Source organism: Trachypithecus francoisi, unplaced genomic scaffold (genome assembly GCF_009764315.1).
Source record: "Trachypithecus francoisi isolate TF-2019V2 unplaced genomic scaffold, Tfra_2.0 Lachesis_group10, whole genome shotgun sequence".
Classification (NCBI taxonomy): domain Eukaryota; kingdom Metazoa; phylum Chordata; class Mammalia; order Primates; family Cercopithecidae; genus Trachypithecus; species Trachypithecus francoisi.
In genome coordinates, this window is record NW_022681455.1 from 76,536,795 (window position 1) to 76,608,128 (window position 71,334).

A 71,334-nucleotide genomic window follows, 5' to 3' on the forward strand; every position below is an offset into this window, starting at 1 on the left:
TTTATAGCAGTGTGAGAAATGACTAATACAAACGTGTTACTTACAATGGAAAATAAAAACAAGATGGAGGCCGGGCGCGGTGGCTCACACCTGTAATCCCAGCACTTTGGGAGGCCAAGGCGGGTGGATCACCTGAGGTCAGGAGTCTGAGACCAGCGTGACCAACAGGGCAAAACTCCATCTCTACTAAAAATACAAAAATCAGTGGGGCATGGTGGCACATGCCTGTAATCCCAGCTACTTGGGAGGCTGAGGCAGGAGAATCACTTGAACCCGGGAGGTGGAGACTGCAGTGAGCCGAGATTGCACCACTGCTCTCCAGCCTGGGCAACAGAGGAAGGCTCCATCTCAAAAAAAAAAAAAAAAGAATAAAATAATTGCCAGTGTATTCACTTGAACTCTGGCATTTGGAAAAGTGTTGAGAGTTCACGGTCATTTAAAACCAACGTTCTGTGTTGAATCCGAAACAGCATATAAGAAAACAGCATTTGGGCATTCTATCTGTTCTTATTTCCAGAACTTAAGAAGTCCAGGTATATAAGACATCCCAATTTACATGGTCATTTACTTGAGAGAAAAAATATTTATTTTTCATTTTACATGTATTGAAAGTAATTTTCAAGTGACTTTGTAACAAAAGCATATTATTTAATCCATGTGAATACAGCATACTGACCCAAATCCAGAGGGAATTCTTAAGTTGTCATGTGATAATATTCTCCCAGTTCTCCAAAAGTATAAAATTTCACAGTGAAAAAGAAGTATTTTGTTATCACTGAATACTGACTCCAATTCAGTGATACCGATATAGATAGCAAGCTACAAAACACAGTTTACTAGTAAATGAAGCCAAATGCCATACAAGTTGTACTATAAAAACAAATGATGCACTAGTCATTAGGGAAATGCCAATCAAAACCACAAGCTACTGCCTTACACCCAATAGGATAGCTACTACTACTAAAAAATAAATAAATAAAAATAGGCTGGACATGGTGGCTCACATCTGTAATCCCAGCACTTTGGGAGGCCAAGGCTGGCAGATCAACTGAGATCAGGAGTTCGAGACCAGCCTGGCCAACATGGCGAAACCCCGAAACCTGTCTCTACTAAAAATACAAAAATTAGCCAAGCGTGGTGGTAGGTGCCTGTAATCCCAGATACTCAGGAGGTTGAGGCAGGAGAATCACTTGAACCCAAAAGATGGAGGTAGCAGTGAGCTGAGATCGCACCTGCACTCCAGCCTGGGTGACAGAGCAAGACTCCATCTCAAAATAAAACAAGATAATGTTGGTGAAGATGTGGAGAAATTGGAATGGTTGTGAACTGTGCAAAAATGTTAAATGGTGCAGAAAACAGCATTGTGGTTCCTCAAATAATTAAAAATAGAATTACCACATGATCCAGTAATTTCATTTCTGGTTATATACCCAAAAGAATTAAAAGCAAGGTCACAAGATACTTGTACACTCATGTTCACAGCAAGGTTATTCAGAACAGCTAAAAGACAGTAGCAACCCAAGAGTTCATCAACACACTAATGGATAAGCAAAATATGGTCTATCCATACAATAGATTATTCAGCCTTAGGAAATTCTGGCCGGCAGGGTGGCTCACGCCTGTAATCCCAGCACTTTGGGAGGCCGAGGCGGGTGGATCACCTGAGGTCAGGAGTTTGAGACCAACCTGGCCAACATGGTGTAACCCTGTCTCTACTAAAAATACAAAAATTAGCCAGGCATGGGGGCAGGCGCCTGTAATCTCAGCTACTCAGGAAGCTGAGGCAGGAAAATGGCTTGAACCCAGGAGGCGGAGGTTGCAGTGATCCGTGATGGCGCCACTGAACTCCAGCCTGGGGGACAGAAAGAGACGTCTCAGAAAAAAAAAAAAGGAAGTTAATTCTGACACCCTCTACAACATTGGTGAATCCTGAGGGCATTGTGCTAAGTGAAAGAAGCCAGTCGTGGGCTGGGCGCAGTGGTTCATGCCTGTAATCCTGGCACTTTGGGAGGCTGAGGCAGGTGGATCACAAGGTCAAGAGTTCGAGACCAACCTGGCCAACATGGTGAAACCCCATCTCTACTAAAAATACAAAAATTAGCCAGGCATGGTGGTGCACGCCTGTAATCATAGCTACTCAGGAGGCTAAGGCAGGATTGCTTGAACCCGCGAGGCAAAGGTTGAAGTGAGCTGAGACTGCGTCACTGCACTCCAGCCTGGGCAACAGAGTGAGACTCCATCTCAGAGGAAAAAAAAAGAGGAGGGGGAGGGGGAGGGGAAGGAGGAGGAGGAGGAGAAATAAGCCGGTCGCAAAAAGGCAAATACTGTATAATTCCAATTATATGGGAGGTGACTGGATCATGGGGCGGATCATGACTACCTAGAGTAGTCAAAGGGACAAAAAGTAGAATGATAGTTGCCAGAGGATGGGGTGGAGAGAATGGAGAGTTGTTTATGAACACAGTTTCAGTTTTGCAAGATAAAGGGAGTACAAGGCCAGGGGCAGTGACTCACACCTGTAGTCCCAACACTTTGGGAGGCCAAGGTGGAAGGATCACTTGAGGCCAGGAGTTTAAGATCAGCCTAGGCAACATAGTGCTGATTTGTTTCAAGTTACTTATGAGCCCAGTTCTGTGCTCAGTGCACTCCTAGACAGTACAACTCAGTCCAGGCTGCCCTGATTCCATGCACTATCTTCCAGCCAGTGGAAGCACTGGATATAAGGTAACTGGGGGGTGCTTAAGCATCTGCACTAACATGGTAGGCCACTGTAGCTACTGGCAGCCCATGATACCATACTGTCATTGCTAGAGAAAAAGGATCATGGAACACTTCTATCAGTAACCAAATAGTGGGAAGCAATTAATGAAAACATCTTGCTTCATTAATACTGTAATTAACATACTCAGTATAGCCTATTAATACTACACTCAGAACCAAGGGAAAACAAAGCTTTGCTCAGGAAGACTTGAAACATCTACATTTTATTTTCCAACCCGACTTTTTCTCTGTTAGAAGCCAACCATGTAAAAACTGACGACAGGTCACACTGGATGGCAGAAAACACAGTATTGCTTTTAACTACTCTGTACAAGTGATAAATGACTAAGGGCATTGTACCTCCTTTCCTCTCTGAGATCAGTGGTCTGAGCACTTTAGGAGCTTAAAATGCAGGTGCAGGGAGCTAGGAATCACAGGTGTAGCTTGCATGTCAACCTTTAAGGTCAATTGGTTAGCTTGCTTTGACCACAAATAAAGCTCTTCTTAATTTCTCTAGGAGAGTCTTAACTTGATATGAAGCACTTACACGAGGAATGGTGCAGACAAGGCAGCTTTATTGTACTTTGTGGGGAGAAAAACATGATTCCATTTAGGGGGAAAAAAGCCATTGACACTCAGTAAGCAACACTGCCATCTAGTGGAATGGTGACACACCACCAAGAATTTCAAGACCCGATAGGAAATGTGAGTGGATTTGGTTTCAATTTTCACCGTAAAACAGCACTTTTAATAAAGCTGGTTTTCAGAGAAACTACTGATTTTTTTTGAGAAACTACTTTTATCTTTAAAATGCATAAATGTATGTGTTTTCTCTGTTTTGGGGGGTGGTTAAGAATGAGTTGTATTTTTCTTATTAGAACATAAAATTCTCACCTTGAAAGTTAGAAAACACTTTGGGGCAACCCGCCTCTTTGAACATCCATCGCTTCTGCTTGACAAGTCTAACAGCAACCCCTGATTTTGACAGACAGTTTATAAAGAAGCAAAACTCAGCTGTACAAGAACGACATTAAGTTTTCTCATTTCCTCTTTCTATTTTTACAATCTATAGTGCTAAGTATTTGTACTTCACTTATTTGAATTCCTGGAAAAAAATCATTAGAACACACCAATAACAATTTTGCATAAATCACATAACCCAACTCTTAGTATGACTGCACAGTAACAGTGGAAGATATTGGTGTGAGGATGTGGGAATGCAGTTCTTAATGAATAATAAAGTAAATTTTCAGGTTTTAATTCGCCTTTATACCCAGGTGTTGGAGTGAATGTGTTGATTTGATGACTTCCATGAGTATATAAATGAGAATACTTAATGAAACACCTAGATGAAAAAAGAAATAAACTTGTGAGAATAACATATTGTTAATAACCACAATCTCATATCGACATTTCTGTTATTACTGAGATTTCAGATTCTGGGTTAAGTGCTCTGCTCTTTGGAATATCCACGATGGTTACTGATCTTGCTAATGGGTTCCTTATTGCAGCGTTTCTGGGTTTATGGTTGGAGGCACTCACGGATTCCAGAATGCATGAGTCTGACACGGTCTTCATCAAACCATATTCTTGGCAAATAATAAACTCCTTTAAGGATTTCAGGAAAGAGCCAAGCTCTGGGAGAGAGGTATACAAGTGTAGAGTAAGAAGTTGAATTAAAACATTTTTAGTTGCATTTTGTCAGTAGACAAAACTGAATGTTTCAATTCTGAGAACCTGAGATTGTCCAGAAAAAAACAAAAGTTCAGGGTGTGGGACATGAGCAATGAAAAGTCAGAACCAGGTTATTTTGCATTTTCACAGCAGCATTAACTGGGGAGTGGAGGTGGTCCCTGAAGTTCTATATCTGAATGAGGCTGGGTTTTTGTTTTTGTTTTTGTTTTTTTTTTTACTGCCTCAGTGTTCACTGCAATTTACAATCATCTCCCCTTCCCCCCAGTCTGAAGCCTTCCTTCCCCGCTATTCAAATTACCTGCGTCATTCACATAATGCTACTATTTGGGTACTCCTGAAGCCAAACCAATAAAAAATGCTAGGGGAGCCTTATATTAATTCAAACATGATGCCAAAGTCATCTCCAAAAAAGTTTATTAGCATGATTAAAAACATTTTCTTGAATAATAACAGAAAGAATTTCTAAACATGAAAGAGTATCAGCGGCTATACCTTAAAACCAGTATTTGGAATTGAATGGACAGCTTTATTGCCAGTCTTCAAAAAACAATCCATTGATTGGTTCCATGAAGTCGTGACTATTGCTTTGTCTGGGAATGAGTCCCTACAGTAATTAAGTATAAAAAATATCTTCCATCATAATTGGAGTGTGACCTGCATTGCAGAGTGGCTCTGAGTAAAGAGTTGATAAAAATTCACAAAGAGTTGGGTTTTTGTCTTTTAAAAACATTCCTTTACACACTACAAAGAAATAATTAGTATTTTGGCTTTTTAAATTCCTACATGATATTTAGAATGGCGGTCCCCAAGGGTCCTCCCTTCACATAATTGTGAACACAGACCCTCTTCCAAGGGCACATCCCGGAGGATGTGGACTCTGAAGACTTTGACCTTCACGTGTTTATACTGGTTTGAGAACAAAGACAGCGTCATCCAGAACGTAGTAGTCATTATACATGTCGCCTTCACACAGGTATGGAAGTCTGGTGAAAGCTTCAATAACAAAACCGGCTTTTCTGAAAACTTCAGGCAGACTATTCACTTGTTCTTCCCAGTTCTGTCCCTTGATTTCCAAAATTTCTGATGGTTTCTCCCACTTGCCACCTACTAATACAAACAAAAACATTCAGTTAAATTCTTGAACAAACAAGTGATTTAAAGAGGGAAGCAGGGAGGAGCCATATCCACCAAGGACTTGGTATATTCCAGGCCTGAGGGCTTCATGAGTTACCTCTTTCATACTTCCCAGGTACTCTTTGAGACAGGTGGGCACAGAGATAAAGAACAGACTCAGAAGGGCTGAAGAACTTGCCCACGCTTGCAAGGTTAATGAGTGTCAGTACGGAAACGTAAGCCCAGTTTTGTCTGGATCCAAGGCCCACACTGTTATCTTCTCTGACAGTTTTGGGTAGTATCTGCCAATAGACTGACTGGGGGGCGTAATGGTTAATGGGTTTAGAAAACTGGTTATTAAATGCTGGAATACTGCAACTGAGAGTAACATGTAATATTTGAAAGACAGTTTTGGACAAATGCAAGAAAATACCACTGGTGTAGTAAACTTAGGCAACTTATTACCCAAAGAGATTAGGTTGAAAATAAAAACAGTTCATGAAGGATTTTAATTTATAAAAACAGATCATCGTGGAGTTTTTCAAGGGAAACTGACTCATTCCTTGCCTTTTCAGAACAATTTTATAAACATTAAGCTCCAGGACCAGAAAGAGGTGGAACAGTAGGATGGATGCACCATCCGGCATTTCTTGGACTAGAGATGAAGTCTCTCTATCAGTCATTTCCAAACTTATGAGCAGAAGATGCCTGGGGGATAAGGGAGCTAGGGAAGGTCCTCAAATTCACATACAAACCTGACACTGACTACAGACACACACACAGAGATGATCGTATATTTAACTTTGGGAGTACTTTTTAGGTACTATGGTGATACAAAAACTACATACATCTGTTGAAATGTTAAAACCAGATGGAGGCTAGGCGTGGTGGCTCACGCCTGTAATCCCAGCACTTTGGGAAGCTGAGGCGGGTGGATCACGAGGTCAGGAGATCAAGACCATCCTGGCTAACATGGTGAAACCCCGTTTCTACTAAAAAAATACAAAAAAAAAGCCGGGCGTGGCGGCGTGCACCTGTAGTCCCAGCTACTCGGGAGGCTGAGGCAGAAGAACGGTGTGAACCTGGGAGGTGGAGCTTATAGTGAGCGGAGATCATGCCACTGCACTGCAGCCTAGGTGACAGAGCGAGACTCCATCTCAAAAAAAAAAAAAAAACCCAGATTGCGAATAACTTTGTCTTTCTGTGAATGAGAAAATATATCATGAGCAGATGCCAAGGGCACAGACATCATATCATGGTGGAGAGATTTTTCAAAATTTTTCAGTGGTGCAGATGACGCTCTTCCCATGTCTGGGGAATTGCCTGCCCAGAGTCGAAGAGAGGCAAGGCCTAGGAGCCGCTTTTCTGGCCTGCCGTGCAGCTGAGGCACTGGCACGCAGCCTGAGCCAGACACACTTGCCCACACCCTGGAATGGAGAGCCAGTGACCCAGAGCAGTGGGGATGTGAGCTTCTCCTTCTCTGGGGGTGGAGCAATGGCAGTGAGACCAAGGGGCCGGGGCAGTGGTTGAGGGATGCTGATGAAAGGGCTGATTGGGCACTAGTGTTTGGCAGTGGCAGCAGCATCCTCTTCAGACCTGTTTACGGTGTGGTTTGAGGCATTCTTCCTGGCTGTGGATCCCACACAAGATTCACCAGCCCTCCCAGTGACTCTAGGAGCTACCTTCAAATGCTTGCATAAATTTCCTTTTGTTTAAGTCAGCCTGAGTCTGTTTCTGCTGCTTTACAAAGAAGACACTTACTGAATCAGTACTAAGCACTGGGGGAGAGGACACGGAGGACAGAGGGCCCACATATTTGTTTCTCAACACATTAAAAGGGGGTCTTTGGGCCAGGCACAGTGGCTCACACATGTAATCCTAACACTTTGGGAGGCGAAGGCAGGGGGATTGCTTGAGGCCAGGACTAGCCTAGACAACACAGAATCTACAAAAAAAATAAAAATTGGCCAGGGGTGTGGTGCACACCTGTAGTCCCAGCTACTCAGGAAGCTGAGGCTGCAATGAGCTGAATCTTGCCACTACACTCCAGCCTGGGTGACAGAGGCCCTGTCTCAAAAAAAGCGGGGAAGGCAGGTGTCTTTGGATTCAAAACTGGAGTACAAAAAGTTAGTAATAGACAATTTACTTCTTCACTGCATTAGAATGTGTTGTTTACTAACTTTTCTCTTGTCTCTACACAAAGCCACTTCTCCTTCTGCTGTTTCTTTGTTCCCAGCCATTACCGGCCCAGAGTGGCACCCACAGCAATGAACCGCAATCTTGCCACTGCACTCTAGCCTGGATGATAGAGACCCTGTCTCAAAAAAAAGTGGGGAAGGAAGGTGTCTTTGAATTCAAAACTGGAGTACAACTAGTTAATAATAGACAATTTATTTCTTCACTGCACTAGAATGTGTTGTTTACTAACTTTTCTCCTGTCTCTACACAAAGCCACTTCTCCTTCTGCTGTGTCTTTGTTCCCAGCAGTTACTGGCCCAGAGTGGCACCCACAGCAGATACCCTGGACAGTGACTGAACTGTTCTGAAAAATCCAAGTATGAATTATCTGTCAAACAATACTTCTTCCTGGGAATATGTGCTACATGTAAATCAAAATCTCACCCAAAAACATCTAACACCTATGAGGACTGTAAAATCCATGGGAAAAAAAATGATATGCACATTTCTAAATGTGTTCCAGGCCAAAATCTCAACGTTAAATGGTGAAGCTGAGTTACAAACCATCCTTGCACAATTTCAAAAAGTTCCTGATTATGGTTCCTTTATAAGAGGTTCCTCTCTTCAGCTCTTCCCTTCTGAAAAAAGAAAGCCAACTTTCCTTTCAAATACACACCCCAACCTGCCCCGGCACATACAGAAATGGGGACTGTGAGCAGAAGCAACATCGCTCGCCATCTGCAAACCAATCTCATTCTATTTTGTGTCGGTAAGGTTCTTTTTCTTCTCCTCCTTCGTTTTATTTAAATCAATTGCTATTTTTCACCTAATGCATTTATATTTTAAGCTCCTTCAGATTAATTTTTAAATGTATAACATAATGGAAACTGCCTAAGAGGATAAGTTTCCTTTTTCCCCTGAGAAATAGATAATAAAAAAATAGCTGAGAAAAAGTTTCATATTAACCTTGAAAAGTCTCTTTGCTATTATGCTGCTTTGGAGACAATCTGACCAAACAAAGGGCTGAAAATATTCTTAAAATTGTAGGTACATCAACAATTTAATTATCATACAAACTTGATCTGCACATAGAAAGCAATAAACAATTATTTGCTGAATATTTTCAAAGAACAATTTCTATAAAAGTACTTTTCCTTTAAGAAAAAAAACTGCCATGACTCCCTATATAGAGAATAGCCATCCCATAATATATCTGTTTTTAAAATTCTGCCTACCTGTTTTTTTATCTACAAAAGAGAAAGTATTTCCAATGCATCTAATAATCTCAGATTTGCCCACACAATTTGGATTATAGGGCAGGGAAGGGGGAAGAGTTCTTAAAATTAATTTTTTCTCATCTGTGAAGAAATACATCAAAATGTTAATGGGAGTTATTTCAGGCAAAAGGACTATGGGTGACTTTTGCTTCTACTTTTAATAATCTGTTTTTTGCTAATAAGTATATATTACTTTCATAGACTTTTAATTAGCATTATTTTAAAGAATTATTGTCTTTTAGAGATATATTCTGAAAGATATGCAGATAAAATGGATGGGATTTGCTCTAAAATAACATGGGAGTGGGGGAGTAGGTGGGAGGAGAAAAGAAACAAGATTGGGTCGAAGCCATGTGATGGCAGGGGGCTGACTGTACTACTTTGCTACTTTGATAAGTTACAAATTTGAAATCTAATATCATAAACAAAGCTTTGGGCTGGGCGTGATGGTTCATGCCTGTTTGGGGGCCAAGGTGGGAGGACTGCTTGAGCCCAGGAGTTCAAGACCAGCATGAACAACATAACGAGACCCCCATTTCTACACAATAAAAAAAATAGCTGGGCGTGATGGCATGCACCTGCAACCCCACCTACTTGGGAGGTTGAGGCAGGAGGATCACTTGAGCCCAGGAGTTTGAGGCTACAGGGAGCTGTGATCATGCCACTGCACTCCAGCCTGGGCAACATAGCAAGACATTTACTTACTTCTTACTTACTAGATAGAGAGACAGCTTTGTTTAAATGTCAAGAATTAGTTCTCTACTTACTTTCAATATGGTTTTTTTGTTTGTTTGTTTTGAGACGAAGCCTCACTCTGTCGCCCAGGCTGGAGTGCAGTGGTGCAATCTTGGCTCACTGTAAGCTCCGCCTCCCAGCTTCACGCCATTCTCCTGCCTCAGCCTCCCAAGTAGCTGGGACTACAGGTGCCCGCCACCTTGCCCGGCTAGTTTTTTATATTTTTAGTAGAGACAGGGTTTCACCATGTTAGCCAGGATGGTCTCAATCTCCTGACCTCGTGATCTGCCCACCTCGGCCTCCCAAAGTGTTGGGATTACAGGCGTGAGCCACCATGTCCAGCCTCAATATGATTTTTTTAAATAATAATAATAATCTTTTTATTCCCTCCACAGAGGAAATAAATTTTCAACCTTTTCATTGGATACTGTTTTTAAAAAACAATTCCTAGAATATGAGGCTTCTTAAAAGAAACTGTTCACAGAAGCAGGCTGTGGTGTGACATATCCAAACTTCTCTTTTTTGTTAATAGGTTGCCTAACTGGTCGGGGGAGGGAACCACAGTTTCATCACAAGTCCCCGCTCACATAGGAAATCATTACAATTGGTTTTCTCCCACACTCAGACTAATTGGGAAGAAGGTGGAAATAAGCAGAGATATGAAATTCCAAAGTTACAATTACCTGTTTTTATCCTATATTACTAGTTTTTAAAGAAAAGTGTTAAAAGTCAGCTACTCGCCCCCCACCCCAATGTTTTTTTTTTTTCTTTTGAGACAAGAGTCTCACTCTTTCACCCAGGCTGGAGTGCAGTGGCACAATCTCGGCTCACTGCAACCTCTGACTCCCACATTCAAGCGATTCTTCTGCTTCAGCCTCCCAAGTAGCTGGGATTACAGGCATCCACCATCACACCTGGCTAATTTTTTGTATTTTTAGTAAAGATAGGGTTTTACCATGTTGGCCAGGCTAGTCTCGAACTCCTGACCTCAGGTGATCTGCCCACCTCAGCATCCCAAAGCGCTAGGATTATAGGCGTGAGCCACCACGCCCAGCCTCTATTCCTTTTATAGAGACAGGGTCTCACAATGTTGCCCAGGCTGGAGTCAGTGGTGCCATCACAGCTCACTGCAGTCTGAAATTCCTGGGCTCAATCAGCCTCCCATCACAGCCTCCTGAGTAGCGGTGACTAATGGCCACACACGCCTGACTCTTTAGCTTCCCTTTTAGAAAGACTATCTGATTTAGAAGGCTGAGGCGAGTGGATTGCTTGAGGCCAGGAGTTTAAGACCAGGCTGGCCAACATCGCAAAACCCTGTCTCTACCAAAAATAAAAAAATTATCCAGGCGTGGTGGTGCACACCTATAGTCTCAGCTACTCCAGAGGCTGCGGTGAGAGGACTGCTTGAGCCCAGGAGACAAAGGCTACAGTAAGCCAAGATCACACCACTGCATTCCAGTTTGGGCGACACAGTGGGACCCTATCTCAAAAATAAAAATGTGTAAATAATGGAATCGTCCGCTTTTTAAAAATAATTTTATAAATAAAAATAAAAACATCTGAAAGATGACTTGAGACTGAGACAGTGATTAACCTTGCTAAGTTTTGGCAGCCCCAATTCCATTTTAAATTTCCACTCAGAATATACTATAAAACGTTTCACTATACTTGTAAGGTGCTTGAGTCTGGGCAGGAGACATGAGGTTGTATTTATCAGACTTGAGAGGGGATCCAATCCCCTTGGCTGGAGATGGAGCTGAGCTGGGCCTCCCGCAGACATGAGGCTCTGAGAAGCTTGCAGGCCTCCTCCAGATGACTGCACTCTCTTGTCTGGTTTGCATTTATCAGGTCACCACAGAGCTCCCAGCTCATCTCACATCGTACAAACACTAAAATATAACATGATGAGAAGAGAGCCAGGCGCAGTGGCTCACACTTGTAATCTCAGCACTTTGGAAGGCCAAGGCAAGTGGGTCGCTTGAGTTTAGAGGTTCAAGACCAGCCTGGGCAACAAGGCGAGATCCGTCTCTACAAAAAATACAAAAATTAGCTAGGCACAGCGCTGCATGCCTGTAGTCCCAGCTACTTTTGAGAAGCTAAGGCAGGAGGTCAGGGTTGCAGTGAGCCATGATTGCACCACTGCACTCCAGCCTGGGAGACAGAGACTCTGTCTAAAAACAATAACAAAAACAAAAACACATGGTGAGAAGAGACTCACATCACAAACGCCATGATTCTAACTTTAATTCCTCTGCTGTTATGAATGGGGATCCATAAGAGAAACAGTAAGAGAAAAAAAGCCCGTCTGAAAATTAAGCATCAGACCACTTGGATGACTTTTCAATTTCATTTACAGTAGCAAAGGACAAACTCACACAAATAGGACCATCTGGGAACATATGACCAGGCGGCAGTCAGACCAAAAACTTGACAAATTCCAATTTGTCTCAACCAACACTATTTTACCTATGGCCTCCTCTGCCGCAAGAAGGGTTTAGGGTGGGTCTTTCCATTTGTGCACTCCAGTGGCTTTCCAGCTTCACGTGCCCAGGATATGAAGGCCAAGGTGGGGGACTCAATCCTCATAACTTGGAAGAGCACCACATGGTGGACAGTGGACTGGACTGGGTGACTCATCCCAGCTCTGTGAACACCTCGTGGATAGACATCCAAAACCATCTCTCAAACAGCCATCTGACACTGTGGAAATAGTAGCAGTGGTGGCTGCAGCAGCAATCGCTCCCTTGTATTTAATACTTACTATAGCTTAGGCAGGTAAACACTTCCTAGGCATCATCTTGAATGTCACACTAACTGCATGAGGTCAACAATACTATCCTCATTTGCTCATGAGGAAACTGAGATACTGAGATTATAATGCTGGGAACAGGCAGAGCTAGGATCTGAACTCAGGTCTGTGCTCTTTATCATAATACTGTTAATTAAATAAGATAAATGCTACAAGGGCCTACAACACAGCACACACGCCAGGAAAAACCAAATCTGCTTAGCCATGGCCTGGCGAGCTCACTTGGTCCCTGCTCAGTAATCAAAGGCATGGTAGGCTAAGCCAGGGCTGCATTTCCACAGGTGTACATCTTGCCTTTTATCATGTTTCCCAAAGGGACACGGGGCTCACAAAGGAACAATTGTGAATGGCCATGAATTCCTGGCGATCTCAACTCCCACAAAGCACAAACATCGCTGCTGTTCATGGGCTCCATCAGCGGCAGCAGCATTTGTCTGGGGACACAGGTTACCGCACTGAGCACAGCACTCTGGGGAGGCCAGGGTGTGGACAAGAAGGTGGGCTGGGAGATTAAGTGACTGGATCGAAGGAAAGCTTGTAAGGAGCAAGAGTCACAGACAGATCCCAAACTTCTGACTCCAATACAGTGCCACCTCTGTGCAGGGCTCTATTCCCCTGAAGCCTCTCTAGGGCTGGCCTCAAGTCAACACACATCATGTGACCCAGCAGGTCAAGGTCAAAAAACAGGAGTTGGGACAAGTGTGGACCGCTGGTGTCTGTTTTTAGTCTTATTTATATTGGGATTAAGGTAAGAAAAATAACAGAATGGCTGGGTTTCCTACCTCTAAAATATAAGTAAAATAAGAGCGCAGACAGTGAGGTGACAGGCCCATTAACCCACTCATCTGCTTCCTCCCTCAGGTGCTGTGGGTGCCTGTACTGTCTCTGTCACACAACCATGGTACCTAGAAGTGGACTACACTCACGAGGCCGTCACCATAAAGTGTACCTTCTCCGCAACCGGATGCCCTTCTGAGCAACCAACACGCCTGTGGTTTCGCTACGGCGCTCAACAGCCTGAGAACCTGTGCTTGGATGGGTGCAAAAGTGAGGCAGACAAGTTCACAGTGAGGGAAGCCTTCATAGAAAACCAAGTTTCCCTCACTGTAAACAGAGTGACTGCAAACGACAGTGCAATTTACATCTGTGGAATAGCATTCCCCAGTGTGCGGGAAGCAAGAGCTAAGCAGACGGGAGGAGGGACCACACTGGTGGTAAGAGGTCAGTCAGTGAGGCTTTATTTCAGTGCATCACTGCATCTTGTTCAGGCCTGTAAAACCATTACCTCACTCACATGCAGAAATCAGGAGATAAATTTGCTATGTTAATACCCTAGCCAGTGAAGGGTGTGATCTGAGTACAAGTCACCATGAGGTTTGGACTAAAGAACTACTCCAACTGGCTGGGCGTGGTGGTTCACACCTGTAATCCCAGCACTTTGGGAGGCTGAGGCAGGCAAAATCACTTGAGGTCAGGAGTTCAAGACCAGCCTGGTCAACATGGTAAAACCCCATCTCTACTCAAAATACAAAAATTAGCTGAGTGTGGTGGCATGCACCTATAGTCCCAGCTACTGGGGAGGCTGAGGCAGGAGAATCGCTTGTAACCCAGGAGGTGAAGGCTGCAGTGAGCTGAGATCATACCACTGCACTCCAGCCTGGGCGACAGAGCAAGACTCTGTCTCAGAAAAACAAAACCAAAGACTACTCCAATCTATCTCGAACATCCACTAACACAAAGTCAGTGATTTGCTGGGTGCTCTATTCTCTCTCCATAGTGGCAGCTAACCAGCCATGTTCATCCCTTTTGTATATCACAGTGATTTAGTGTAAAGTACCATGTCCAAAGGCAAGCTTGTGGTGAGTAACTATCAGCTTTCTCAGCAACTAGTCTGGTAATGCACCACCTAAAACAAAGCACTAGAGAAGTGTAGAAGATCAATAAATTGGACCCAGAGAACCTATGCAACATGGAAGATAATCACAGATTGGGAGGGAAGCTACTAAGGGATCCCTGACCCTTCCCATTCCGCCTGGTCATCAGTGAACGGAAAATGATGATTCTCACTTCCTGAGATTTCATAAAACCCGTGACAATTCCTCACCCGAGCAAGGACATCAAACATAGCTAAATCCTATCAGTAATTTCACCAAGTAATTCCCCTGAGTAGACTGAGATTAAGAAATTTCCAAGAAAAAAAAAAAAAGAGAGAGAATTTCAGAGAAAAAGCTTTACATGATTCTGAAAGAAAAAAGAGAACAGCAGCAACTCCTCACCTTGTTGGGGTCTCTTCCCTTAGGAAGGACCCTGGTACGATGAGCACTGAGATTGTTAAAACATGAACTCAAAATTGACCAGCCCTTTGATTTCAAAATAGGACTCTGAGGAAGGGAGATCATCCAGTATTACAATCCCTGCTTTTAAACTACTAGGGTTCTAATGGGCTTTTGATATTCAAATGTCATTTAACCTTAGTTTATTCTCATCTGTCAGCTAAATTAGAAACAAGTTAAGGCACATAGAGCATTTTTAATAGTGCCTGACATATAGCAAATAATAAATGTTAGCTACTGATATGAAAACACACACAGCTTTAGAGATTGGTATGTCTCGCTGCATTAGCCTTCGAAAAACATGTTAGTCAAAAGGAAAAATGACTTGTAAAAAGATGAAGATCTCAAAACTGCAAGGCTTATATAAAGTGAAGTGAAAGTGAAAGGCAGAATTGAAAGTGTTAAGGCAGACATGGCAACTTCCTGTCTTTTCTACAGAGCTCTTAATTTAGCACTGAAGCTTTTTTATTTAAGTTATATAGATGTGGTTAATTTGTTAGTTTCACAAATAAAAATGCATGCTGCATAAATGGCATTCACAGGATAAGCATCTGTGCAATTTTTTTTTTTTTTTTTTGAGACGGAGTCTCGCTATGTCGCCCAGGCTGGAGTGCAGTGGCGAGATCTCAGCTCACTGCAAGCTCTGCCTCCGGGGTTCCCGCCATTCTCCCGCCTCAGCCTCCGAGTAGCTGGGACTACAGGCGCCCGCCATCGCGCCCGGCTAGTTTTTTGTATTTTTAGTAGAGACGGGGTTTCACCGTGTTAGCCAGGAGGGTCTCGATCTCCTGACCTCGTGATCCACCCGCCTCGGCCTCCCAAAGTGCTGGGATTACAGGCTTGAGCCACCGCGCCCGGCCGATTTTTTTTTTTTTTTTAAGACAAGAGTCTTGCTCTGTCGCCCAGGTTGGACTGCAGTGGCATGATCTCAGCTCACTGCAACCAACCTCCACCTTCCAGGTTCAAGTGATTCTCCTGCCTCAACCTCCTGAGTAGCTGGGATTACAGGCATGTGCCACCACGCCCAGCTAATTTTTGTATTTTTAGTAGAGATGGGGTTTCACCACATTGGCCAGGCTGGTCTCAAACTCCTGACCTCAAGTGATCTGCCCGCCTCGGCCTCCCAAAGTGCTGGGATTACAGGCGTGAGCAATCACGCCCAGCCTCTTCTATGGGATATTTAGTTGGAAAGTACAGGCTATTCAGACATTAAGTACAAATCTAATTGTATTTTGTACTCCAAATAGTCAGGTAATTGGAGACATGGCATGTTACTTAATCCCCTACCCAGAGCACAAGACAATTTCTGCAAGGACAGAGAAATTCCGAATGTGAAAATGGATTCAATAACTCTATTTCCAGAATTTTATCATAAACAAAAGAAGAGCACATTCGGCAAAAGTGCCTGTCTTTCGAGCACGCAGTGAGCACTGCGCTCCTCAATGTATGGCCTTCCCAGGTTCTTTCACAGATGGACCCTTCAGCTATGTGTACCAGTTCCAAGATTATAAATATCATCCTTAACAAATACATGTGAAAATATCTTAACCACATAGGCAGGCTCTTGATGATGCTGGTAAACCATTTCTACCAAAAGAGATTTTAGATGCCCTTGAACAAACTGTCTGGAAATGTTTATCTAACTTTGAATAATCCTTTATCTAAAAAGTGATGCTCAGCAATATGACAAATGGTTGGCTGAATTTTTTTAATTTTTAAAAACAGTAACATTTTTGGTTTACCATATTTAAAGAAGTGATGAACTGGCATTAACTATCACATACTTGAGTACCTTTTGAGGTCTAGTTTATGAATAGGCAAGCAGAGTAAGTTCACGTTTCACCTCTAACATGCTGTGTCAAGGATACTTTATACTAATGTATTTTAAAAAACAGGCTTTAATAGTGACTGTGTTTCTTTCTGTTTTTGTAATTAAGAAATTAAGCTGCTCAGCAAGGAACTGTGGAGCTTCCTGACAGCTCTTGTATCACTGCTCTCTGTCTATGTGACCGGTGTATGCGTGGCCTTCATACTCCTCTCCAAAGTAAGTCAAATCTTCTTGCATGCAATGTCCCTATATCCTTGAATATTATCAAAAGAAAAATAATTTCCATCTCTCCACAAGTTACGGGCCTCAGCAAGAGCTCCCTAATTAATATTTTCCTGTGCATCTGCAGGGAACACCACCTGCAGAAAACACCACCTGCAGAAGAGGTCTTTCGAAGAAGGCATCATACATTCTCATCACTGAAATTATTAGCCAGAGGACACAATTTGCAGTGTTTTCTCTTTAAAGCCCAGTAACATGGGATTAAGAAGAGAGCCATCCACTATGCTATCTTTCTGCTGTAGGGGTGAGGTGTGGGCAGGTGGGGGGTAAGATATTACTGTTATCTACGAAAGCTTTAAGAAGAGCCTTTAAGAACAAAAATGGGTTGATGAAGAGACTAAAAGCCGCCTTAAAATCTTCAAAAAGGGCTAAAGTTATTGAGAAAGAAAACCTTTTGGCTATGCATATAAGAAGGGAGATATATACCATTACGTTAGGATGACTATAAATCCTACAATCAACATCAGTTTGTTCAATTAGTTTTTAATGGCATAAAAGTATCTCGGAAATGATGTAAAAATTATTTACTCTTATTGTATATCATTTAAATATTAAGTTAGTTTAATCTTATTAGGGCATGTGATATCTGCCACCATTGTTATGAGTACATAAAATGTTTCACAGACTTTCCTTCTCTTCTTGGCAGTCAAAATCCAAACCTCTAAGAAACAAAGAAATAAAAGAAGACTCACAACAGGTACAGACCAACACTTGCAAAATATTTTTTAAATTGTGGCTGGTTGTAACTATTTCAAAACTGAAATATTTTTAGTTTTTAAATATTTAAATGTTAAGTTTAAATAGAGTATCAAGGTAATTTTCAACCATAGATACTGTTTCCTATTGTTGAGAAACTCAATGACAAAATAATCTCAATGGGTAAACTGTGACTTAAATTGGACAGTTCTCAACCAGAAATTCCATTTAAAGTTCTCAAATACAAAAGAGTTAACGGTAGGCACAGATGTGTTGGGGGAGGCAGTAGTTTTTGAGACCCGTGGCAACAAAGCAAGAAAAGTTCTGATGATGTGTAGTTATCATCGCTTATATTCCCAAAGGAGAGATTTTTTTTTTCTCGTTTGTCTTTATAGAAGAAGAGTGTTCGGCGTATTTTTCAGGAAATTGCTCAAGAACTATACCATAAGAGACATGTGGAAACAAACCAGCGATCTGTAAGTGTAAAATGTCAAAAAAAAAAAAATGTAAATACAGATATAAAGCATGTTTGAAAAAACTAAGCTGCCAAGGAGCTGTCAATAACCATGTTTTCCTTCAGAAGAGTCTGAAAGAGAACTTCCTTTTTTTTTTTTGAGATGGAGTCTCGCTCTGTCGCCCAGGCTGGAGTGCAGTGGCCGCCTCCCGGGTTTACGCCATTCTCCTGCCTCAGCCTCCCGAGTAGCTGGGACTACAGGCGCCCGCCACCTCGCCCGGCTAGTTTTTTTGTATTTTTTTAGTAGAGACGGGGTTTCACCGTGTTAGCCAGGATGGTCTCGATCTCCTGACCTTGTGATCTGCCCGTCTCGGCCTCCCAATGAAAGAGAACTTTCACATGAAATGCATTTTTATATAGAACCTGTTTTAATAAATACATAACAAAAGACATCTGATACAATATTAAATAGCCCCAGGCTGGCTTCTTAGTGACATGGAAACTTTCAGAAACACATTGGACACCAGCAATGTTCTCAATACAGACAATGATGCTTTAAAAGGATAGATTAAAAGCTACTCTGTACAGTATCCTGCATGCAGTGGTGGGCATTCAGTAGATACTGCAAACGTCTGTGGGTCAAATTATGAAAAAAATTACTTGTTACTTATAAGGTGAAAATAAATTTACATTAGAAAAGATGCAGCTAGTGAGCTGAGATCTGGCCACTGCACTCCAGTCCGGGCGACAGAGCGAGACTCCGCCTCAAAAAAAAAAAAAAAGAAAGAAAAGATGCACCTAATGATACTAAAAAATGAGTATTTCTCCAGTGTCTGGAGTTGAACTGAAAAGAAGAATATATCTATACCTATAACACATCCTAAAAGTATTTCTTTCCTTTTTTTTTTTTTTTTTCTTTCTGAGACAGAGTCTCACTCTGTCGCCCAGGCTGAAGTGCAGTGGCGCAATCTTAGCTCACTGCAAGCTCCGCCTCCCAGGTTCATGCCATTCCCCTGCCTCAGCCTCCCAAGTGAGTAGTTGGGACTGCAGGCACCCGCCACTACGCCTGGCTAATTTTTTGTATTTTTTAGTAGAGACAGGGTTTCACCGTGTTAGCCAGGATGGTCTCGATATTCTGACCTCATGATCCGCCCACCTAGGCCTCCCAAAGTGCTGGGATTACAGGCATGAGCCACCGCGCCCGGCCGAAAGTATCTCTTTAAAGTCTTATATAGGGGTTCTACAAACGAAATGTTATCTTAATTCCAGCGGAACAGATACTTTGTTTCCATGATGCATGATGAAATAGCTCAAATAAGCTAAAATGTATACAAAATAAGGTTAATTTTATTTATTTATTTTTTTTTTTGAGACGGAGTCTAGCTCTGTCTCCCAGGCTGGAGTGCAGTGGCGCCATCTCTGCTCACTGTAAGCTCTGCCTCCTGGGTTCACGCCATTCTGCTGCCTCAGCCTCCCAAGTGAGTAGCTGGGACTGCAGGCGCCTGCCACGATGCCTGGCTAATTTTTTGTATTTTTTAGTAGAGACAGGGTTTCACCGTGTTAGCCAGGATGGTCTCAATATTCTGACCTCATGATCCGCCCACCTAGGCCTCCCAAAGTGCTGGGATTACAGGCGTGAACCACCGCGCCCGGCCTATTTTTATTTTATTTTTTAAAATTTATGGAATGCTTCACAAATTTACGCGTCATCTTTGTGCAAGGGCCATGCTAATCGTCTCTGTATCATTCCAATTTTAGTGTATGTGCTGCCAAAGCGAGCACAAAATAAGCTGAACTGATACACTAGTAAAGATATTTTCCTCTTAAACAGCAGCCAAGAGGGCAAATGCATCAGATTGAAATAAGGTGACTTTTTTAAAGTCCAACTTTTACTTTAATTTTTTCTTTTTAAAAAATATGGAATGCTTCACAAATTTGTGTGTCACCCTTGCCCAGGGGCCATGCTAATCTTCTCTGTATTGTTCCAATTTGAGTGTATGTGCTGCCAAAGCAAGCACTAAAAATCTAACTTTTACAAAGGATTTCTGCCAAGGAAAGAATATCGTCTTAAGTAGTCGTTTCATCCTCCAGTGTATATATGAATACATAAAGATGATAGGTGGTCTAATTACTAAGATGCCATGCTGAGTAATTATAAATCATTTTTCTTTCTGAGGCTGGGACATGTTTTCAACGACAAGGCCAAGGTATGTGGCCTGAAAGCAGTCTTAGAAGTGAGAATTGTAAAGCTCCCAGCCAGGATGTTGACAATAGCATCCAAACAAAACAAAAAAAACAAGGATTTTTCAGTTCCCACATCCTACTCTAAATACGGATGGGGAAATGGTAACCTGGCCTTTAAGATTACTGTATGGGCACTGAGGACCCAGAATCCAAGATGGCCCAATGGTTTGTATGTTCCTTGGCAGGTGGCTTCATTGGTTACATAACCTTAAACATGGCTTTCAATTTATTTATTATTGCAGGAGAAAGACAACACCACTTACGAAAACAGAAGAGTACTTTCCAGCTATGAAAGACCATAGAAACGTTTTAATTTTCAATTAAGTCACTCAAAATCCAACTCCAGGAACCATGGCAGTGTTAATGAACATATATCATCAGGTCTTAAAAAAAATAAAGGTAAACAGAAAAGACAACTGGCTACAAAGAAGGATGCCAGAATGTAAGGAAACTATAACTAACAGTCATTATCAAAATACCAAAACCCAACAAAATACAACTGAAAAATACCTTCCAAATTTGCCAAGAAAAAAAAATTCTATTTTAAACATGTATCCTGAGTTTGCTTTATTCAACATGAGATGTGTGATGACTGCCATCCTGAAAATCTGAAGCCAAACCATATGCCTCAGTCTTGAGTGGAAGAATCACCTTTATGGTTTGTGGAAATCTTGGGACAATCAAAATAAGCTGAGAGGGAGCAACGTGACAAAATTTGAGTTAGGGACATTCATTTTGAAAAGCACCTTAGTGAAAGTTATTCCCTCTGATGTTGTCGTGGGGCAATGGGGTAACGCACATTTGCCTGCCAGGGTATGGAACATCATGCTACCAGCAAAAGGAGAATAGAATAGTGGCTACAGTAAGACCATAAAAGCCAAAATACAGAAAATCCAAAGCTGAAGGTTAAATAGAGGAAACTTCAGAACAAATAAGCCACAACTGACTCTAGGTGTCAGTGTTGTGCCAAATAACAGCAACAGGGAAGATGTGGGCAACACATCTACTTTACAAGCATGTTTGTAATACTGATTTTTTTTTTTTGAGACAGAGTCTCGTTCTGTTGCCCAGGCTGGAGTGCAGTGGTGCGATCCAGCTCACTACAACCTCCACCTCCCAGGTTCATGCCATTCTTCTGCCTGTTTCCCAAGTAGCTGGGATTACAGGTGCACGCCACCATGCCCAGCTAATTTTTTTCTTTTTTTTTTTTTTTTTGAGGCGGAGTCTCGCTCTGTCGCCCAGGCTGGAGTGCAGTGGCCGGTTCTCAGCTCACTGCAAGCTCCGCCTCCCGGGTTTACGCCATTCTCCTGCCTCAGCCTCCCGAGTAGCTGGGACTACAGGCGCCCGCCACGTCGCCCGGCTAGTTTTTGTATTTTTAGTAGAGACGGGGTTTCACCGTGTTAGCCAGGATGGTCTCGATCTCCTGACCTCGTGATCCGCCCGTCTCGGCCTCCCAAAGTGCTGGGATTACAGGCTTGAGCCACCGCGCCCGGCCTTCTTTTTTTTTTTTTTTGTATTTTTAGTAGAGATGGGGTTTCGCCACGTTGGGCCTGGCTGGTCTCAAACTCCTGACCTCAAATGATCTGCCCGCCTTGGCCTCCCAAAGTGCTGGGATTACAGGTGTGAGCCACCGCGCCCAGCCTATAATACTGGTTTTTAACCAATTTGGAGGGAAATGTCAGATAGGATTCATGGTACAGCAAGGATATTTATGGAATTCATTACCACTTCACTAAGAAAACATGACATAAATTGTCCTTTGAAAGCTACTTTGGTATAAAAAAACTAAAGTGCCCATAAGTATGCATTCATTATTAGACACAAATTACAACCTTACAACCTACTATGTTTATTTCATTCAAGTGTTTCTTTTAAACTGGTATTGCCTAAGGTGTATCCTTTATAAAACTTAGAATTTTAAAATACTTTAAGATTCCTTTGAAAGTGTTTTTGCATTGATGGTTTAAATCAGTGTTATCAAACTTTCCTGATTGTATGTGCCCAGAAAAATGGGCAGGGGAAAGGAAGCAGCATGGAACCTCATTTTTTTATGTGTATCTGTGTATATATGTGAGTGCACATGTGTATATGTGTGGGGTTACATGTGTTTTGTATACAGTATATGCGTGAATATGTATGTTTGTACCTTATACACAAAAATAGAAATTAAACAATGGCATAAGCAGCAATATAAATAAAAAATGCTAATATTTTCCTGCCATATTCCAAAATAAACTGTCTTGTGTACTCTGCAGTGTATACTTCCCCACTCTGAGACCACTAGCTCAGGTAAAGTAATAAGCTTCTAAGCCAGACTGCAAAAAAGGGCAAGCACTAATACCATCAAAATGAACAGAAGTGTTGGATTCAATCATTTACTTTTAATTTCTGGGAGGCATTACATTTTGGTACTGAATTTCAGGGCTGAAAATACACTGTTCATTGTGTAACTAACCAGGAGACAAAATCCCTAAGATAAACTAGTATTTGACTCACAATATGCCTTTCCCATGTAAGCAAGGACCATGTTTTTTTTTTTTTTTTTTTTTTTTTTGAGACAGAGTCTTGCTCTGTCGCCCAGGCTGGAGTGCAGTGGCCGGATCTCAGCTCACTGCAAGCTCCGCCTCCCGGGTTCACGCCATTCTCCTGCCTCAGCCTCCCAAGTAACTGGGACCACAGGCGCCCGCCACCACGCCCGGCTAATTTTTTTTGTATTTTTAGTAGAGACGGGGTTTCACTGTTAGCCAGGATGGTCTCCATCTCCTGACCTCGTGATCCACCCGTCTCGGCCTCCCAAAGTGCTGGGATTACAGGCTTGAGCCACCGCGCCCGGCCAGGACCATGTTTCAAAGATTGATTTTGAAGCTGAAATATGGAATATACTTTTGCAAAGAGTTCCATTCCTCTAGGTCATATGTAAGAATATCTGGTGTATACACAGTAGTCATTCATTTATTCATCTATCCCACCAACAGTATTTATTTTCAAACTTCAAAACAAGTTTTATTTGGGAAGAGCTCCTTATTTTGTTAAAGCTACAAGCAAGTTTCTTTCCAAATTACACTTCTGGAGATCTAGCAGTTTCAGAGATCTCAGTGTTCAAAAGTATATTTCAAAATTAACAAGAAAGCCAAACCCACACCAAAAGGAAATAGCTTTCAGATTAGTTTGGAATGGACAGTCATTGATTTCAGGTGCCAACAATATTTACTGAGTGCTACATTACACAATCAAAGGCCTCTTTTGCAAACTATCCTTGGGTCATACTGAACTTGCTCCACCCCCACACGAACCTTATTCACACTTTCATGCTTTTGCACATGCTGTTCCCCTCAGCCTGGTAAAACGCTTCAGACTACAAACACAGCTCACCTCAACATGAAACTTTCCCTGACTCACCCAGAGGCTAACAGATCTTTTCGTCTCTAATTCTTCAGTACTTACTTTGACATATTTCTTACCACAATTTCCCGCCATTATCTGTTGATATCTATATTCTGTACTATTCTGTGTTTTAAGAGCAAAAGCATGATTCTCATTTATCTCTGTATTTCCACTTGGTACACAGTAGGCCCTCAAATGCCTTTCTATAAATGCAATTGAACAATGTTGCTACAGAAAAATGTTCCTTCAGCATTTAAATTGAAATACGTACATCAGTCCCTCACCATGAAGCTTCACCCCTTTCCATAAAGACCATTCAACAAACCCCAACAGTATTAATTGTCCTGCTATCTGAGCATCCAGAAACATTTTCACTGAAAACGATTAAGCTGTAACTTTTTTTTTTTTCTTCTTGAGGAGTTTCACTCTTGATGTGCAGGCTGGAGTACAATGACGTGATCTCGGCTCAATGCAACCTCTGCCTCCAGGGTTCAAGCGATTCGCCTGCCTCAGTCTCCTGAGTAGCTGGGATTACAGGTACATGCCACCACGCCTGGCTACTTTTTCTATTTTTAGTAGAGATAGGGTTTCACTATGTTGGGCAGGCTGGTCTTGAACTCCTGACCTCAGGTGATCTGCCCACCTTGGCCTCCCAAAGGGCTAGCATTACAGGCATAAGCCACCACACCCAGTCTAAGCTGTAACTTTCTGTTTAGATTTGAGTTTCCCATGACAATGAAAAAAGAATTAATACTGAAACAATTTGTTTTAGTTTGAGCTACAAAAACAAATTACCATAGACTGAGTGGCTTATGAATAATAGAAATTTATTTCTCACAGTTCCGGAGGCTGGAAGTCTGAGATCAGGGTGCCAGCATCGTTGAGTTCTGGTGAGGACCCTCTTTCTAGGGTACAGGCTGCTGACCTATTGTTGTATCCTTGCATGGCAGAAGGCAGAGAGAAGCAAGGTCTCTCAGAACTCTTAAAAGGGCATTCATCCCATTCAGGAGGGCTCTGCTCTCACAATCTCATCTAATCCTAATCACCTCCCAAAGACCCCACGTCCTAATACCATCACGATGGGGGGTGGGAGCCTCAACATATACATCTGGGAGGAACACAAACAAACACGCAGTCTATAGCACAACTTTAAGAGGGAAATGTAATCACAGCACTTTGGGAGGCTGAGGCGGGGGCATCACTTGAGGTCAGGAGTTCAAGACCAGCCTGGCCAACATAGCAAAACCCTGTCTCTACTAAAACGACAAAAATTAGCCTGGCGTGGTGGCACACATCTATAATCCCAGCTATTCCATAGGCTGAGGCAGGAAAATTGCTTGAACCCAGGAGGCGGAAGTTGCAGTGAGTAAGCCAAGATCGTGCCACCGCATTCCAGCCTCAGTGACAGAGTGAGACTCCATCTCAAAAACAAATAAACAAACAAACAAGCAAAACAACCATCTCAAGCCAAACAACAGCAACTTCAAGTAAAAAAAAAAAAAAAAAAAAAATTAGCATCATAAAGCAGAAATATTTTCATTAAAGTTAGAAACAAGGCCAGGTGCAGTGGCTCACACCTATAATCCCAACACTTTGGGAGGCCAAGGCAGGCCAATCACTTAATCCCAAGAGTTCAAGACCAGCCTGGGCAACACTGCCAGACCTCCTCTCTACCAAAAAAATACAAAAGTTAGATGGGTGTGGTGGCATGCACCTGTAGTCCCACCTACTCAGGAAGCTGAGGTGGGAGAATAGCTTGAGCCCAGGAGGTCAAGGTTGCAGTGAGCTATGATAGCACCACTGCACTCCAGTCTGGGCAACAGAGCAAGTCCCTGTCAGAAAAGAAAGAAAAAGAAAAAGAAAAGAAAAAAAAAAAAGAAAAAAGAGGGGAGGGGAGGGTGTTTTGTTTTTAAATATTACAAAGCAAACTGCTATCTAGAGACCTCCTCTAGTAAAGTTATACATCTAGTGGTGTGCTGGTAAATGTGTAACTACCAGTTTGGAGAAGAAAAAGGCTATTTGCAGTGTTTGCCAATTTCTACAGTGTAAATACTCCCATAATGGTCAATTTCAATAATGGCCATGTTTAACAACCAGTTCACTAAATTCCTACCAAAACAACAATCAGCTCTCATGAACCAGTCCAAGCCAGCTCCAGCATCTACAGCTTACATCTGGACAACCATGTGGAGACATATGTGCTGGTAAGAACTACTTTCCTAGATACATTTAAGTGGAAAAAGGCAACAGAAGTATTTATAATTGGGTACTGCCTGTATAAACAACTTTTTAAATGTACATACATACTTATATTTGCATAGATTATCTATTAAAGAATATTAAAGAAACCTGAACAAGATGTGGAACTGGACTGGATGAGAAACTTTTTTGTTGTTGTTGTTGTTTGAGACGGAGTCTGGCTCTGTCACCCAGGCTGGAGTCCAGTGGCGCAATCTTGGCTCACTGCAAGCTTCGCCTCCTGAGTTCACGCCATTCTCCCGCCTCAGCCTCCCGAGTAGCCGGGACTATAGGCGCCTGACACCACGCCCGGCTAATTTTGTTTTTGTATTTTTAGTAGAGACGGGATTTCACCGTGTTAGCCACGATGGTCTTGATCTCCTGACCTCGTGATCCGCCCGCCCTGGCCTCCCAAAGTGCTGGGATTACAGGCGTGAGCCACCGCACACAGCCGAGAAACTTTTTATTGTAAACCCTCTAGTAAGTTGTTTGAGCTATTTTTTTAAATTACTGAATTACTTTTTAATAAAAATTACATTTTTGAAAAAGTAAACACCATTAAATTTTTATTTTTACAATATAATTATCCTTTTCTTGACTACATATCTTTCCTTCTTTGGGGGGGTACTTAAAATAATTCTCACTATATTCAATAATCCCTAGCCAAAACTGAGTCAGTAAGCCAAATAAACTGAAATTAGAATATTTTTTTCATTTTGCTTTCTTCCAAAAAGCAAAACTGCTGTGGTTCAACTTCAAGTCATTTACCAAAACAATTATATAAGTAATCATTTCACCTACAACTACTTTTAGTTAAAAAAAAATAAATTAAGGCAAGTATGCAAAGCACACTCAGATATCCTCCAACAGTCCAGCATTCATGAATCTACACAGCAAGACCATTTTGCATCTCCCAGTCCTCACGGTTTCACATGGAAATCATCAGGATCTAATTAGTGACTCAGAGAAAAAAAGCAATAATAGAGTGCCGTGGCGCGTCTGCAAAATTTACAGGTCACTAAAAGTCACCCATAGCAACAAGGCTTCTTTTTTTTTTTTTTTGAGACGGAGTCTCGCTCTGCTGCCCAGGCTGGAGTGCAGTGGCCGGATCTCAGCTCACTGCAAGCTCCGCCTCCTGGGTTTACGCCATTCTCCTGCCTCGGCCTCCCGAGTAGCTGGGACTACAGGCGCCCGCCACCTCGCCCGGCTAGTTTTTTGTATTTTTAGTAGAGACGGGGTTTCACCGTGTTAGCCAGGAGGGTCTCGATCTCCTGACCTCATGATCCGCCCGTCTCGGCCTCCCAAAGTGCTGGGATTACAGGCTTGAGCCACCGTGCCCGGCCAGCAACAAGGCTTCTTGTCTCAGGTCTGCAGTGTGTCACATGCCAGACTCCTCAGACTCAACAGGCAGCTCTGCACATCTACAATCAAGGAGCTTGTTTTCCACCCTTCGTGGAGACTGCCCTCTTGTCTAGCTTGACTTCCTCTCCATTTTTAGCATCAGAAGCACAAGGAAATAAAATTCGTGGTTAGATTGATGTTTCTTCCCCCTGCTCTTTCACCTCCTGCTATGCCAGGAAGTAGCATTAAAGTTCTATCATGTGGTTGTCCAACAGGACACAGGAACGCAGGACCTTCCAACCTGATGACTAGTGAGTGCAGTGTAGAGAGCTGGAGCTGAGGCTTAATTACACAGGGAGTAGTAGCACTGAAGTAAGATCAGGTTGCTGAATCACAAAGGAGGACATTTTGCAACATATAGATGATATATGTACACTCACATTTAAAAGCGTTTTTTGTTTACCATGACAAGCCACTCAACAACAGGAACATAAAAATGGAGATCTAAGATGGGAAAGGGGAGATTTGTTCTCTCTGTTCTTTTCCACACCCTTCTATATTGAAAGAATTCCCCATTTTCCCCATTATCAACACAAATCTGAAACCATTTGGTAAATATTAAGACACGAATTAAATCTGAAGGCAGTTAAGATCTGGGGAGAAAAAATAACAAACAAGAAATTAAATTAATTTGTGACACCACAAATCCACACAGAATCCAATGGTTATAAGAAACAAGGGCATTATTCCTTAAGACATAGATTTTCATGATATTTGATCATGATGACATTTGCAAAATAGTAATAGATTTCTTCAAAATGTCTGAGCTCTTAAGAGTTTCTGAAGTCGGCCTGGCGCGGTGGCTCAAGCCTGTAATCCTAGCACTTTGGGAGGCCGAGACGGGTGGATCACGAGGTCAGGAGACCGAGACCATCCTGACTAACACGGTGAAACCCCGTCTCTACTAAAAATACAAAAACTAGCCGGGCGAGGTGACGGGCGCCTGTGGTCCCAGCTACTCGGGAGGCTGAGGCAGGAGAATGGCATAAACCCGGGAGGCGGAGCTTGCAGTGAGCTGAGATCCGGCCACTGCACTCCAGTCCGGGCGACAGAGCAAGACTCCGCCTCAAAAAAAAAAAAAAAAAAAAAAAGAGTTTCTGAAGTCAAGGTCAATTGAGGCAGTAAAATAGAAAATCTAAAGATTTTTCAGCCGGGCATGGTGGCTCACACCTGTAATCTCAGCATTTTGGGAGGCAGAGGCGGGAGGATCACCTGAGATCAGGAGTTAGAGACCAGCCTGGTCAACATGGCAAAACCCCATCTCTACTGAAAATACAAAAGTTAGCCAGGCATAGTGGCATGTGCCTATAGTCCCAGTTACTTGGGACTCAGGAGGCTGAGGCAGGAGAATTGCTTGAACCCATGAGGTGGAGGTTGCAGTGAGCCAAGATCGCGCCACTGCACTCTAGCCAGGGCAACAGAGCAAGGTTCTGTCTCAAAAAAAAAAAAAAGAAAGAAAGAAGAAAAAGAAACACTAAAGATTTTTAAATAGTAACTTGTATTATTCATAAAATAAATAATTGTATATTAATGTACATTAACTTATGAAAATGCAGGAGACTTCAAGTCATAACTTTCAAGATGACCTAAAATGCAAACCACATAAACTAAAACTATAAATTAATGTGGCATTAAGTCAGAATGGCCAGAGGTCACAGTAACTATGAAGTGATATGAAATCAACCCGTTTCTTCTAACATATTCTTCATTCAGTATTGCTGAAGAGCAAGACCATGCAATCAAAAAATCAAATGTTACAGAAAGAAATGATACATGCTGCAACACATATGGTCTTCAAAAGAGAAAAAAACAAATAAGAGCATTTATCATTTTTAGAGTCTGGCACAAGAGATGCAAAACACAAAACAAAACAGCCATGACATTCAGCAAGTATATATGACCAGATTTAAAGGAACTGTTTATCGCTCGATTCAGTTGTAAAACTAATAAATAAATGGTTCAAGTTCCATTTAAAACCAGAGATACAGATGCATTTTTGGCTTTCAATCTCAGTCAGACCCAGCTAAATATTAATTATTACTACTGCAAGGGGAATGCTAGATCTCTATAAAGTCCACCTTAAGGTGAACATTAACCAAGGTGGTGTTTTACATGGATTAACTGGATTACTTTAAACTGCAGGCTATTATGAGAAATACTAGACAATGTTTAATTGTACACAGCACAAAATCACAAATACCAATAAACAGCTATCCTCAGTAACAGCCAGCCTGACTGACCACACTTACCGTTTTCCACGTATGGATGAAAAGGGAGGACCAGGGCAAGGATGACCCTGCCTCTAGTTGGCTCCAAGACACTTCTGATATCTTTTAACAAAGTCAGGGGCTGATCACAACGGTCCAGCAAGTTCAGGCAGCTGATGACATCATACTGGAACCCTGTATTCTGCCATTCATTTATACCAAGCACTCTAGAAAAATCAGAAATAACTGTATTAACATAACATCTCTCTAAAGACATTTTAAAAAATAACTGAGATGACAGTAAAGGCTTTAACTTTGTCTTCTAAATTAAGTTCAAAATCTTCTGTTATAATTTATGTTTGCAATAATGGCATGGCCAGGGAAGAGAAAAATAGCAATCATATTTCTTTTTTTTTTTTTCTTGAGATGGAGTCTCACTCTATTGCCCAGGCTAGAGTACACTGGAGCAATCTTGGCTCATGGTAACCTCCGCCTCCCGGGTTCAAGCGATTCTCTTGCCTCCACCTCCTGAGTAGCTGAGATGACGGGCAGGCGCCACCATGCCCAGATAATTTTTGTGTGTTTAGTAGAGACGGGGTTTCACCATGTTGGCTAGGCTGATCTTGAACTCCTAACCTCAAGCAATCCGACTGCCTCAGCCTCCCAAAGTGCTGGGATTACAGGTGTGAGCCACCATGCCTGGTCCATATTTCTTTAAATTTAGCATTTCACCTATTTCCAAATCTCAACACATACGAAGTTTCGTTTACAAGAACTAATCATGTTTAGTAAGTATGAAGATGTAACCTGATAAAGTTATGAAACTAAAACATCAAATTCTTGAATATCAGTTAATGAACAAGAGTCCTGCTTTCTACCACTCATTGGAACTTAATCAAAAAATACATCATATAACTAATGTTTTCTATTCCTAGGATCCCTTCTATTCTTAAAAATGGCTGAGAGTGGTATAAAATAATTTCCATTGATAACTTATGACCTTTGAGAAAATTTCTGTTCCCAGGAAAGACATATTTCATACTTGAGAATCTTCATATCTAAATAACTACACAAAAAAGGGCCAGGCACAGTGGCTCACACCTGTAATCCCAGCACTTTGCGAGGCCAAGGTGGGCGGATCACGAGGTCAGGAGATTGAGACCATCCAGGCCAACATGGTGAAACACCGTCTCTACTAAAAATACAAAAATGAGCTGAGTGTGGTGGTGGTGTGTGCCTGTAATCCCAGCTACTTGGGAGGCTGAGGCAGGAGAATCGCTTGAATCAGGGAGGCGGAGGTTGCAGTGAGCCGAGATCACGTCACTGTACTCCAGCATGGGGACAGAGCGAGACTCTATCTCAAAACAAAACAAAACAAAAACTATCCAGAAAAGATAAAGCCCAGGACATCCTATTAACACTAAGAGCATGGTTTAAAAAAAAACCACCCTCGACCCTCAATCTCTCACTTTCATATACACACACAGAACACAGAGAACATTTTCAGTCCTCTATAATGTTATCTCTAGAAAGGGGGAGTTTTTATATCAAGAGTCTTTGTTAGCCACACAATTAGGCAATTTTACAAATTACTTACTCCTGCTTGGTTATACCAATCAGAATGTGGTGAGACATGTTACGATAGAGACAGGTAAAAAAGGAAACATAAAAAAAGGATCTTTGGTAAACAAGTCTTTAGTAATGTTGAGCAGATACTGTAAGATGGCTCAGAAAATTCTAAAAGTATAATGAGGGCTGTTTTGAAACCCTCATTAGCATAATGATTTTTTATAGCATTTCTGAATAGCAGAATTTTAAAAACACAAAGCACTTAGTTTCATTTTCTTTTCAATCTATATTTTTGTCAAACTAAAGCCTCTTCCAAATAGCAGCCTAACAAACTTCCAGGGACTAGTTAGATGCCTTACTGGAGCAGGTGTTTTAATGCACTAAATACTGTTTGAAGAATACTGTTTGAAGTAAGTAGGGTATTCTGGCTTCAAAATCACTTTGTTGTACTAAGTCAACTCTAACAGTAATTTTGGAAACTCAATTTAGCTCATTCAAAGAGTTTCCAAACACTACTCAGAAGACTACTTTCAGAACAAAAATGTCATCAATTCCCATTCTAAAAAATGGAAATGAATAAAGGACTATTTGTATATATTAATGCCTTAGCTAAGCAGCCAATTTAAAGTCATAAATTGTAAAACACAAATTATATATTTGATTTTAAAAAACAAAACAACAAAAAAACCTTATGTCTATCTGCAATGAAGCAGAAGCCAAACATCATCAGCATGTTCCAATTTAAATAATCTCACTAAATCTACCTCAGAATTAGTTTCAGATAGGTAGGCTCTGTGTTGGTAATTTTGGAAGAGAAATATATGCTCATAACAGAAAACGATGACTAACACCAAGACAGTTAAATCTATACCTATAGAAGCTCAAGTGCATCCTTACTTCTGTTTTGTGATTTTTATTTGAAAACTCACTCAGTTCCACTGATGAAGACAAATTGCTTAGCCCCACTAAAACTGCCTATTAGCCCAGGAATCATAACAAGTTGTCAGAATTTTCCTCTTTCTAAAACCTAGAATGAGGGTATCTATTCAGCAGATTATTATTTTCAAGAAAATGAGTTAATACCTCCAGAAAGATGTAAATTAGAGAATGATAAAGCAGTCAGGCATGGTAGCTAACATCTGTAATTATAGCACTTTGGGAGGGTTGCTTGAGCCCAGAAGTTTGAGACTAGCCTGGGCAACACAACAAGACCCCATCTCTATAAAAAATTAAAAATAGCCAAGGATGGTGGCACATGCCTGTAGTCCTAACTAAGCTACTTGGGCAGCTGAGGCAGGAGGATGGCTTGAACCAAGAGTTTGAGGTTACAGTGAGCTATGATTGCGTCACTGCACTCCTGCCTGGACGACAAAGCAAGATCCTGTCTCAAAAAAAAGGGCCAGGCACAGTGGCTCACACCTGTAATCCTAGCACTTTGGGAGGCCAAAGCGGACGGATTACCTGAGCTCAAGATTTCAAGACCAGCTGGGCAACACAGTGAAACCCCATCTCTACTAAAATACAAAAACTTAGCCAGGCATGGCAGCATGCACCTGTAGTCCCAGCTACTCGGGAGGTTGAAGCAGGAGAATTGCTTGAACCCGGGAGGCAGAGGTTGTACAGTGAGCCGAGATGGTGCCACTGCACTCCAGCCTGGGCAACAGGGTGAGATTCCATCTCCCAAAAAAAAAAAGGAAAAGATGCTTTGCCATCTGAGGTTGGGAGAGCTCTAAACTTAGGAAATAAGCAATCAGTATTTTGATAAATCCTAAATAAAAAGTGAAACACCAACAATATAAAGAAAACGTATTGTCTTGCTGTAAAAATCAAAACCACATCCTTTAGTTTTACAATTGGGTTTTCTGACATAAACAATGACAACTTGGGAAGATAAAGGAAAAACTGGGCCACTTTCCGTTTATTGACCTATTTTTAAAACACAGAAACTTTAGCTGGACACAGTGGCTCACGCCTGTAATCCCAGCACTTTGGGAGGCCAAGGCAGGTGGATTACCTGAGCTCAGGAATTCGAGACCAGCCTGGGCAACACAGTGAAACCTCATCTCTGCTAAAATAGAAAAAATTTAGCTGCGTGTGGCAGCGTGCACCTGTAATCACAGCTACTTGGGGAGGCTGAGGCAGGAGAATCACTTGAACCCGGGAGGCAGAGGTTGCAGTGAGCTGAGATTGTGCCACTGCACTCCAGCCTGGATGACAGAGCGAGACTTCGTCTCAAAAAAAAGAAAAATTACAGAACCTTTATTTTAAAAGGCATGTGTTGCTCACGCCTATAATCTCAGCACTCTGGGAGGCCAAGGGAGGAGGACTGTTTGAGGCCAGGAGTTCAAAACTGGCCTGGTCAACATAGTGAAACTCATGTCTCCAAACATATGACACACAAACAAAACACACACACACACGCGCGCGTGCACACACACACACTCTCAAATTAGCCAGATATGGAAGCAGGCACCTGTAGTCCCAGCTTCTGAGGAGGCTGAGGTGAGAGGATCACTTGAGCTCAGGAGTTCAAGGCTGCAGTGAGCTATAATCACGCCACCGTGCTGTAGCCCAGGTGACAGAGACCCTGTCTCTAAAAATGCATATATTAATTAATAATAAAAAGCCTGTTTTTCATGGCCCAGATATTGAAGAGAAACAGAAAATAGTTCTAATCTCAAAAGGAAGAAAAAAATGTAAAATTAAGCTGAAAGTCTACCTTGCCATCTTGGATTGGGAGACCTCTAAACTTAGGAAATAAAGATACCACTTCCTCGTTAAAACCTCAAACTGCACCAATGGTTACAAAATTTACCACTTTTGTGAAAATATTTTCACTTCATAGTAATATTATGAAAGGAATACCAATCAGTATGAATTTCGTCAAACTGGAGGTTTTTGGCTTATGTGCTGTATACGAGGGAAAAAATTAAACAAGTATTTTTTATGTGGTAGATACCTTTACATACCATGTACACTCTAGATATATTACTAATTCAAACATCTGAAGTTTCATTGAAAATTCCATTTAGACACTTAGAATAAAAGAAAAAGAAGGCTGGGGTGGTCAATCATCTGAAGATGGGTTTAACACCTTCCTCTTCGACCCACTTCAAAGCATGGATTTTTTAAAGTGAGGGGAGGTGGAATCAGATTAGGAATTCAGCCTGACTTAAGCCACTGTTATAACAAAGGTCAAAGCATTCCAAGTTTTGAAATACCAAATTAATTTCTAACTGAAGGAAAACATGTCAATTATTACTATGCAGACCCACCAGAACCTTATCTGAGACAGACTGCTAAAGCTAAGGGGCTTTCCAATCACTCGGCTCAACTTCTTAATGTCTCTTCCTGTAACATCTCTAACAGCAATTCAAACACTGACAGTGTTAAGGACTTAAGACAGTTCAAGCTAGGAAGGTCGATTTCCCTAAGCTGTAACTCAACTTCTAAGGCATAGCTGTGTCTGATTATACCAAAGACTACACCTACCCCTTTCCTTCCATATAAAAATCCCACAGAGTATCTGTTCACAGTAATCTTCCCTTCTCCAGGCTAAAAATGTCCATGTTTTGCAAAAGCTCAAACCAGTGCTGCTCCAAAAGCTACACTGATGGTGTCTCTAGGGTTAATCTGCAAAAGTAGAAACGTGGATAGGAAAGTAAGTGATTACATAATTCTTTCTCCTTTCTCTCTAAGGCTAACCAGACTTCCAAAAATATCACAGAGAAGGAGGCCGACTCCAGCTCTACCTCCCCCATTCTGCACTGAGCCAAGAGACAGAAATCTCCCAATCAATAAATCATACTGAAATAAGAATACCCTTCTTCTGGCCAGGTGCAGTGGCTCATGCCTGTAATCCCAACAAATTTTGGGAGGCCAAGGCAGGTGGATCACGAGGTCAGCAGTTTGAGACCAGCCTGGCCAACATAGTGAAACCCAGTCTCTACTAAAAATACAAAAAAAAATTAGCTGAGCATGGTGACATGTGCCTGTAGTCCCAGCTACTCAGCAGGATGAGGCAGGAGAATCACTTGAATCCAGGAGGTGGAGGTTTCAGTGAGCCGAGATCACGCCATTGCACTCCAGCTTGGGTAACAGAGTGAGACTTCATCTCAAAAAAAAAAAAAAAAAAATACCCTTCTTCCTAGTCTTTCAAGCTCCAGATGACCTTAAAACCAAAATTAACACTGACGACTATATATTAAAAGCAAAACAAAACAGAAAATAGCAAGTATTGTTAAAGAGTGGAGAAACTGGAACCCTTGTACTGCATTGCTGGTAGGAATGTAAAATGGTGCGGCAGCAATGGAAAAGTATTGCAATTCCTCAAAAAATTAAACCCAGACTCAGCCATGTGATCCAGCAAGTCCACTTCTGGGTCTATACCCAAAAGAAGAAAAAGTAGGGGCTCAAGTAGGGATTTGTACACCCATGTTCATAGCAGCATTATTCACAACAGCCAAATGGCAGAAACAACCCAAGTATCCACTGACAGATAAATGGGTAAACAAAACGTGGTACATGCATACAACGAACTATTACTCATCCTTAAAGAAAATTTTGGGCCAGACGCCGTGGCTCACACCTGCACTCTGGATTACCTGAGTTCGAGACCAGTCTGGCCAAGTAGTGAAACGCTATCCCTACTAAAAATACAAAAAAAATTAGCCAGGCATGGTGGCATACGCCTTTAATCCCAGCTACCTGGGAGGCTGAAACAGGAGAATTGCTTGAACCTGGGAGGTAGAGGTTCCAGTGAGCTGAGATCACGCCATTGTACTCCAGCCTGGGCAACAAGAACGAAACTCCGTCTCAAAAAAAAAAAAAAAAGAAAGAAAGATAATTTTGGCCCATGGTACAACATGAGTAAATCAACCTTGAGTAAACGTTGGAGACATTATGCTACATGAAATAAGCCAGTTGCAAGGAGCTAATGTATATAATTCCTCTCATACGAGGTACCCAGAATAGTCAAATTCATAGACAAAGTAGAATGGTGGTTGTCAGGGGTTAGGAGGAGGGTAAAATGGGGAGTTACTGTTTATTGGGTACAGAGTTTCCATTTCGGAAGACAAAAAATTCTGGAGATGAATAGTGGTGATGATTGTACAACGATGTAAATGTACCTAATACCACTGAACTGTACACTTAAAAATAGTTAAAATAGTAAATTCTATGCTATGTATATTTTAAAACTACTTAAAAAAATTTTTTTTTGAGAATGCCAGATTCTTATTAGGGAAGAAGTCCCTTCTTCTGATCTGCCTTTTCCAAGCTATCTCTCGCTGGTCCTTTTCTTCCCTATAGTGCCAACCCCTCTGCTCCAGGAAAATACTGCCACCAGAAGATTATTTCTCTGTATTTCCAGCTACTTATGTATTAAATGATTTTTTTTAATTCCTAATCATGGAAGATCATTTTTGATTCGTATCCTTTAAATAATATACTTTCAAGAAGAAATGCATCTAAAACCAAAAAATATATCCTATGTCTAAAAATTATACCTGTATTTCTTTTTCTGAAGCTGCCATATCATAGTTTCAGAAAGCTCGGTGGCATAGATTTCTTCAAAATGAGGGCTCATGATTTTTGTGACTTCTCCATCTCCAGCACCTAAATCAAGAAGTCTGTGGGTTTTCCAGTCTGGATTAATTTTAAGCAGTCTCTGAAATTGATCTGGTGAAAACACAAACATTGAGCCTCTTCCTAGCAACCTGAAAAAAAAAAAAGGACAAAAATCGAAGTGTCTATGCAAATTAATCACCCCTCACCATACACACACAAAGTGAATATAGTGACTCAGCACCAACAACCATAATCACTTATTACATGGTTAAGTGTTTTTTTTTTTTTTTAGACAATGTCTCACTCTGTCACTCAGGCTAGAGTGCAGTGGCACAATCTTGGCTCACTGCAACCTTCGCCTCCTGGGTTCAAGCAATTCTCCTGTCCCAGCCTCTCAAGTAGCTGGGATTACAAGCGTGCACCACCACACCTGGCTTATTTTTTGTATTTTTAGTGGAGACGGGGTTTCACCATGTCGGCCAGGCTGGTCTCAAACTCCTGACCTCAGGTGATCCACCCACCTCAGCCTCCCAAAGTGCTGGGATTACAGGCATAGGCCACTGCGCCTAGCCTTTTTTTTTTTTTTTCTGTGTCACCCATGGTTTCACCATGTCGGCCAGGCTGGTCTCAAACTCCTGACCTCAGGTGATCCACCCACCTCAGCCTCCCAAAGTGCTGGGATTACAGGCATAGGCCACTGCGCCTAGCCTTTTTTTTTTTTTCACTGTGTCACCCAGGCTGGAGTGCAGTGGCGCAATCTCCGCTCACTGCAAGCTCTGCCTCCTGGGTTCATGCCATTCTCCTGCCTCAGCCTCCCGAGTAGCTGGGACTACAGGCGCCCGCCACTACGCCCGGCTAATTTTTGGTATTTTTAGTAGAGACCAGGTTTCACCGTGTTAGCCAGGATGGTCTCGATCTCCTGACCTCGTGATCCACCTGCCTCAGCCTCCTAAAGTGCTGGGATTACAGACATGAACCACCGTGCCCAGCCAAGATATTATCTTTTATATCATTTCTATGATTAGTAGACAAAGTTAATAAAATAAGAAAATGCCTCCAGATACCATTTGTCTTTGGAATTGCAAATAAAGTCCCAAAAAAGCATGGGAGAAGGGAAATAAAAGGTGGAAAGGGGAACGGATGACAGGGGAAGGAAGAAGAAATAAGTAAGAGACGAATGTGAAGAACTTAAGTCAAAATAGGAAGGAAAAATGGAAGGAGTAACAGAAAACATGTTTATCAGTTGAAAAAGATGACAAGCTAACACAGCTAGACCACAGTAGCAGAGAAACCAAATAGGAAAAAAAGTGATTTCAAATATGCAATTAAACCATGGATCAGGAAAAAAAGAGCTTTAGTATGATAGATTTTTAAGAGACACTGGAGAAAAGAGGGAAAAGAGTGGTCCTTGTGATGTCGGTTAATATGCATTAAAGTAGATTCATACTTATGTCAGTTTAAATGGTTACAACTGTCTGGGTCCTATTATTTCTAAAGGTCCTAGAAAACACTCAAAACCACAGTAATGCCATTGAAAAAAGAGACTGAGGGAGTTTAAATGGAGATCAAAGAGAACCCTCAGAAAAGCAACTATAGGTCCAGCCAAGTTTCATGGATGCATCACCCTGGGAAATAAAATGCACTCCCTATTTCGGACTTGTTTTCTAGCTCTGAAATTCTAGTTTATCTAGGGAAGGGATTCTCAACTCTCCATTAAGCAGCAGAACCCTTTCTTTAAATGAAGTGGAACTCACAGACAATATAAGATCCTAGGAGAGCTGCTGCTGTTCCAATGAGGTTGGGAGCCCAGGAGCTGTGGCCAGCCCACTTCTAGGCCTTTCTCTGCAGCCTGAAGCAGTTCCTGAGGCACTTCCTCCTTAGACTCTGGAAAACAGTCTGGAGACCACTGGTCTAGGAAGTGGCAGGCAAACCTGTTCTGTACTGCTGCTTTCTGGAAACAATCATAAGTTACATAATGTTTGCTGCTATACAGTGACTGGAAAGATGCATGCAACATGGTGCCCAATGTAAGACCAGTTTTAGGAAGAAATACGAATAATGGAGTTCATGCAACAAAGTCCGCCTTCCTTTTCCCATTATGGCCATAGGAAAGTTTAACCAAGTTTACAGTAAATCTTCTGCCCCACAGAAATGCTAAAAAATTGGAGAGAGAAAGACCTCAGAGACCACTAAACATGATGCTACCGACTACAACTGCTTACCAAAGAAAATCACGTCTCATAAAAGACAAGTTGTTTTAATCCACAATTGTTCATATATTACAGTAAGAAAATAAGCAAATCTGAACTTGCTGAAGGAGTGGTACAAAATTTAACACAGAAACCAGAGTCACAGCAGAAAGAGGCTACTGGTAGCACGGCTGAGGGGAGGTGAGTTTCACTCAAATATTGATGCTGACTTGCCACAGGACCAAAAGTAAGTCACAAAATAGTCATTTTGCTTAAATTTTCCCAGAGCATGCTTCCCAAGCCATCTCCTTGGGATGTGAGGAATCTTGACATGATAATTATAAAATTCTAGAACTAGAGGTCACCTGAGTTCAGATCTCACAAGTTCATCTGACTGGTCTACATTTAAAGGCACCAGAGGCTGGGCATGGTGGCTCACATCTGTAATCCCAGCATTTTGGGAGGCCGACGTGGGAGGATCTCTTGAACCCAGGAGTTTGAGACCAGCCTGGGCAACATGGTGAAACCCTGCCTCTACAAGAAATACAAAAATTAGCCAGGCACAGTGGCATGAGCCTCTAGTCCCAGCTACCTGGAAGACTGAGGCAGGAGAATTGCTTGAGCCTGAGGAGGTCAAGACTGCAGTGAGCCATGACTGTGCCACTGCACTCCAGCCTAGGCAATAGAGTGAGACCCTATCTCCAAAAAAGAAAGAAAGAAGGCACTAGAGAGAGAGGGGAAGGACTGTCCTATTTCCAAAGAACATGAGCAACAGGGGCTCTACAAAAAGATTAACACTGTCAAAAAATAAATCAAAATCCATCAAGCCCAGTGTTTATCAACCAGGATGGATTTTGCCCTCTAGGGGGCAATGTGAGTAGACAGAAGAGTTTCCAGTAATCACAAGGACCTGGGGGTACTACTACCATTCAGTGGGCAAGGCCAGAAAAGTTAGACTTCCCGTAGTGTGGGGGGCAGTCTCGCACAATGAAGAACAGTCTCACCCAAAATACCGAGCCCAGTACAAAGTTTCCCATAAACACAAACGTGAAGAGATATGACCCTCTAATTTGGGTTTAACTTTAGTGTTTAATAACCATCCTAGGTTCTCTGGTCACAATCTAAGTTCTCTCTAGACTTAAGAGTCTATGAAGAGGTGTGCCTCTTCCTTATAAAATAAACTCTGGAACATCTATTAAGTCTTTCCTTACTTAGCCTTCTCCTTTCCAGCATAAAGGAAGTTTGATAAGTATCTTAAAGTAATTGAAGACAATACCACAGTAATGATTTCTGTGAGAGATGGCCACCTGTAGTAATAATATCCCACTGCCATGGCTGGAAAGTATTGATGGGCCCTAAATTTAATTTTTAGTTGAGAATAGGACATAAGGCAAGAGGGATTGATTGAAAGCAGTCGTAGGTTTCAGAAGAAAAAAGCAGAAGAGTTTTAAGTAAGGGAAGCCAAAGGGGTTTACTAACTGTATTGCCTCTTTGATCAAACTGTGAAATTCTAGAGCAGGGAATTTTAACCAGGGTCTTGTGGGTAGAGGAAAGGGAAAATAAAAGTTTGAAACCCCCAAAATCATACATAAAATGTTGAATGTAAGCACTTTCTGAAGACAGGATTCCTACCTTTTACCACTTTCAAAGAGCTACAGGACTCCAGAAAGGATAAGAATCTCTGCTACAGTGACTCATCAGAATTCCAAAGGAAGAATAAATGGTATAGAACAGAAATTCAATATAACCAGTTTAAGGAACAAAATGTCAGACCAAGTTGTATCAACTCAACTACCCATATAAAAATAACAACTGCTTGCCAAAGCAAACGTATGGCAATTTCACATAAACAATGAAGAAAATCAACTGAGAAATCTTGAGAAATGGCTTGTAGTGCCTAAAAACATACTTAAGGACCAGATGATACACTGGGGATCCAGACAGTCAGTAGAAACTGGCTCCAAACCTCAAGGGAAAAGAAAAGTGGGCTCAACCAGTGGTTTGAGTGGTCCAACGAGGCTTTTTAAGCATTGAGCCTATTGCTTTTCTCTTTGGCATTTTAGAGTCTAGGTCCTTAGGAATGCCTGAAAATATGGCCAAGAAAGGAATGGAAAATCAAAACAAAACAAAAAACTCCTAAAGCTTTTTCTATGGATGTATATGAGGGAACCACTCTGAGGACAGAGAATTCCACAATAAGTTTATAAAATTCTGGTGAACCTACACATTATTTCAGAACAGATGCAGGACTCTTCACTCAAAAAAAGCCATCATCCATTGTTGGACTAATTAGATCTCCCAAAAACAATGTGCTACTTCGAAGTATGTTTAAGGCAAAGATCTTACGTTTCAGCCTAAGGGTGTAAAGCCCTCAGCTTCAGGGCTTGGTTCCGGGAGTCTTACTACTTTGTGGTCCAGAACCAGCAGCATTCAGCATCACTGACATTGTCTTAAGAGCTTGTTAAAAATGCAGACTCTCCAGGCGCAGGGGTCCCACCCATAATCCCAGCACTTTGGGAGGCAGAGGTGGACAGATCACTTGAGGTCAGTTAGAGACCAGCCTGGCCAACATGGTGAAACCTCATCTCTACTAAAAATACAAAAATTAGCCAGGTGTGGTGGTGCACACCTGTAATCCCAGCTACTTGGGAGGCTGAGGCACGAGAATCGCTTAAACCCAGAGGCGGAAGCTGCAGTGAGCCCAGATCACACCACTGCACTCCAATCGGGGCAACAGAGCAGGACTGTGTCAAAAAAAAAAAAAAAAAAAGCAGACTCTCAGGCCTAGCCCCTGACCTACGAACTCATAATCTGCATTTTAACAAGATCCCCTGGTGATTCCTAGGTACATCAAAGCCAAGAAGCACTACCCTAAGTAACTCCCGCTATGAATACACATACTAATGAGGCTGTCATGTTATGGTGAATTTAAAGGGCAGAATCATAGAAAGATAAAACGCTGGACTAACTGCCAAGGTTCTGACTAGTAGAAGTATTGTAGCTCAGGTAGTCAACATGCTGAACAAGATAACTTTTCTTTTTGTGTTTTTCCTTTTGTAAACCTAAGGATAAAAAAAAAATAAATGTTCAAGATTCACTTACCCATTGATAGATGTTCTAGACATAAACAGGCTAAAAACAGATGACACAAAAGAATGATATAATTGGATAAATAGCCAGCCCGATTTCTCAATGCTGTTGTTTAAGAAGATCTGTGTTCCTTGATCAAGGTAACTCTGAACAAAGACAGCCTGGAGTGATTCGCATAATTTCTCTCTGTTGCACACATACCACTAAAAAAAAAAGAAGAACAAAAATTAAAACACATAACCAAAGTGTCACCTAAGAAATCCAAAAACAAAAAACCAGAAGACTAAATCAAATCTAAGATTTCCAGATATTACCTACCATCTCATGATACTCTGAGAATAATCATTTCTTATACTCATATAACCTATAAAATATAAAGCACTTCTTCAGACATGACTTCTCATTTCATTTTCTTACAGCCCTCAAGGTAAGTAGAGTGGGGTGAGGGAAGCGAAGGGTGGAGAGGCCTTTGAGTCATTCAGCTTAGTAGGCAGCAGAACAAGACCATAGCTCAGGCACTCGGCCTCCCAGCCTAGTGCTTCAGTCACTGTATCCCTGAGATTTAGAAAGCTCTGCTGGCCTCTCTTTCACTGAAATTCAACATCAGAAGGCAAACAGCTGGCAGTATCCTTGTTTTTAGATAAGAAAACAGTCACATATTCCAATGCCTTAACTCAAAACCACCAAACAAACCCAAATAGCAAAGTAAGCAACAGAATTTAACACTCCAGTGACCAAATTAAGTTGCCTTTCTTCTTGTGGGCTATTTAAAAGAGATCTTTAGAAATCTTGAGGTGTGCTTTACAAATAGGTCATATGACATTCCTACAGAGGCAACACGTGCTCAAGAAAGATTAAGAAGTTACTTAAGGTCATACTGCAATCAATGAGAAGACCAAGTAGTAACATGCTAAGAACCAGATTTCCAGGAATTGGCTCTACCCAGAATCCACATTCTAGAACAAAATTCAAGAGCTTCACCTATAGATGAAATTTATAACCTTTCATAATAAATGAGTTAGCATACCAGAGAGGTGGGGAAGCAGACTGTATAACAGCTTTAGTGTCAGCCCCCAATCAAGTCCCGGCTCTGCCCTTCCTATGTGAGCTCAGACATATCACTTAATCTCTGAGCCTCCATTCATTTGTAGACTAGAGACATCACTGGTGTCTATCTATTCTGGTAGGGTACTACGAGGATTAAATAAGATAATGTAGGCAAGTCCCCAACATAACACAAAGCACATAGTGAGAATCCTACAATAATAATAGCAATGAGATTCCTCTAACATGGCCTGAGAAATAAGAGTAAGCCCCTTAGGTACAGTGATGAAACTACAAAGTATATCAGTTACTATTAACCCATTATCTGCCATGAAACACAAATTTTTCCCAGTCAGTCAACCGGCCAAGAGTAATTTGCTTCCCCCGACAAATATGACCTTTTATCAGCGGTAGACGTCCCATAAGCGCCTGCACAATTGGTGGACCAGCTTTACAGTCATCCTAAGCTTATTAAATGTTCAGTGAAATCGGGAGGCTGAGGCAGGAGAATGGCGTAAACCCGGGAGGCGGAGCTTGCAGTGAGCTGAGATCCGGCCACTGCACTCCAGTCCGGGCGACAGAGCGAGACTCCGCCTCAAAAAAAAAAAAAAAATGTTCAGTGAAATCTTAAGTAACATTCCCGATGCTAATGTTAAAAGGAACTAGTTACAAATCAACACAAACAGACACATTAAATCTCAGAGATTAATCATTTTACAAACTCTGTTCCCTAAACTGGGTAAACCAAGCCTTTCCAGTTGTGGACTGATTTGTGCTAATTTGCCATTTCATCACAGTTATCAAAACTGCTTGGACTTCATATATAAAACTATTTTTATTTTTCCTACTCTATATGACAAGCTATGAAGCTTTTTACATTCACTGCCTACATTTTTTTCCCTCGGTCTGAAAATGTTCTCGCTTAATGATTCTCTAATTCTTAATACTTATTGTGCCTGAAGTTATGCTCCAGTGCAGGTCATAAACCGTTTTTTATTATACTCATGACCTCCTGGTGCACGTTCTGAACTCTGTAATATGGAGGCCACTCTGACTTTTATTTATTTTTTATTCTCTGAAATGGCTAATCAAGATGAAAGCCATCACCTTGATAATAGGCAATCAGGTGCATTCTATTAATGTGGATGAGAAGTCATTCAAGTGAAACAGAGGAGCCAAGAATTCCTTGGCATCCACTTGTAAATGGACTAGAACAATAGATTCTGACTTCCAGAACCAAGCAGGAACTGGCATCATTAACTGCAAATAGTGCTTTCAAGCACCAAGAGGAAAACTCAAGTTTTTAATAGCATTTTTCTCAATTCATCAACATTAACACGTGTGGTTAAACCTTTACTGTCACACAGGTCTTTCAGGAAAGAAACTGCCTATTGAACAGAATGTGCTACAGAACAAAAACAGATCAAAGCTCTTCTCTGTAAAAAGAAAGGTGAAACGTATGTCCTTTCTGACCATTTGCATGACACAAATGTCGATTTCACAGCAGCATTGCCAGAAAGTGAAAACAAGTCAAATGTCCATCAAATAGTGGATAAACAAGATGTGATAATAGATTCATATAAAATAATAGCATAGGCCGGGCGCGGTGGCTCAAGCCTGTAATCCCAGCACTTTGGGAGGCCGAGACAGGCGGATCACGAGGTCAGGAGATCGAGACCATCCTGGCCAACACGGTGAAACCCCGTCTCTACTAAAAAATACAAAAAACTAGCCGGGCGAGGTGGCAGGCGCCTGTAGTCCCAGCTACTCGGGAGGCTGAGGCAGGAGAATGGCGTAAACCCGGGAGGCAGAGCTTGCAGTGAGCTGAGATCCGGCCACTGCACTCCAACCTGGACGACAGAGCGAGACTCCGTCTCAAAAACAAACAAACAACAAAAAAATAATAGCATATTCTGCCATACAAAGGAATGAAGCACTACTTCATGCTCCAACATGGATGAACCTTGACAACATTATGCTAAGTGAAATAAGTCAGTCCACAAAAGACCGCATACCGTATAATTCCACTTCTGTGAAATGTCTTGAATATGCAAATTCAGAGATAGAAAAGTAGATGGCAGATTGTGGCTGCCAGGGGCTGGGGAGCTGGGGCAATGCGGAGTGGCTGCTAATGGACATGAGGTTTCTTTTTGGGGTGATGAAATGTTCCAAAATTAATACTGATGATGGCTGCAGAATGCTGTGATTATACTAAAAATCAATGGATTGCACTCTTCAAAAGGATTAATTTCATGGTATGTGAATTATATCCCAATAAAACTGTTTTTTTTTTAACACACACACACACACACACACACACACACTCCTCCCTAAATATGTAGGTGGCAGTAAGATCTTCCAGAAATTAAAAGTGACCTGAAAACATAAGTAACTTAGCAAACCTCTTAAAATACAAATTTTAAATGCAAATCTGATCACATCACTACCCTGCTTAACAGGAACCTTAGGATAACATTCAAAATGCTTAATATGGCTTACAAGGCCCTACACGATTTTTGTTCATTCTATGTCACCAGCCTCACCTCATGACATTCCCTACCAACCCATGACCCCTGGACCCTCACTCCATCACACTGCTCCACCCCTTCCTTCTTTTTTCTGGAAGGCCCCTTTCCCGTGGCTGTCTCACATGGTATTTGCTCTGCCCCCCACATTTCCCGCCACCTAACCCACTCTCTCTTCACCTGGTTCGTTCAACTTCAGCCTAAATATTTCCTAGGTATATTTTCCTTCAAAAAGAAAATATACCTAGGAAAGGCTAGGCTAGGCCCCCTGTTCTAATACCCTTTCATACATCCTATTTGTTCCTTCGGTAATATTTACAATCTCTGGATTGAATAATTGCAGACAATTGCATGTTCAGTGCCTATCTTCCTAGGTAGACTGAGAGCTTCATAAAGGCAGAGAAAATGAATGGCTTCAGTACCTGGCACAGATACAGACAAACAATAAGTGTTCATCTACAGGCAGTCTAAATAGATAGAATTTGGAGTTTCTAACAAAATCCTAGAGGAAACATAAGGATAACCACAGAGACCGCTGCCATGGGGTTTCTGTCAATTTCTCAAACTCTGCAAGGCCTTGCTTAAACCGAATTTTGCAAACAGTGGCTAAAGCTACCCACTCACCACAAAATTACATTACCACAAGCAAGGAAGCAAGCGATGAAGGAAGACACCAACTGAGCACCTATCATGCACCAGGCACCAAGCCAAGTGCTTTACATTTCATTTACCACCTTGCAACTTCTGAACAAATGGGAAGCCTAGGGTCTCTAAGCAGCTCCAGCTGATTCAAGCTCCTGCTCCAGGTACCCGTTGTTTTATAAGCGTTTCTTTCAAAGAAGCTTCTCTTCGCTTAACTCTACCCAGTGTGTCTGCTAAAGAAAAGAAAGCAGGACTATCCTGCCAATTAAACAGCACTAGATGTGTGTAGAGAAAAGATAATCTGGTCTAGATAGTAACTGAAGTCCTGTAAGCCAGGGTTTCTCACCCTTCACACTACTGACATTTGGAGCTGAATGATCCTCTGTTTCAGGGGCTGGCCTGCACATTGTAGGCTGTTTAGCAGCATTCCTAGCACTTACCCATCAGGTTCCAGTAGCACTACCCCAAGGGACAGCCCAAAATGTCCCAGGCATTGCCAAATGTCCCCGGGAGGCAAAATTGCCACTGCTTGAGAACCCATACATGGACTTACCCACAAAATGACACTGTATTGACTCTCCAGTAATGTTTCCCACTATCCCAGCTTAACTATGGTCTAGGGACTCCAGCTGACTGAATTAGAAGATGGACTCGCTCGCCTCAGGGAACCTACATTCCAGAGTGAAAATAAAATTAGAAACCAAGGGAAACAAGTAATGTGACTATGATCTTGAAGAGGAGCTTCAGAGCCTTAAAGGAGCAGTCACTTGCCCTTAAGGTGAAACACCAAGGAGAGAGAAAATCTGCAGGAACCCCTGTAACCCAATGGGCAGGCCTCCTGGTTTCGCCTCTCTCCAGACAACCCAGCTTAGATAGAAAGCCATGCTGAGCTCACAGCACTGGGTGGCTTGTCTGTAGGCTCCCGTGTACTTTCAAGCAGGTGAATTCTTTGGTTTTGTTTGTTTGTTTTTGAGATGGAGTCTCCCTCTGTCGCCCAGGCTGGTGCGATCTTGGCTCACTGCAACCTCTGCCTCCTGGGTTCAAGCGATTCTCTCGCCTCAGCCTCCCAAGCAGCTGGGATTACAGGCACCCACCACCCCAACAGGCTAATTTTTGTATTTTTAGTAGAGACGGGATTTCACCATGTTGGCCAGGCTGGTCTCAATCGCCTGACCTCAGGTGATCCACCTGCCTCGGGCTCGCAAAGTGCTGGGATTACAGGTGTGAGACGCCGCGCCCAGCTGCAGGTGAGTTCTTTTGAATGTGTGCTCCTCAAAGACTACAGAAACAAAGGTACACAGGCAAGAACAAAGTACTATGCTTGTTAAATTCACACACTGACAGGACTACGTGCCCGCCCTACTGTGAAGCTGGACTCCTTGGCTGGAGCCTATCATATCTGAAAAAGCATCTTATTAGCATCTGCCTTTAAAGCTCACTCAAATGTTGTTTGATCTAAATAAACAAGGAAATCTTTTAAATGACAAACTCTAATCAAATGAGAATGATTACATTCAGCCATCTGCTGATGCCAAGTACAGAACAGGATGTGATAACTAAACATAACATCTAAAAATTACAGTAAACAGCAATATTCTCCCTACTGGCAACACAACTGTAAAGACACTAATAATTGGCCAGGTAGTAAACAGCCAAATCAGGTGGCTGCCAGGCATTCTGAATACATGTCTGACAGTTTTCGTCAAAGTGATTAAATATTAGGTCATATTGTGTTAAAAATTTCCTGGCGGGCCGGGCGCGGTGGCTCAAGCCTGTAATCCCAGCACTTTGGGAGGCCGAGACGGGCGGATCACGAGGTCAGGAGATCGAGACCATCCTGGCTAACACGGTGAAACCCCGTCTCTACTAAAAATACAAAAAACTAGCCGGGCGAGGTGGCGGGCGCCTGTAGTCCCAGCTGCTCGGGAGGCTGAGGCAGGAGAATGGCGTGAACCCGGGAGGCGGAGCTTGCAGTGAGCTGAGATCCGGCCACTGCACTCCAGTCCGGGCGACAGAGCGAGACACCGCCTCAAAAAAAAAAAAAAAAAAAGTTTTTCTGAAATTATTTTTGGAGTTTATCAACTAATCAAACATGTGATATATAACATATCCAAAATACAACATTCCCAAAATACAAAGGATTTAAGCACACTAGCAGAGTCAGAAAGTCATTTTTAAAACCGACTGATTTTAGATAACGTGGTATAATAAAAAATACAGATTTGGTCTTTGTCCCAGGTTCCTGATAGAGTTCCTAAAACCCTTGGAGAATCTCAGATGATAAGGATATCTTTTGTATGCTAACAATATGACTCCTGATAGGGGTGGGAGACCCAAATAGCTTCAGGATGGGGACCAGGCTGTGGGTACAAGGTTCAAACTTTCAGCCCCACCTTCCAATCTCTAAGGATGGGAAAGGAGTTGAAGACTGAGTCCAATCATGCCTATGTAATGACACCCCTAAACTACGGGGTCCTGGGAGTTTTTGGGTTGCTGAATACATTGATATGATGGTTGGGTGGCTCATCGGAGGAAAGAGAAACTCTACACCACCTCCCACACCTCACCCTATGCACCTCTTCCACTTGGCTGTTCCCCGATTGTATCCTTTGTAATAAACCAGTAAACCTAGGTGGGTTTTTTTAATTATTATTTTGAGACGGAGTCTCGCTCTGTCGCTCAGGCTGGAGTGCGGCGGCACGATCTTGGCTCACTGCGACCTCCGCCTCCAGGGTTCAAGTGATTCTCCTGCCTCAGCCTCCCCAGTAGCTGGGACTACAGGTGCCTGCCACTACGCCCAGCTAATTTTTTGTATTTTTAGTAGAGATCAGGTTTCACTGTGTTAGCCAGGATGGTCTTGATCTCCTGACCTCATGATCCACCCACCTTAGCCTCCCCAAGTGCTGGGATTACAGGCGTGAGCCACCGCACCCAGCTAATTTTCCGTATTTTTAGTAGAGACCAGGTTTCACCATGGTAGCCAGGATGGTCTTGATCTCCTGACCTTGTGATCCACCCACCTCAGCCTCTCGAAGTGCTGGGATTACAGGCGTGAGCCATTGTGCCCCTAAGTATTTTCCCAAGTTCTGTGAGTCATTCTGTTATAGGAAATTATGGGGTGGGGTGGGGTAGGGTGAAGGTAGAGTTGTGGGAACTCCCAAATTTGTAGCCAAGTTGGACAAAAGCACTGGTAGCCTGGGGACCCAGGACTTGCAGCTGGCCTCTGAAGTGAGGGCAGTCTTGTGGGACTGAGCCCTTAACTCTGTAAAGCATGACTCTAACTCCAAGCAGTTAGTGTCAGAACAGGATTGAACAATTAAACACCCACTTGGTGATGGAAAAATAGAGAATGGCTGATGTCAGGAAAAAAAGACAACACATGTAAGAATCTTTTTTCAACTTTAAGCCTTACAAAAAGCATGCACAAACCAGATAAAGGCCAGAACTTCAAGCAGCTGTCCTATTCTCATCTAATTCACAAACTGCAAAATCTTCAACTAGCATTGTGCACACAGCTACCTAATTTCAGTGTCCACAGAGTCCTCAATAGAATGAGGGCAGTTTCCTATTCAGAAGGTAAGCCTAGGCCTGGAGCAGTGGCTCACACCTGTAATCCCAGCACTTTGGGAGACTGAGGCAGGAGGACTGCTTGAGGCCAGGAGTTTGAGAGCAGCCCGAACAACATGGCAAGACCCTGTCACTACAAAAAATTTAGAAGCTACTCAGGAGACCAAGGCAGGAGGATCTACTGAGGCCAGGAGTTTGAGGCTGCAGTGAGCTATGATCGGGCCACTACATTCCAGCCTGGGTGACAGGGCCAGAACCTGTTTCTAAAAAACAAAAAAAAAAAAAAATGAAGGCAAGCCTATTTTTACCACCCCACAGACAACACAAGGTTTACTAGGAGGGGCATCATAAAGCAGGAGAAAATGTGTTGCCTTGAAACCAGACAAAGCTAGGTGCAAAGCCCAACTCTATCACCCATTAACTCTGCGCTATTGAGCAAGTCTCTTATCTCTCTCAGCCTCACTCTCCCATACGTAAAGTGCGGATGATACCACCAACCTCCGAGAGTTCTATGAGGACCACTGGGGATAATATATTTGAAGTGCCTGGCACACAATAGAAGGCCAGTAACTGTTCATATTTCCTTCCCCTTTCTCTCCAAGGCAAGGGCTGTTCAGAGGAGAAGTGCAGTTCAAGGGAATGCCTAAAAACCACACTGTAGGTCTGGGCATCCAGCCACTCTCAAAAGAAACGGGTAATCAAAGACCCCAGGCATTCAGTGCTACCAAAAACAATCAGAAAAGCTCCACTGCTCAGGGTCTATGAACACAGAATCTTTCTGAGTTGGCCAGACCAACTCCATCAACAGACCTTGACAGCTAAGGATTCAAAACTCACATTCTAAGATTTTACAATGCAATCAACTCAGTCCAGACATTTCACCATAGACACCTTGCATTTAAGCACAGCACAGGAGTAAACATTCAGACCATTCACCATTTTCCCACAAACAATATAAACCCAACCCATAACCTCTTTATGTGAGATTTCAATGTGTAGAGTGATAGGCACCCTCATATCCATGAGGGGAATCAATTAAAACAGATTAAATTGCTTCAGCTTTGATTTAATAACAAATTACTGACAATCCTCATTGCAAATACTAAGTACTCACTCCCTGTAGGACAGGATAATCCTAAAATTTAAAAAAGCTTCAGAGGGTCTACACAACAGAGCTTTTTACTGGACGCCATTAGGGTCTTCTAGGGCACCTCCAAAGAGAAACATAAAGACTCCTGGTATATCCAGCACAAGAAAGAGGTCCTAACATTCTGTGAAATTGAAGCAAACACTTGTTGGGGTTTCAACACAGATTATGAGGAAGGAAAGAAATCCTTTCCGAAGTCTCTTTGGTATTCAGCTGCAAAGGCCTCCAGACTCTCGAAGGCAGTTCAGAGGAGGACACCAATCCATCAGTGCCTGTCCGGCTTAGCTGGCTGACTATCCTTGAAGCATTGTTAACTCATGCCTGACTCCAGTCTGCCTCCACAAGGTAAATGAGGGGTAAAGGGACAGGAAACACTCTGTCCTTTAGCACAGTGTTTGGTTCTGGCTAGGCTGTCCAAGTATTTTTTCATTTGCGGGAAAAAAAGAATTTTAATTCTTTCTTGAATTCATCATCACTTGTGGCATAGCACAGTTCTGAGCTTATACAAGAAAGTGAAAAAATAAGTCACTCATATACACATACTTGCAATTTTTAGTTACACCTTAATAATTCTGGATATTGAATGTTATCTGTGCTTTTAAAACACCTTGCAGAATGTCACCTGGAGAAATCGTTGTGGTTTGGTTCAGCGAGTTCTAAAACAGTTTTTTCACTCCATCAATTGAGAAGCTATTGAACGGCTATTATTACCAAGAACCTGGGGCCTATGGGTCCTTTCATAGTTTCAGTAGCTCCATAATAGATGCATTAACTTTAAGCACTAGGTGCAATGTAACAAAAAGAATAGATCCTAAGTTTTTTGTTGTTGTCTTTTTAAATTCGGAGTCTGCCAACATTGAAAAGTGACAATATCTACTAGTTTCTCACTGCCTGCCTCTATTTCTTCCCAGTGAGGCAATCTACCCACCCTGCAACCTGTGATTAAGAATATGCTGTTGGGCCGGGCGCGGTGGCTCAAGCCTGTAATCCCAGCACTTTGGAAGGCCGAGACGGGCGGATCACGAGGTCAGGAGATCGAGACCATCCTGGCTAACACGGTGAAACCCCGTCTCTACTAAAAAAATACAAAAAACTAGCCGGGCGAGGTGGCGGGCGCCTGTAGTCCCAGCTACTCGGGAGGCTGAGGCAGGAGAATGGCGTGAACCCGGGAGGCGGAGCTTGCAGTGAGCTGAGATCCGGCCACTGCACTCCAGCCCGGGCGACAGAGCGAGACTCCGTCTCAAAAAAAAAAAAAAAAAAAAAAAGAATATGCTGTTGGAGGCTGGGTACAGTGGCTCACTCCTGTAATCCCAGCATTGTGGGAAGCCGATGTGGGTGGATCACTGAGGCCAGGAGTTCAAGACAAGCCTGGCCAACATGGTGAAACCCTGTCTCTACTAAACTACAAGAAAAGTAGCCAGGTGTGCTGGCACACGCCTATAATCCCAGCTACTAGGAGGCTGAGGCATGAGAATCGCTTGAACCCAGGAGGTCGAGGCTGCAGCGAGCCGAGATTGTGCCACTACACTCTAGCCTGGGTGACAGAGGGAGACCCTGTCTCCCAAAAAAAAAAAAAAAAAAAAAAGCTGTTAAGAAAGCTGGGAATTTCTTGCAAAAATTATTTATTCTGTAAGAAGCCACACAGTAAATGTTTTAGGCTTGCAGGCCATACAGTAGCAAAAATGCTGCTGTTGTAGCCCGGGAGCTTGCCGACCACAGGTAAATGAATGTGGTGGTTCTCTTTCAATAAAACTTTATTTGTGTGCTGGGCGTGGTACCTCACACCTGTAATCCCAGCACTTTAGGAGGCCCAGGCAGAAGGATTACTTGAGGGCAGGAGTTCAAGATCAGCCTAACTAACACAGTGAAACCCCATCTCTACTGAAAAATACAAAAATTAGCTGGGTGTGGTGGCATGCACCTGTAATCCCAGCTACTCAGGAGGCTGAGACATGAGAATTACTTGAACCTGGGAGGCAGAGGTTGCAGTGAACCAAAATTGGGCCACTGCACTCCAGCCTGGGTGACAGAGCGAGACTCCATCTCAAAAAAAAAAAAAAAATTATTTGTGGACACAAATAAATTTGAATTTCATAAATGAAATTTCATGTATTACAAAATGTTATTTTGATATTTTCTTGGTAACCATTTAAAAAATGTAAAACTATTCTTATTTCATAGGCTGTAAAAATATGTCTGTGAGACCAGTCTGGCCTCTGGGCCACTTTCCTGCTCTAAGTGAAACCCTGCTTCTTGCTTGCCTAAAGTGAAACATAATCCCAGTTTTGAAGCTAGCACACCAAACCAAGTTACTAAAATGGCACTGCTACTACAGTTTTAGAGCAGCTTTAGCCCAAAGGAGCCTTGCCTCTCCAAACTACACTAACAAAATAGCAATTTTTAATGAATAAACATTGCCCAAGATCTCTCTTTTAACCACAGAATCCTCCATCATAATTCCCTAATAAAATAACCAGAAGGAAAACTTGCGCTAAGTAAGGTTCAATCAAATCCACAACCCTACTTTTATGCAACTCCAAAAGAACCAGATGTGGCTGGCTATGGAACTCACACACCCAATGGAACACTTAGAAGACCTTGTATAAAACTATTAATCTGAAGGAGGAAAAACAGTTACAGTTACTTCACAAACAACAAAGTTATAAGGCAAACACAGGATCCTGGAATATTAAGTGGAAAACAAATTATCAACTCAGCCACAGTGCAGAAAGGACAGTTTCCTACTTTATCTCATGGTGGTTTCTACACAGCTTTCTTCTGTTGATTTTAATCTTTATTCATGGACTATTATCTTCATAATATGAATGTATTCATGTCAAAATAATGTCTGGATTCATTATTCTAAGGAAAAGAGTTGACCCCTCCTCCAAATATTCAGAAAATACCAGATTAAGTCTTCACCCTAAAGAAATTATCTGCCCAGTTGTTAGTGAAGGGGTACACACACGCACGCACACACACACAATATAAATATGGTATCTGAAATAAATGTACCTGAAACCAGTATTAGTTTTCATTAGAACCTAATAGATTCAGCTTTAAAAAGGTACACAATTAGAAAAGTATCCTCTGCTGGCAGATATTCTGAGGCTATGTCTACAGCTGTAATTCCACCTCCATACAAATCAGTGTTGAAATAGTGTTTCAATTTTTAAGATAAGTGCAATTCTTTTATGAGCAATGAAAACATATCAAGTGGCTGCAGGAGGGGTAATCATGATAAGTGTTACCATAAATACCAATAGCTAAGAGACTCAATCATAATCCCACATCAATGGAGATAAACCGCTTTTTCTCCTATCCAGCACCTTATTTCTATCAACTGCTTAAAAATGTTAAAAATGACATTTCTAATTCATTGTCTACACCGTTGTTCCATATGTGACATTCTGATAACTGTACAATTAACGGTACAGTACTTTGAGTTGTCTCTATATGAACTAGTACAAGTAAATAATCCATAGGAATAAATGTGGTTTTGTAATTTAAGCTTACGTACATTCCTAACCATATCATACAAGTGATCAATGATACTGATATTGCACCTAACAAACTGCAATGGCTGGAGGCTTTCAAAAAAATTTACAGAAATTTAGCATTCCTTTACAAATGGAAAAAAGCCCAATATAAATATTACTAAAAACGAAATGCTACTTTTCTAAATTGCTCTATCTCCTTCTTAGACAATTCTCTACCCTCATTAAAACACATGAAATCAACCTGGGTGTAAATTCTCTGAACACCTGGCATAATAAAAAAGTAACGTAGGAAAATGAGAAATATATGAAAATGATGAGACACAAGATGACATAGGGAATAATTAGTGCCCTATGGAAAAGCAAAATGTACTATAAATGCTAGCTATGACAAGACAACACTCTTGGCAGAGTTCAAAAGCCTCTTTTCAATTAATTTAACATTAACTGCAAACTATGTTAAGGTCATATACGAAATATCTCACTTAATTCTACAGTTAACCTGTACACGTTTAAGTGGCACAAAACTGAGCTAATGAAAAGCCTACCTACCAGGTCACAGCGCAACGCTCACGATGCCTAACTACAACTCCCTCCCGTCCCGTTCGGTTTTAAAAACGCTTCCTGTAAAACTTGCATAATCTTCCTCCTCATCACACACAATCTTTCCAGCAGGCTGAGTAAATCCAAGTTTAAAGGAGATCTCTGCTAGGTAGGAGGGGAAGGTTCCGTAGGATGGGAGCGACAACCTGTCAAACCCATTTTTTAAGCGCTTAGGGGGAAATGTCACCCGAATCATCCCGGAGAGTTCAATGGCTTGCGATGTACAGTTACATTTCTTTTATGACCCTTTGTACGTTCTGGGATTCAACGAGACAAAAAGAGGTGCTGGCTTTTCGTTTTGTTTCTCGGGGTTAATGGATCTGGCCGGGTCTCTTCAGTCTCAGGCCTCGCTGCCAGGCGGGCGCCCCCGGTCACGCTCTGGCCACAAAGTTCCCCAGTCCCGCCGCCGGGTATCCGCAGTCACCGCCCGGGACCCAGGAACAATGCGGGGCTCCGGGGCGCTCGCGATCGGGCCCGGGAGGGGGAAGGGGAGGCCATGCCCCGCCTGCGCCGCGGAACAAAAGGCGCTCGCGGGGCCTGGCCCGGGTGCCCGGGGCTTGCGGAACCGACGCCCGGCGGGGAAGGCGCGGGGAAAACTTTCCGAGAGGCCTAGGCGGAGGGGCAAGGGTCGGGCCGCCCCCTCGCCGAACCGCCCCGCACAATAGCCGGGCCCTGCGCGGGAAGGCGGGCCGCCACGCCCCCGCCCCGGCCCCAGCCCCGACCCGTACCTGGTCGTTCTCCTTCCTGCCGCCCGCGGCCGTCGCCGGCCCGCCCGGGCCGCTCGTCATGTTCACGTACAGGGAGCGGGTGAGCGGGCTCCGCAGCGTCCACATCCTCTGCGCCAGCCACACGGACGCCAGGCTCAGGCACAGCCAGCCCGCCAGCAGTCTCATCGGGGGCCGCGGCAGCTCGCTCCGATCACCGCCGGCGCCGGGGCGAGGAGGAGGAGGCACCGCCGCCTCCGGCCACAGCCGCCACCGCCCGAGCTCGAGCCATCGCGTCCGACTTGCCCATCCAGCCCCCTTCAGGGCAGAGGCTGGGGGTGGGGAGGTGCAGCCGGCGCGCAGCCTCGGCTCCTCCCCCTTCCCTTCCGACCGCGGAACGCCACTGCCCCCTGTACCAGTTTCTATCCGGAGCACTTAAGAGCGGCCGCGGCGCTTTCTCCCCCACCGCCATCCCTCGGTCCAATGAGCGGGCCGCTGGGAGGCGGGACAAAGGGAGCGCGCATCCGCCCGGGGCGCGTTCGCGTGTCCCGGCCCTGCCTCGGCTTCTGGTAATGGCGGAGGTGCTTTTAATTTTTTTGAGGGGTGAGATCACTTCCGAAGGCGATAACTGCAGCCCTCCTGCCCCTCTAAGGTGGTGCCGGAAGGACCTCTAGTCTTTCCTTGCCTTAGTCGTTATCTCTCGATCGTCATCCCACTCCACGGCGGGACTTTGGCCGGGTCGTGCAGTTAACTCCGGGGGCGCAAAGGGTCATTCCTTTTGTGCATCCTGACACACACACAGGTTCTTCCCGGAGACGAATGCTGCCAGTACTGGTTACCCGCTCGGATGCGTAGTTTCCAGTTTGCATTTAGAACCGACCTGCTAGACTCCCTCCTTTCCTCTCCCCTTCCCACCTCGACGACCCGCCTGCCCCGTGCTCCAAGCCTGAGAAGTTGCTGGGTACGTGTTTCTATAAGGAATGAGTGAAAATTCTGCCTTTTAGGGAAGTTACCGCAGCTGGGGTACCCACAAGTAATGTTTTAGGTGTATTGATGGCCCTGCCCAAGAATGAAGACCTCAAGTTAGACTCCTTGGCTGACTTGTTTCCTTGAATTAACACAGGGAAGTTGGACCCAACACTTAGAGCGAACTCAGCTCTGGGAGCAGTGTTTAACCCGGATATTTATTTGATCAGCTATAGCAGGAGAAGACGTAGCAACATTTCAGAACTGAAGGGTTAAGTACACTGTGTTCCTGTGACTGCAGCTCTTCCTGCTGATACCCACGCCACAATTAAGGAGTAACATATTTCGTGGGGGTCCCTAACTTTAATACTTTCCTAGGTTTGTTTGGAAAGTGCTTTTAACTGCACCAGAAATAATGTAAATGTGTCCAAGTTCAAAACAAAAGAAGTAAACCTTTTGGTTAATTGGATGTTGCGCATCAAGAGTTTTTCATTTATGAAACAGTGGGGTGGTGAGCCACAGATCTGGAACAAAATCATTCGTTACCCAATAGCTTTTTTTTTTTTTTTTTTTTTTTTTCTCCTTGAGACTGAGTCTCACTCTGTCTCCAGGCTGAAGTGCAGTGTGGGACGATCTCGGCTCACTGCAACCTCCGCCTACCGGGTTCAAGCAATTCTTCTGCCTCAGCCTCCCAAGTAGCTGGGACTACAGGTGCTCACCACCCGGCCCAGCTAATTGTTGTGTTTTTAGTAGAGACGGGATTTCACCATGTTGGCCAGGATGGTCTCCATCTCTTGACTTCGTGAGCCGCCTGCCTCGGCCTCCCAAAGTGTTGGGATTACAGGCGTGAGCTAATGCACCCAGCCCAACAGCTCTTTTTATTAGCTTCTAAGAATCTCAGCTTGGCACCTTTGGCTAACAAGGATATCTTGTTGCCTAATGTAACAGGCTGTAACAACAAACAAAAAGGCAGAGGGTGGGTGGGGGGCGGTATTTTGTGTTCTCTCCAATATACTCCCTGATTGCTTCCTGCCAAAACCCGAAAGAGCCCAAGCCTTACTAAATCTTCAAACCTCTAGTGGTCCTGGCCCAAATCATCAAAAAGGAACTACGGTAGCAAGTCCAATAACTGTTTATTTACTATGTCACCTCTCCTTCCTGTCTCTTAGGATCAGTGTTAACAGACAAAGCAACTCTGTCACAAAAGGAAGCCTTCATCTTTTTAAAGTGGGGGTGAAAGCAGCAGGAGTGCATAAAATGGCATATTTCCTTTCTGAAGACAAAGGAGACAAAAAGGTATGCCCCAGCTATGGAGTCAGACCACATAGCTGTAGCTCAGAGACTGCAAAATGTTTTCAGATGAACAAGCAAGTAGATGGCTGCTGTAGTGAGAAGGATTTTGGGGTCAGTTGACTGCCACGAAGCCTAACAGCTCAAAGGAGCAGATTTTGTTTTATATCGGAGCAGCTGGCCTGGAAAAAATAAATCACTCATACATTTAAAATACTCTATAATAACCACAAAACACTCAGACCCATGCTCTTTACATTTAACAGGCACTGGAAGAAACCAGAGCATCCGATGATCAAAGGATTTGCCTGAAGGTAGCAGAGCAAATTCAATAGCTGACCTTTTCGTAGAACTTGGTATCCCAGCTCGTGGTCTTTCGATCCATCTAAGAAGCTTTGCTGTCTCTTCTCAGAGAGCCTCCTGAATTACAAATGAGGAGGAAGGAAAACAGCAAGAGTAAATATACGAAGCAGAAGTTCAGATTGCCCATTGGGGACTGCCCCCTTCCTTCATCTGCTAGAATGTCACTACCATGTATTAAAACCTCAATTATCCATAATGGAGACGGGAAGAGGCAAGATAACACAAAAACCCAAATAGGAGCCAATACTTGTTCTAACATGATCTTGAGATGCAGTCAGTGATATTCAAAAGACACACAAATGTCCCTCTGCACCAAACTCTGCTGACTGACCCTAGGTGTCTAGCTTGGGTCACAGCCCTGCACACAGGCCCAAAATTTTGGCAGGAATACTTTCCTATCTAGATCTCTAGGCAAAGGCTTTTTGTTATTGTTCTTTGAAGCTACAAAGTTTGGCATTTTCATATTCTCTTTTCAATTACAAAGTATGTTAAGAGACTCCACAAACAGAGGGTTTGGATCTATACAAAACCTATTGATGATTGTTATCTCCTTGAAGAGATAATGATTTAAAAAGAAATCATATAGACCAGGTGGGGTGGCTCATACCTGTAATCCCAGCACTTTGGGAAGCCAAGGCAGGTGGATGGCTTGAGCCCACGAGTTCAAGGCCAGCCTGGGCAACATAGAGAAACCCCATGTCTACAAAAAATACAAAAATTAGACAGGCGTGGTGACATGCACCTGTAGACCCATCTACTCAGGAGGCTGAGGTGGGAGGATCACCTGAGCCTGGGAGGCTGAGGTTGCAGTGAACTGAGATTGTGCCACTGCATGCCAGCTTGGGTGACCCTGTATAAAAATAAAAATAACTCATATAATCACTTTTTTTTTTTCCCGGAGATGGAGTCTTGCTCTGTTGCCCAGGCTGGAGTGCGGTGCCATGATCTCAGCTCACTACAACCTCTGCCTCCCAGGTTCAAGCAATTCTCATGCCTCAGTCTCCTGAGTAGCTGGACTTACAGGTGCCTGCCACCACGCCCGGCTATTTTTTGTATTTTTAGTAGAGACGGGGTTTCACCGTGTTGGCCAGGCTGGTCTCGAACTCCTGACCTCGTGATCCGCCTGCCGTGGCCTCCCAAAGTGCTAGGATTACATGCATGAGCCACTGCACCTGGCCATAATCATGTTTTTATGGACAGATATTTTTTATGCTTCTTAATATTGTTTTATATATCTTCAGAGAAAGATACAAGTTTTTCCCAGTATATTCAATAGAATGTGTCCTGTAGTTATTAAGCAATGAGCACCTCTAACAAAATTAGCAAATGTACTCAACAATTTGTTTAATTAATTAATTAATGTAGGAGATTTTTATCTGAATTTAGTTGATATAACTTCAATCCTATGCAATGATATCACTGTGGGCCCCAGCTGATGAATTCTAAGTCAAGGCAAAACTGCAGACAGGTTAAACAAACAAACAAAAAAATTAGCAGCCTAGGGCGGGCACCGTGGCTCATGCCTGTAATCCCAGCTACTCAGGAGGCTGAGGCAGGAGAATCACTTGAACCCAGGAGGCGGAGGCCACAGTGAGCCGAGATCATGCCACGGTACTCCAGCCTGGGCAACATAGTGAGACTCCATCTCAAAAAAAAAAAAAAAAATGGAGCCTCAAGTAGCAGGATTGAACCAGGAGTTACAAGATGTTAGTAGTTGGCCAGGCGCAGTGGCTCACACCTGTAATCCCAGCACTTTGGGAGGTTGAGGTGGGTGGATCACGAGGTCAGGAGTTTGAGACCAGCCTGGTCAACATGGTGAAACCCCGTCTCTACTAAAAATACAAAAAAATTAGCCAGGAGTGATGGCGTGCACCTGCAATTCCAGCTACTCATGAGGCTGAGTCAGAAGAATTGCTTGAACCTGGGAGGCGGAGGTTGCAGTGAGCCAAGATCGCGCCACTGCACTCCAGCCTCAGTGACAGAGTGAGACTCCATCTCAAAAAAAAAAAAACAGAAGACATTAGTAGCAAATACAAGTAACACCGTGTGCTTCATTGGAGAACTCCCAATGCTACTCTTTAGCATAGTAGTTTATCATCTGCACTTTGAGCCAGACTATCTGGGTTTTAAGCTGGGCTCTATGCTTCTTGATTATGCAATTTGAGGCAAATTACTTGACCTTTACATATCTGTTTCCTCATCTGTAAAATGGAAATAATAATAATGGTTACCTATTTCATAAGGATGCAGTGAATATCATGTTATATACTCTAAATATAAAGGGCTTATCAAGTGCCTCAACATTTAGTGAACACTCAAAAAATGTTAATTTGTTTTCACTTTAACTTAGGTAAATCAGCTTCATCTGAGCCTCTCTTTCCTCATCTGTAAACTAAGAGCCATGGTTCTGAGCTGTCTGCTTCATAAGACATTTGTGAGAATTAGATGATCTGAGAGTTTTTTAAACTGTAAAACATCAACCAAAGTTATCATAATAAAGATGCTCAGTGCTAATGTAAAACGCCCATGTGAGGGATCTAGGTTGCCATCCTATGAGAATCTAATGCCTGATGATCTGTCAGAGACTTTGGTCTTTGCAAAGCTACTCTCCATAAAACATTCTCTTAGAACCCATGATGATAACATCTGTTAATAATGTGTCTATCTTCACACATGTGTCTATCCTCATGACATTTCAAACTACCTGAGTGGGGAAAAGAATATAAAACACAAAACTAGGCTGAGGTGGGAGGATTATTTGAGGCCAGGAATCCAAGACCAGCCTGGACAACATGTTGAAACCCTGTCTCTACTAAAAATACAAAAATTAGCTGGGTGAGGTTGTGTAGGTACTTGGGAGGCTGAGGCATGAGAATCACTTGCACCCAGGAGGCAGAGGTTGCAATGAGCTGAGATCGCACCACTGCACTCCAGCTTGGGCGACAGAGCAAAAGTCTGCCTCTAAAATCAAAGTAAAACAAATAAACACAGAACTATAAAAAAAAAATTCAAAACTAAAAACAAAATCGGCTGGGCACAGTGGCTCACGTGTATAATCCCAGCACTTTGGGAGGCCGACGCAGGCAGATGGCTTGAGCCACCAGCCTGGGCAACATGACAAAACCCTGTGTCTACCCAAAAAAAAAAAAAAAACCTACAAAAATTAATCAGGTGAGGTGGTATGTGCCTGTACACCCAGCTACTCAGGAGGCTAAGGCAGGAGCATCAACTGAGCCTGGGAGGTCGAGGCTGCAGTGAGCCATGAACACAGCGCTGCACTCCAGCCTGGATGACGGTACAAGACCATGTCTCAAAAAATAAAATAAAAATCAAGCAGTAAACTCAAATCACCTACTTGTCAAAGATGCCTGTCTTTTTAGTAGGAAAGTCTTTCCCCCTCTGATATATAAAATTCTTTGCAGCTGGCTCACCTATTTAGCCAGTCTATACCGGCCAGGGCATTTCACCTGCTTACAGAACCTTGTGAACTCCCACAATTTCCTCCCTCATCAGTCTCACATCTGTTTGAGTTTATGTCAGGAATATCAACAGAAAGACAAAGAAATGCCACTTTCACATGTGTCGTAAATATCTATTGTGTATACAGAATATACCAGGCCCTGGATTTATTGGAATATAAAGCAAAATAAACACAATGTCTCACCTTCATAGAGCTTACTGTCTAGTAAGGAGGCAGACCCGAATACATAATTATGAACTGCTGAGAGCAGAGAAAGGATTTGTATACTGTTACGAGAACTTAAAGAGATTTGACTTAATTGGGGGTGGAGGGCATGAGGGAAGGAGAGTGTGCAGGGAAAGCTGCCCTGAGGAAATGTGCTTTGTGTTCATTTTGACATCCCATTGCTAAACTTGAAAGCTTCCAGATTTCCCAAGTTCCTCCTGGACTACAGGTATCCCCAATAATTGTGATAACAGAAATGGAGATGATGCCAGACAGGCAAGCCCCAAAGTGGCGCTTAGCCCTCTGGGTTCTTGGCTTTGTCAGGAAGGAATTCAAAGGCAAGCCAGAGGTAGAAGAAAACAGCTATACTGAAGAGGCTATGTTACAGCTCCATGACTGCTCCTGCAGAGCAGGGCTACCCCATAGGGAGAGAGTAGCAGCTCAGGGTAGTTTTGCAGCCATATTCATATCCCCCCCCCCTTTTTTTTTGAGATGGGATCTCGCTTTGTTGCCAGGCTGGAGTGTAGTGGTGCAATCTCGGCTCACTGCAACCTCTGCCTCCTGGGTTCAAGCAACTCTCCTGCCTCAACCTCCCCAGTAGCTGGGACTACAGGCATCCGCCACTATGCCCAACTAATTTTTCTATTTTGAGTAGAGACGGGATTTCACCATGTTAGCCAGGCTGGTCTCAAATTCATGACCTCATGATCTGCTCGCCAGGCATGGTGGCTGGCACCTGTAATCCCAGCTACTTGGGAGGCTGAGGCAGGAGAGTTGCTTGAACCCGGGAGGCAGAGGTTGCAGTGAGGTGAGATTGCATGTCAGTGCACTCCAGTCTGGGCAATAGAGCAAGACTCTGTCTCAAAAAATAAATAAATAAATAAATAAATAATTGCATGTAGATAAAGGAGCTGTTTATGCAGAAATTTCTAGGGAAGGGGCAGTAACTCTTGGGTCATTGGATCACTGCCATGGAAAGGGACAGCAACTGTTGAGTGTTGCCATGGCAGTGGTAAATCGACATGGCACGCTGGTGAGCATGTCTGATTAAAGCTACTTTTCCCCAGGCCCTGTTTTGGCTAGTTCTTAATCTGGTCCAGTGTCCACTCCAGTTTCCGAGCTCCATATCTGGAGTAGAGTCCCACCTCCTACCTCAGACTGCTCATCAGAGCCTTCTAGAATGTGAGGAATCCCAATATCCCTCACATACACTCACAGAGTTCTAGAGAAAATGAAATGAGTTGTCTGGACCGCTGTCAGCACAATCCCCTATACATATAGTCAGCTCTCAAATAGTTGCTATGGTGGTTATTATGGAATCATAAGGCAGATGTGAACCTAGCTCTCCTTGCACAAGTTACTTAAGCAGTCCAAGAGATGAACAGCCATCTACTTCAAACTTAGTCTACTATGAGACACATTCATTAGGCAGAGTCCTTCAACCTAAATCCTGGGCTCCACCAAATGAATCAGTTTCTCAAACAGAATTGTGTGAATTAGGCATTTTATTTTATTTTATTATTATTTTTTGAGACAGGGTCTCTGTTGCCCAGGCTGGAGTGTAGTTGTGCAATCTCAGCTCACTGCAACCTCCACCTCCTAGTTCAAGTGATCCTCCCACCTCAGCCTCCCAAGTAGCTGGGGCTACAGGCACACACCACCATGCCCAGCAAATTTTTTGTGTTATCTTATAGAGACATGGTTCGCCATGTTGCCCAGGCTGGTCTTGAACTCCTGGACTCAAGTGATCTGCCTGCCTCAACCTCTCAAAGTGCCAGGAATACAGGCATGAGCCTCCATGCCTGGCCTCTAAATTAGACATTTTAATACACATGTTTTGTACCACCTACGTTGTGCTTTTTTTTTTCCGAGATGGACTTTCACTCTTGTCACCCAGGCTGGAGTGCAATGGCGCGATCTTGGCTCACTGCAACCTCGGCTTCCTGGGTCCAAGCAATTCTCCTGCCTCAGCCTCCTGAGTAGCTGGGATTACAGGCATGCGCCACCACACCTGGCTACTTTTTTTTTTTTTTTTTTTTTGTATTTTTAGTAGAGACGAGGTTCTCCATGTAGGTCAGGCTGGTCTCAAACTCCCGACCTCAGGTGATCCGCCCCCTCCGCCTCCCACAGTGCTGGGATTATAGGCGTGAGCCACTGTGCCCAGCCCACTTCTGTATTTATACAGATCCTTCTGCCTGTGCTTCTGAATCCTTTTTTTTTTTTTTTTTTTTTTTTTTGAGACGGAGTCTTGCTCTGCCACCCAGGCTGGAGTGCAGTGGCCGGATCTCAGCTCACTGCAAGCTCCGCCTCCCGGGTTACGCCATTCTCCTGCCTCAGCCTCCCGAGTAGCTGGGACTACAGGCGCCCGCCTCGTCGCCCGGCTAGTTTTTTGTATTTTTAAGTAGAGACAGGGTTTCACCGTATTAGCCAGGATGGTCTCGATCTCCTGACCTCGTGATCCGCCCGTCTCGGCCTCCCAAAGTGCTGGGATTACAGGCTTGAGCCACCGCGCCCGGCCCTGAATCCTTAAAAGACATCTTCACATACAGTATAAGTATGTACTTAAAGGAATATAAGTTTTTTTTTTTTTTTTTTTTTTTTTTTTTTTTTTTTTTTTTTTGTTGAGACGGAGTCTCGCTCTGTCGCCCGGGCTGGAGTGCAGTGGCCGGATCTCAGCTCACTGCAAGCTCCGCCTCCTGGGTTTACGCCATTCTCCTGCCTCAGCCTCCCGAGTAGCTGGGACTACAGGCGCCTGCCACCTCGCCCGGCTAGTTTTTTTGCATTTTTTAGTAGAGACGGGATTTCACCGTGTTAGCCAGGATGGTCTCGATCTCCTGACCTCGTGATCCGCCTGTCTCGGCCTTCCAAAGTGCTGGGATTACAGGCTTGAGCCACCGCGCCCGGCCGGTATTTTTAAATATATATTTCAACTAAATAATGTCCTTCCGATAACAGGTCTATGAGTCAGTGCTCTGATAAGAGACAGAAAGCTGTTGCTTTCATTCGGTTTCTAGGGCATTTTTGAAGGTCCAAATATCTTTCATCTAGTTTTAAATATCCTTTCAAAACAACCCTGTCCTTGGCCTCTTAATTGCTGTCTTTTGTATGTATGTGGGCTTGGTCTTCTGAATGACTGCTTCCTCTCTACCAGATTCACCATGGGTATTTATTTTGAAACTAAGTGATCTTAAAGAGTTTGTAAAACATACCACAAAATAACCACATCTCTGCTGGCATGAAATAAAACCACTGTTTTCTTTTACACAACCAAAACTGATCAGAAAATGAGGAAGAATACATTTATGAAAGAGGATACTTGAGTAATCAACCAACCTGAAAATCAGACAGAACTATCTCCCTTCTCTGGTGAAAACTATGATTGATTTTTTAATAGCCACAGCTAATCTGAGCTTGTTTTACAAGTTAGCCCAGGATCTTCCTCAAATTTATTGTGTGCACAACTCATTCAATCAGAGGAAAGGCATTTGGCTATCAGATCACCAAAACTGTGGCATTGTAAGACTCCCACTACAGTTTTCATCTCCCTTTATGGTCTCCTCTTACCAAGAATTCTTTGTGCTCTAGTTTCCTGAAATTGACAAAGTCATTACTGATCACAGCTATTAAGTTTTTCTACAATAGAAACTTTATTTCTAAGTTCATTAGCTTTTCTTTTCTTTTCTTTTTAGACCAGCGTAATGCTCTGTCTCCCAGGCTGGAGTGCAGTGGCAGGATCACAGCTCACTGCAGCCCCCCTGGGCTGAATCTATCCTCCTGCTTCAGCCACCTGAGTAGCCGGGACTACAGGTACACGCCACCACACTCAGCTAATTTTTGTATTTCTTTGAGAGAGAGGGTATCGTCATGTTGCCCAGGCTGGTCTCAAACTCCTGAGCTCAAGTGATCTGCCCGCCTCAGCCTCCCAAAGTGCTGGGATTATAAGCATGAGCCACCATGCCCGGCCTAAGATCATTAGCTTTCTATGCTTAAGTCTTCTGGAGAAGTTTGAGATGTGACAGCAGCAGGCATCAGAGGCTAGCAGCTCTCCCCCACCATGAAGAATTTTTCCCATTCAGATTCCACCTTCCCCCTCTCACACCACCCCAGAGGGCATGGAGAAGCTGACTTTGCTCAGGAACCACAATAAAGTATAGTTTGTTATATGTGAATATAGAACATGCTGTTCTCCCTCCAACATAAATCCATTTTTATAACCAAAACTATAAATGACAGTGGAGCCAAATTGGCTACTTTTTGGACAGGCATCTTACAAGTTAAACAAATTGCTTTAGGTTCATTATATCCAGTTTTTGCTTTTATAAGAAGACATATTTACAGATAATTTTTACCACATCTACAATGCTTACTATAATTATTCAATGAAAGAAGCCTTCAGGAAAAAAAAATCTAAGTTATCCTTGTACAGTTTTGACAGTACATTGGATTCATGTTTAGAATCTGCAACGTCCTATTTGATTCATGTGCTGGAATTTCTCCATTATTATACTTTTCTTTTTTTTTTTTTTTTTTTTTCTCACAGAGATGGGATCTTGCTGTGTGGACTAGTGCTTCCTCTTCAACTTCCTCTCCTTCAATTCCCTCCCAAGCCTACCTTTTCAGGACAGCATTAACTCCTGTCCTCAAGTGATACTCCTACCACAGCCTCCCAAAGTGCTTGGATTACAGGCATGAGCCACCATTCCCAGCCCATTATGATACTTTATTTATTTTTTCCTTTTTGAGATAGAGTCTTGCTCTGTCACCCAGACTGGAGTGCAGTGCACAATCTTGGCTCACTAAAACCTCCGCCTCCTGGTTCAAGCAATTCTCCTGCCTCAGGCTCCCAAGCAGCTGGGATTACAGGCGCCCACCACCACACTAGGCTAATTGTATTTTTAGTAGAGACAGAGTTTCACCATGTTGACCAGGCTGGTCTCCAACTCCTGACCTCAAGTGATCCACCCACCTCGACCTCCCAAAGTGCTGGGAGGCACTCCCCCCCTTCCCTCCTCACCCCTCCCCTTCCCCCCGTCCCCTCCCCTCCCCTCCCCTCCCTTCCCTTCCCTTTCTTGCTCTGTCTCCCAGGCCAGATTGCAGTGGTGCAATCTCAGCTCACTGCAACCTCTGCCTCCTGGGTTAAAGCAATTCTCCTGCCTCAGCCTCCCGAGTAGCTGGGATTACAGGCATGCACCACCACACCCAGCTAATTTTTGTATTTTTAGTGGAGATGGGGTTTTGCCATGTTTGCCAGGCTGGTCTCAAACTCCTGACCTCAAGTGATCCACCCGCCTCAGCCTTCCAAAGTACTGGGATTACAGGTGTGAGTCACCGCACCCAGCCTGATACTTTAAATAGCGGCATATACATGGATGTATTTTCATCTTGACAGATGGCAAGTCATAGCACATTTGAGGACATCAAGCATTCGTTAGATCCTTTGCCCTATTTAGAACTTCTGCTTGGACACAAGGATCAGGAATATATCATATTTTTGACATATGTTAAAGGCTGTTTCAAGAAAAAAATTTAAGTCAGGTCTTTTTGACACGTTAAGCTGTACATGGAGTTAATCATAAAATCGCCCTGAAAAATCTCTGGAAATAGAGAAATAAAATTGCTGTCTGAGAACCACACTTTAAAACATACATATAGGCTGGGCATGGTGGCTCATGCCTGTAATCCTAGCACTTTGGGAGGCCGACATAGGTGGATTGTTTAGGCTCAGGAGTTTGAGACCAGCCTGAGCAATATGGGAAAATCCTGTCTCTACAAAAAATTACAAAAGTTATGTTTTTATGACTGACCAACCTCCTCACCCTCCAACCACAATGAGCTATTATTTCTATAAATATACTTCAGTTAATCTGAAGTCAAGTCTTGGCTTAAGGCCTGCCATTTTTTTTTTTTTCCTTTTTTCCTTAGGAGGTCACAGATTGAAACCTTGAGATCATGCACTGTCACAGCCATGACAGCCACTCCTCAATCTCCTGTGTAACTGGTTCTGTATTCACTCTCAGAAACACACACTGACAAAATCCCAAATTATCACCTGCTTCATGATCCCATACACATGACTTAAATGTGATAGGAGGAAAAAAAAATGGGCTGCTGGGGGACCTGCCTTTTTCAAAGGTGACTTTGTATGTCTTTTCTCAAATCTTTTTTTTCTTTTTTTCGTTTTTTTTTGTTTTGTTTTTTGTTTTTTGTTTTTTTGAGACGGAGTCTCGCTCTGTCGCCCAGCCTGGAATGCAGTGGCCGGATCTCAGCTCACTGCAAGCTCCGCCTCCCAGGTTTATACCATTCTCCTGCCTCAGCCTCCTGAGTGGCTGGAACCACAGGCGCCTGCCACCTGGCCCAGGTAGTTTTTTGTATTTTTTAGTAGAGACGGGGTTTCACCGGGTTAGCCAGGATGGTCTCGATCTCCTGACCTCGTGATCCACCCGTCTTGGCCTCCCAAAGTGCTGGGATTACAGGCTTGAGCCACCGCGCCCAGCCTTTTTTTCGTTTTTGAGATGGTGTGTTGCTCTTGTTGCCCAGGCTGGAGTGCAATGGTGCGATCTCAGCTCACCGCAACCTCCACCTCCCAGGTTCAAGCGATTCTCTTGCCTCAGCCTCCCGAGTAGCTGGGATTACAGGCATGTGCCACCACGCCCGGCTAATTTTGTATTTTTAGTGGAGATGAAGTTTCTCCATGTTGGTCAGGCTGGTCTCAAACTCCCAACCTCAAGTGATCCCCCCGCCTCGGCCTCCCAAAGTGCTAGGATTACAGGCGTGAGCCACTGCGCCCAGCCCCTCAAATCTATTATACACACACATATACGTATGCATACATATATGGCTCCATGATATATATATATGTGGTGTGTGTGTATATATATGTATGGGGATATATATATATATATATAGTTTGTTTGTTTGTTTGTTTTGAGACTGGGTCTCACTCTGTCACCCAAGTTGGAGTGCAATAGTGTGATCTTGGCCCACTGCAGCCTCTACCTCCCCAGGCTCAGGTGATCCTCCCACCTCAGCCTCCCAAGTAGTTGGGACCACAGGCACATGACACCATGCCTGGGTTATTTTTGTATTTTTTTCATACAGATGGAGTCTTGCCATGTTGCCCAGGCTGGTCTCACACTCCTGATTTCAAGCAATTGGCCTGCTTTGGCTTCCCAGTGCTGAGATTACAGGTGTGAGCCACTGTGCCTGGCCACCAGCTCTATCTTTACCATCAAAATTGGAGTAAATATTTACATCAGGGGTCAGGGATATCCAATCTTTTGGCTTCCCTGGGCCACATTGGAAGAAGAAAAATTGTCTTGGGCCACACACAGAATACACTAACACTTGCTGGGCATGGTGGCTCATGCCTGTAATTCCATGTGATTTTCATAACCCCAACTATCTTGTTTTTAAAAATGGTAATCAGTTGGCTGGAAGTGGTGGGTCATACCTATAATCCCAGCACTTTGGGAGGCCAAGGTGGGTGGATCACTTGAGGTCAGGAGTTGGAGACCAGCCTGGCCAACATGGCGAAACCCTGTCTCTACTTAAAATACAAATATTAGGTGGATGTGGTGGTGCGCACCTGTAGTCCCAGCTACTCGGGAGCCTGAGGCAGGAGAATTGCTTGAACCTGGGAGGCAGAGTTTGCAGTGAGCTGAGGTCGCGCCACTGCACTCCAGTCTGGGTGAGACAGCAAAACTCTGTCTCAAGAAATAAAATAAGAAATAAATAAATACTAATCAATCAAGACCACCCATGCATAAAGGTAGGGACCATCACCTGCTTACATCCTTTGGTGAATTATGAATTATGTGAATTTTTTCCAAATTCTAATATAAATACATCTGTACTTACACAGTAATGCAAGAGAAGTGGTATAATTTTCTTTGTTTTCTTTAAAAAACCAAGTCTCATAAATTCAGGGTTCCATAATGCTCCATAAAACAATAATTTACTATAAACAGTACCATACCTGTGGCAATGTTTATAAATGGAGATGATCTTTTCTTTTGAGAACTATGTGCTTGACAAATTATCACCTTCTTATGACCTGAAATCAAAATCCTTGCCTTTCTTACTCCTGTATGTTCATACACACACACACACACACACACACACACACACACACACAGACACCGACACCCCACCTGCTCTGTTTCATAGTGTGAGGCTTGCCCAGTCTACTGTGAAGTACCTGGGAGGGGAAAAAAAAAACTCTAGAAATGAAATGGAAGTAGATATATTTTTACTCCATGACATTCTAGATCTGGGCCACAGCCTACCCTCCATGAAAGAAAGCCTCCTACAACAGCACTGCAAAGGAACTGCATGTCACTTAGAACAGTGACAGCACTGCTAAGTGCCAGACATTGTGCTAGTGCTTTCCATATGCCATCTACTTTTTTTTTTTTTTTTTGAGACAGAGTCTCACTCTGTTGCCCAGGCTGCAGTGCAGTGGCTCAATCTCAGCTCATTGCAACCTCCACCTCCCAGGTTCAAGTGATTCTCCTGCCTCAGCCTCCAGGGTAGCTGGGATTACAGGCGCGCACCACCACACTTGGCTAATTTATGCATTTTTAGCAGAGACGGGGGTTCACCATGTTGGCCTGGCTGGTCTCAAACTCCTGACCTCAAGTGATCCACCTGCCTTGGCCTCACAAAGTGCTTCGATTACAGGCATGAGTCACCATGTCCGGCCTGCCATCTCTTTTAATTCTAACAATCAAATTAGGTGGGTGCTATTATTACCACCTTTTTATAGAAAAGAATCCAAGGCAGAGAAAGCTTCCATTGCTCTTACAGTGAATAAATAAATAAGTGGTTGAGGCAGGAATTTTTTTTTTTTTTTGAGACAGGGTCTTTCTGTCACCCAGGCTGGAGTGCAGTGGCATGATCTCTGCTCCCTGCAACCACCACCTCCTGGGCTCAAGTGATCTTCCCACCTCAGCCTCCTGAGCAGCTGAGACGTCAGGCATGCACCCATACCCAGGCATGCCCAGCTAATTTTTGTATTTTTTGTAGAGACGGGGTTTTGCTATGTTGCATAGACTGGTCTCAAACTCCTGGGCTCAAATGATCTTTCCACCTCAGACTCCCAAAGAGCTGGGATTATAGCACCAAGCCTGGAAGAGGCAGGATTTTAAACTAGGCAGTCTGGTTGCAGGACCCACATTCTTCACCACAATGCTCTACCGCCTCCTAGTGTTTATTTACTTTTGTAAAAGATTTTTTTGCAGGCGGGGCACAATGGC

The 71,334-nt window shown here is 43.1% G+C and overlaps 2 protein-coding genes, 1 long non-coding RNA gene and 2 other non-coding genes across 8 annotated transcripts; 2 read left to right on the forward strand and 3 right to left on the reverse strand.

Moving 5' to 3' along the window:
• Window positions 1–3,315: 3,315 nt before the first annotated feature.
• Window positions 3,316–56,218, reverse strand: METTL9 (methyltransferase like 9). Of its 3 annotated transcripts, none has more exons than XM_033217762.1 (5): window positions 55,801–56,218; window positions 42,060–42,250; window positions 36,708–36,917; window positions 29,674–29,858; window positions 3,316–5,559 (listed from the first exon to the last, which is right to left on the reverse strand). In XM_033217762.1, exons 1-5 carry the CDS (start codon window positions 55,963–55,965, stop codon window positions 5,357–5,359), a joined length of 954 nt encoding a protein of 317 aa, XP_033073653.1. In that variant the 5' UTR covers window positions 55,966–56,218; the 3' UTR covers window positions 3,316–5,356. The 3 variants fall into 3 exon arrangements, with proteins under 3 accessions (XP_033073653.1, XP_033073652.1, XP_033073654.1); XM_033217761.1 differs by having other exon boundaries at window positions 3,316–5,562; XM_033217763.1 differs by lacking the exon at window positions 3,316–5,559 and adding an exon at window positions 27,368–28,017.
• On the forward strand, window positions 7,957–20,953 carry IGSF6 (immunoglobulin superfamily member 6). 2 transcript variants are annotated; one of them, XR_004438835.1, is made up of 6 exons: window positions 7,957–8,515; window positions 13,429–13,788; window positions 16,835–16,941; window positions 17,075–17,251; window positions 17,654–17,704; window positions 18,099–18,178. XR_004438835.1 is itself a non-coding variant. In XM_033217764.1 (6 exons), the coding sequence occupies exons 1-6, from the start codon at window positions 8,449–8,451 to the stop codon at window positions 20,701–20,703; spliced, it is 726 nt and encodes a 241-aa protein (XP_033073655.1). In that variant the 5' UTR covers window positions 7,957–8,448; the 3' UTR covers window positions 20,704–20,953. The 2 variants fall into 2 exon arrangements, 1 of the variants encoding a protein (XP_033073655.1); XM_033217764.1 differs by lacking the exon at window positions 17,075–17,251 and adding an exon at window positions 20,644–20,953 and having other exon boundaries at window positions 18,099–18,179.
• On the reverse strand, window positions 19,833–19,939 carry LOC117088811. Its single transcript, XR_004439343.1, has one exon. It is a non-coding gene; the product is annotated as a U6 spliceosomal RNA (small nuclear RNA).
• Window positions 20,069–20,175, reverse strand: LOC117088801. The gene has a single exon (XR_004439333.1). It is a non-coding gene; the product is annotated as a U6 spliceosomal RNA (small nuclear RNA).
• A 17-nt stretch (window positions 56,219–56,235) lies between the features above and the next one.
• Window positions 56,236–59,017, forward strand: LOC117087506. Its single transcript, XR_004438836.1, has 3 exons — window positions 56,236–56,737; window positions 57,912–58,038; window positions 58,299–59,017. It is a non-coding gene; the product is annotated as an uncharacterized LOC117087506 (long non-coding RNA).
• Window positions 59,018–71,334: the final 12,317 nt, after the last annotated feature.

Excerpts from the sequence above, each read along its gene's own strand:
- IGSF6 (XM_033217764.1), top strand. The coding sequence starts at position 8,449 with ATGGGGACTGTGAGCAGAAGCAACATCGCTCGCCATCTGCAAACCAAT. Across the intron at positions 13,789-16,834 it reads GACCACACTGGTGGTAAGAG|AAATTAAGCTGCTCAGCAAG; the intron begins GTCAGTCAGTGA and ends TTTGTAATTAAG. Across the intron at positions 17,705-18,098 it reads TAAAAGAAGACTCACAACAG|AAGAAGAGTGTTCGGCGTAT; the intron begins GTACAGACCAAC and ends TTGTCTTTATAG.
- METTL9 (XM_033217761.1), bottom strand. The coding sequence starts at position 55,965 with ATGAGACTGCTGGCGGGCTGGCTGTGCCTGAGCCTGGCGTCCGTGTGG. Across the intron at positions 42,251-55,800 it reads GCAGGAAGGAGAACGACCAG|TGGTATGTGTGCAACAGAGA; the intron begins GTACGGGTCGGG and ends TTTTTTTTTTAG. Across the intron at positions 5,563-29,673 it reads TCATCCATACGTGGAAAACG|TAGGTGGCAAGTGGGAGAAA; the intron begins GTAAGTGTGGTC and ends TGTTTGTATTAG.